General features: G+C 55.8%; 4 protein-coding genes across 5 annotated transcripts; 2 read left to right on the top strand and 2 right to left on the bottom strand.

The window, feature by feature from the left end:
* Positions 1–8,016: 8,016 nt before the first annotated feature.
* On the bottom strand, positions 8,017–14,569 carry ECHS1 (enoyl-CoA hydratase, short chain 1). Its single transcript, XM_074338736.2, has 8 exons — positions 14,401–14,569; positions 13,041–13,238; positions 12,351–12,478; positions 11,552–11,651; positions 10,369–10,473; positions 9,816–9,935; positions 9,628–9,695; positions 8,017–8,775 (listed from the first exon to the last, which is right to left on the bottom strand). The coding sequence occupies exons 1-8, from the start codon at positions 14,486–14,488 to the stop codon at positions 8,710–8,712; spliced, it is 873 nt and encodes a 290-aa protein (XP_074194837.1). The 5' UTR covers positions 14,489–14,569; the 3' UTR covers positions 8,017–8,709.
* A 4,958-nt stretch (positions 14,570–19,527) lies between these two features.
* Positions 19,528–29,771, top strand: PAOX (polyamine oxidase). Its single transcript, XM_019728327.3, has 7 exons — positions 19,528–19,829; positions 20,365–20,851; positions 21,637–21,836; positions 23,367–23,619; positions 26,210–26,322; positions 26,825–26,982; positions 29,400–29,771. The coding sequence occupies exons 1-7, from the start codon at positions 19,646–19,648 to the stop codon at positions 29,526–29,528; spliced, it is 1,524 nt and encodes a 507-aa protein (XP_019583886.3). The 5' UTR covers positions 19,528–19,645; the 3' UTR covers positions 29,529–29,771.
* A 1,581-nt stretch (positions 29,772–31,352) lies between these two features.
* MTG1 (mitochondrial ribosome associated GTPase 1) lies at positions 31,353–44,402 on the top strand. 2 transcript variants are annotated; one of them, XM_074338734.2, is made up of 11 exons: positions 31,353–31,576; positions 32,672–32,738; positions 35,007–35,109; positions 36,937–37,017; positions 37,528–37,584; positions 37,766–37,856; positions 39,137–39,198; positions 39,650–39,746; positions 39,941–40,022; positions 43,494–43,606; positions 43,937–44,402. In XM_074338734.2, the coding sequence occupies exons 1-11, from the start codon at positions 31,465–31,467 to the stop codon at positions 44,062–44,064; spliced, it is 993 nt and encodes a 330-aa protein (XP_074194835.2). In that variant the 5' UTR covers positions 31,353–31,464; the 3' UTR covers positions 44,065–44,402. The 2 variants fall into 2 exon arrangements, with proteins under 2 accessions (XP_074194835.2, XP_088647855.1); XM_088791729.1 differs by having other exon boundaries at positions 31,366–31,576; positions 32,672–32,746; positions 35,018–35,109.
* Positions 44,403–44,533: 131 nt separating this feature from the next.
* On the bottom strand, positions 44,534–48,236 carry SPRN (shadow of prion protein). The gene is made up of 2 exons (XM_019728334.3): positions 47,967–48,236; positions 44,534–47,215 (listed from the first exon to the last, which is right to left on the bottom strand). The coding sequence occupies exon 2, from the start codon at positions 47,197–47,199 to the stop codon at positions 46,753–46,755; it is 447 nt and encodes a 148-aa protein (XP_019583893.3). The 5' UTR covers positions 47,200–47,215; positions 47,967–48,236; the 3' UTR covers positions 44,534–46,752.
* Positions 48,237–55,725: the final 7,489 nt, after the last annotated feature.

The following is a 55,725-nucleotide window of genomic DNA, read 5'->3' as shown; positions in this document are numbered from 1 at the left end:
TCCTGATTCTTCACCTAGAACTGGGCTTTGGGGGCCACCACCCCCTTCTTGAGGATGAAGTTTCTATAGAGGGCCGTCTCCTGGCATAAGGAGCTGAACTGAGCACCAAGCTGGACCACCACCCGGTCCATCTTCATCCCACTGATGGGCAGGTCCAGGGACCAGCCCTCAGGCAAATCCCTCAGATCTCCCATTCCCTGTGGGATATCAAGTCTCAGTGGGGCAGGGGCTGAATGGAGGGGGAAGGCCCCACACTAAGCCCAGACCCGGTAGGACCATCAGGACCCATCAACCTACCAGGACCCAGTTGGCCCAGCCAGGACTCAGCCCACTGCTACTACAGCAAAAGCTTCCTGTCCCACTCATAAAACTCAAACTCTCTATCTTCCTCAGGAGGCTCTGGAGGGACCCTGCCCAGAAACCTTGATGGGCCCAGCAAGTGGCAGGGGCTTCAGGAAGTGTGGCTTCTCTGAGCTTCATTTCTCTGGTTCTCCTGACTGGGGTCTCAAGGACGCTCGGCCTCCTGCCTGCAACGACGGCTGGGCCCGGCCCTGCAGGGCTGCAGTGGTGAAGTGACTGCTGTGCTTGGTGGCTGTCTGCCTGAGGTTCCTGTGTCTGTCTCTCTGAGCTGCTCCAGGGGGTGGGGTAGAGAAGCCGCTGTCCAAGGTGGGAGGCCCAGGTATCCTTTCAGCATGTGGGTCCTACCCAAGACATGCTAGTGTGAGTGGTCCCAGGACAAGCTCGTCTCCTTGCAGGGTGAGGGTGGGGTGGGATGGGAGGGAGACACACAGAATCGGGCCAGGCCTCTGACAACAAGATGAGGGCCTGGGGTACCCTGTTTCTCCCTGGCTCCACTTGGACAGGCTGGGGTGGGTGAGGGCCCCCAGGCAGAAAGGTCAGGATCCTGGGAGGAGGTGGGAGGCTGGGCTGGGGTGGCTACACCCTGAGGTCACTCTTCCACTGTGGGTGAGTGTGCACTTACACAGCTGTGCAGTGGAGTTTGGGGCCCATCTTTCCTCATCCCAGGCCTCCAAGCAGGTGCAGAGTTCCCAACCCCGTTTCGGTGGGGACGGTAGGCTCACTGAGTAACCAGCCTTGAAGACACGGGGGTCTGGAGTCCCCTCTCCCTGTCGCTGGGCACCAGCTGCATGAGAGCAACCTGGGGACTGAGGGGTCAGCTCTGCAGCCCACACACCCAGCAGCTCTGGGCATCTCCAGGCCCCCTTTGTTGGGTCACAGTTTAGGGCTCCTCTGATCAGGTTCACCGCCCTTTGGAGACACATGTCCTCTTCCCCAAAGCAGGTGGACCCTCTGAGGTCTCAAAAAAGGGAAATGGAGGGCCAGAAGAGCAAGGGACAGTGTAGCAACATGGCCCTCACCAGGCTCTCCCATAGGTGTCCAGTGGCAGCAGCTTCAGCACAGCCTCCAGCAGCTGTTGGATGCCCAGGCCTTGGGGACACAGAGCTGACCTCAGACTCCTGCCCTCTCCTACCCGGCCGCCAACAGCACCACCTGGCGGCACGGCCTGGCCACACCTTTCCCACTGGGCCTCACTAAACCTGCCACAAAGGACAGACTTTGGCCCAGGACAGATGAGGGGCTGCAGGCATCTGCTGCCCACTTGGTGACACTTACTGAGGTCACACTGGCGACTCCTCCACCTGGCCGAGGCACCTGTCACTGTGCCAGCACTGGGCCAGCCCTGCCCACCCCCTTCACTCTGCACCATGCAGGTTGTTGTTGGTGATGTCAAACACCTACCCACCAGGAGGGCCACCTCCTTGACCCCAGAAGGCCCCAAGATGACGCCCAGGGTTGCCACCTTTAAACTTGTCCCACTTGTCTCCCAGGACCCTGTAGGCTCATTGTACAAACTTGGAAACACAGAAGCCTAGGGAGAGAAAGGACTGGCTGTGATCTTACTATGCAAACAAGACCTTAATACCATCTAAGTTCATTTCCTTCTGTCCTTTTCCTGCATCTCTACATGATTAGACTTTTCTGCATGTACGACCTGAGTCCTAATTGCTCATTTTCCACTAATGAGCAGGGTGGATATGTCACTGTGTATCACTTGGCGGCTCCACCATGATTTACTTAAACACTCCTCTATCTTCCAGTGCTCTGGCCTTTCCCACAGCCCACCTTGTCCCACCCCCCCTTGGGGAGGAGAGCACCTGGGGTCACCTGGCTCAGGGTATAAACCGAGGCACGGCTCCCTGGGCGGGCCTGTGACCACTGACCCGCTCTGTGCAGAGGGGCTGGTTTACTCATGTCACAACTCTGAGCCCCAGAGGCCTCAGCTCTGCAGGAAGAGTCCTGTTCCTGAGTCATAGCATCTCAAGGCGGGGGGTGGGGAGTCGGGGGCAGCCAGGCATGGCCATGGCCCAGCGCCAGCCCAGGCAGAGTGCAGGATGCTAGTGCCATACCCCATGGCCCAGTTACCCTCGAGACTGCAAACTCGGCCCCTCCAAGCCTCACTTCCTGTCCACCACTGAGGGTCTTTCAGCATGTGCACACCTGGAGCCTGTGAGGCCAGGTGTGCACTAGTACTGGGATTTTTAGCGCAGAGTAAAGGCTGAACACCTGGCCTGACCTGATCTGGCGCTGGGCCTTAGCTGCCCCATTGGCAAGAAGCCACCAAGTGGTGTCTGAAATGGAGCAGGAGGCCCAGACTCACCTCTGGGAACTGGGGGCTACAGGGGGCATCTTGAAGATCCTGGCACCCGGATTTCCTGGGTCACTGGTGGGTGCTTGGGGAAAGGTGGGGGTGGGGGCAGAGCTGCAGCCCCTGAGGAGCCCAGAGCCAGGACCACAGCCCGCCCTCCCCAACCCCCATGCCGGAATCTCCTTTCACCACACCTGCAGATGGAGGAGGTAGGGAAGTTCAATTCTGCAAGAACTGAACAGCCAGATGGGTTAGACATCCCCGGTGGGTCCTCATGGGTGGACGCAGACCATGAGTCACAGATCCACGTGTTAGACCACGCCCACTGCTCTCCCCACCTCCTCACAACAGGGAGAGGGGGAGGGGTGGGAAATCCACGGCCTGGGAGGAATGGGAATTACCAGGTGCAGGAGTTATCAGAAATTGTGCAGATGTTTAGCAGGCTCTCAGGGGTGGGGTTCGGACCCACCGCCTCCACCTCAGTCCCACCCAGTGTCTGGCTACGCCGCCCTGCCTAAGACCCACAGCTCCAGGAAAAGAGAAACCATGGAAAACATTAGAGACCAGCTCCAGACGCCTCCGGGACCATCTGGGGAGGGTTCTGGAGTTTGAGCAGCTCACAAGGCCTGAGGCCAGACAGGGGATCTTGACCGTCTGGAGTCCCCAACACTAGATCTGGGGAGGAGGGCCTGACCTGCCCGGACATAGCCCCGCCCAGGCCAAGAGCCAACATCCTCGTGACTACTTGGGGCTGACCAAGGCCTGCGCAGGTGCCTGGGTCACCCGCCCAGCCCTCAGTTTCCTAAAGAATGCCGTGGCAGGAGGAGTCCTATTCCGAGGCGGGATGGGGCAGCCAAAGCAATGCCGCCACCTCAAGACCCGGCTCTTCCCGGGCATGGGGAGTCGCCTCCGGCTGGGGACACAACCTGAGCCTGGACCCCTGTGGGGCCAGCAGAGGAGCGGGGGTGGGGGTTGGGAGGGTTGGGGTGCGCATGTCTCGCCAGACTTCTGCCCAGGAGGTGGGGGTCCCCGAGGCCCTGTCCCCCACCGGCTCACCGATCTCGTCTCCGTGCCCCATCCGCGCCAGGGCATAGAGCAGCTTCCGGGACAGCAGCACCGGGACACCATGCTCGCGGGGATTTGAGGGACAGACGAGTGTGATGCGGGGCTTGGAAGGGAGGGAGGGTCCGCGGGAGAGGGAGGAGATGGACGCAGGGTGGGCAGGGCCTACGGGTGCGGTGGGGAGGGTCCCGGAGACGCGCACCCAGGACTACCCACCGCGCAAGCTGAGTTGTGGGGTGGGGAGCCCGCGACACCCAGCCTAGTCCCTCAAGCGTCTTTCTGGGCCTTGCGTCCCTCGCCAGGTTCAAGACCGGAACGCCTATTTGTGTTCAGGGCTCCTCAACGCCCCTCACCACAGCCCCTCCATGGCTGCCTGCCCCCCTCCCCCCCCAGCAGCCCGCCAGGTCCCTGGTGTGGTGGGGTGGATAGGGACAGATGGCCGGACAACGCGGACTTGCTCTGCGGACCAGGAGGGCAGGCTGGCGCGACATCCGGGCTGTGTGCTGGGAGCCCCCACCCACTCCGGGGGGGGGGGGCTGTCCCAGGCGTCAGGCTGCTGAGACCTCTCAGGATCCTCGCTGAGGTACGGTGCCCTGCCCAGGAGAGCAGTGCCCTGACCTCTGATGCAGAGGCCCCAGGTGCCTGCATCTGCAGGGCTGGGGTGGGTGTGTGGGAAATGCACCACAGCTTCTTCCCTTCCATAGAGGGAGTTCCCTCCCCCTTGACTGATAGCCCCTGGGGATGCCTGGATTCTGGGCTCCCTGTTAAACCTTTCAGAGCTGAGACCACCATCCAGTTTTCCCCCTTCAGGATGCTACCACCTCCTAGGCACTGCCCACCTGGAGGTGATGCCCCCACTGCATTTAGGGCTGTGTCAGGATGGAGGTTCTCAGCCCTGATCCTGGTTGGGGTGTGTAGCCAATCGTCTTGTCCAAAAATGGCAGCCCCATTCCATCTGCCACCTCACAGTTCCATGGACACACCTTGGCTGAGAGGTGGGGTCTATCCCCTTCCCATGAACTAGGTGGACCTTTGTCACTGCCACCAGCAACAGAATATGCTGGAAATGGTGCTGCTGGCTTCTGGGGTGAGGTTAGGTCATGAAAGATGTATGGCTCCCTGATTCTCCTCAGGACACAACATGCCTCTGGGACACCAGGCAGTACTAGCAGAAGCCCAGGGCATATGGAGCCTGCCGTGGGCATTGCAGCCCACAGACCCAGCTGGGCCCAGCTGACAGCACCAACCACCAGACCAGTGACTGACCGGTCAGGCGCTTCCAGCTGAGACCCACCGTGGCCTGTCTGGATTCCTGACCCACACAGACTGAGAAAGAGTAACTGATGATGGCTGCGTTAAGCCACTAGGTTTAGGGGTCATCTGTTACACAGCAATAGCTAACACAGGTGGCTCCTGTGCCCTGCAGCAGTGTCCCTGGCCTCCAGCCCAGTGTCTGCTCCCTCCCAACACCCTCCCCGCAGGCTGGAGGCAGACACCAGCAGAGGTGCTCGAGAGTGCGCTGGCCTGGTCATACTGTCACCTAAGAACCCACCGCCAAACCTTACCAAGCCTGCAGGCAGCCCTAGCCCTCTGCGCTGGTTCCTAATGCCTCACTTTGCAGGGCTGCCCGGCTGGAGATGGCCCAGCCAGGACAGGCCATCTCCCTTTGGAGCCCTCCATTGTCCACTTTATTCCCAAATGGACACCCTCGGCCATAGCCCTCGGCCTGGTGGTGACATGAAATGCTGAGGCCTGCAGGGGATGTTCTGTACGTGAACACAACAGAGGCGTGTTGCATTTTACAGCCTGGCGTCCAGCAGCGCCCAGCACACTGGGCAGAATTGCAGGTCAGTCAGCAGGACCAGCACTGGGCCACCCACTGACAGCTGTGCCTGAGCAGCTGCTACTTGAGAAGTGCCCAGATTCACAGCTGACACCCCCAAAGCTTTACCTTTAGTACAAATATGAGGGGAAAGCCGATTTTATATAGATGAGAAGGGTTCAGCTTCAAAAACATATCAAAACCCCAAAACGATATTGGGTGAGAGGTCAAGAGAGAGTGGCAGCTCGCTTTGGGGTCTGTGGTCCCGGGCCAGCCAGACTTGGGGTTGGTCAGCAACTCCAGCTGGCAGTCCCAGCGAAGCACGCGGTCACACACTAGTCTCCTGACAGCTAGAGGTCCCCGGATCCCCCAAGCCCTGGGGCCAGCATAAAGCCTGAGAGAAGGTCCCTTTCCACGAGGCCCAGGGGGTGGGCTGCTGTTCCTGCAGTTCTGGAACGCCGTGACCCTGAGGGTACAGACAATAGTGCCAGGTTCAGTGCTGAACCATTCTTGGCTTCCGGCTGAGCCAAGACAGATGCTGTCTCAGCCGCAAGGCTTGCTCCCTGGGTGCTCGCCTGGTCTGTTTGAATCGAGCAGACCCTGGCCATGCGGTCATGCATTCAGCTTCCGTATTTTCCACATGCATCACACGGCAGAATGCCCGGCCTTCCGGGCCCCTACCCCACAAGGTGGGCTGGATCTGAGCAGTGAGGCCTGAAATGGTCCCCTTGTACCTATGTCTATAATAAGCATGTGTCAAAAAGTCAAGATCCACAGGCTTATCTGAAGACTGTCACCCGTGGCGGCACTGTCACACGGGGGGCCAGCCGATGGCTTAGCCAACATCGCTGTCACCTCCTCTAACTCCTCCTTTCTGAATCCTGCTCTGAACTTGACACAGAGCAGACCGGGCCTGCTGGAGACTGCAGCCCTAGTCCCTGCGAGGGGGGACAGTGGGACGGTTCACACAGCACGTCAAACTCATCAAATGTGCTGTGCCAGCCCGGTGGCTCAGGCAGTTGGAGCTCCATGCTCCTAACTCCAAAGGCTGCCAGTTTGATTGCCACATGGGCCAGTGGGCTCTCAAACACAAGGCTGCGGGTTCAACTCCTCAAGTCCCGCAAGGGATGGTGCAACTAAGATTGAACAGGCACCTTGAGCTGAGCTGCCGCTGAGCTCCTGGATGGCTCAGTTGGTTGGAGCACATCCTCTCAACCACAAGTTTGCCCGTTTGATTCCTGCAAGGGATGGTGGGCTGCGCCCCCTGCAACTAACAATGGCAACTGGACCTGGAGCTGAGCTGCGCCCTCCACAATTAAGATTGAAAGGACAACAACTTGAAGCTGAATGGCACCCTCCACAACTAAGATTGAAAGCACAACAACTTGACTTGGAAAAAAGTCCTGGAAGTACATACTGTTCCCCAATAAAGTCCTGTTCCCCTTCCCCAATAAAAAAATAAATAAATTTAAAAAAACAAAAAACAAAACAAAAACTCATCAAATGTGTTTTGGTTGTGCCCCCTCCCTGTCAATGTAACCAAACCACAAGGGCTCGTGATCTAAGGTGTTCATAGCCAAAGTTTTGAGCAAGGTCATTTCAATTCTTTGGCAAAGGCACATGCGTTTCTCCTGGGTGTTCAGCTCAGGTCCTGGGTGGGGTGAGTACATACTTCCGGCTCCAGCCCAGCCCAAGGTCATGACCAGAACCCACACATGCAGAAAAAACCTCAGCCATGTTTTAACCAATGGCCTGGCTGGCGTCCCAGAGTCTGAGGCCATCAGAGGACCTTGGTGCGGGAGGCCTGTCTCCACAGCAGGTGGCACTAAGTGTGACAGCCGCTGACCGCACTTCTGCTTGGGCACCTCCTACACCACTGGATGCCGCCAAGACTGTGGACAGCAGGGTCCCATGCAGTTCTGACCCAGGCCCAGAATATGCACTTTACGCAAACACCCCAGGGGCCCAGAAGCAAGCGGTCCTTATGTCAACCTTGGAGACTCGGCCAGCCCAGCACTAAGAGGCCCTCAGACATGTGGACGGGGCACTGGCTGGGCCCCAGCTCAAGCAGGCTGACCTCTCAGCATCACAGACATGCACAGAAGCAGTGTATCCATCAGTCTGACAACCAGCAACTGGATGGCAGTCCCACAATGCCACAGGAATTCTAAGTTACAACATACCAAGATCATGAAATACTTCCCGACCGCTGAAAAGAGTGCGGGTGGAAACATTCAACAAAGAGAAGGAACTATCACAGGCTATGACCTTGGTGGACTTTGGACATGTCATACTACATTCACAGGGACAGGAAAAGTAGCACAGAGAACACCAGGGCTGGGGAGGGAGAAACGGGAGCTACCGTTTAATGGGTACAGAGCTTCTGCCTGGGACGAAGCAGTTGCAAAACTCTGCGACTAGACTTAATGCCACTGAACTGCACATTTAAAAATGCTCAAAATGGTAAATTCTACGTTACATATATTTTACTATAATAGAGTGTTACTCAAATGAGAAGAGGGTGCCCTGGTGCGACAGATGTAGAAAGGTAACAGTGCACTTCAGAGAAGGGTGTGGAATGCAGATTCTGTACATAGCAGTGTGCGTGTGGGGACAGAGAAATCCTCAAAGCTACATACCTGTGAGAGTGACAGGGTGATTTACTTTAAGGACTTCTGTTGTTTGAATGTTGTCACTTAATAATGGCAAAACAAAGTTTAAAAAGGTAGACAGAACATTCAACTCTAGGGACGATTAAGAGAGGCACAGTGTGATTCCAAGTCTGTCATTTAGACAATGGAACGTCTCCTCCGAGCACCCAGCAGCAAAGCAGGCAGTCACCAGCTCTAGCCACACAGCAGGAAACGGGGATGCGCTTCCGTCTGAGTCCGATGTGCTGGACAGAGTGACAGTTTGGCATCGAAACCTCTCAGTTCCTGAAATCAGGTGGAAACTGAAACGCACCGAAGGCTCCTGGGTGGAACTTCTGCAAGCAGTTGTGTGGCCGAGATCTCCCTGTCCCCCCCAGCCAGGCCCCGCCCTGCCCCCCCAAACCCAGCGTCACTTCTGGGGCCTTTAAAAGAGGATTTATTTGCTCCTAGAACAGGATGACCGCATTTTTCCTTTAAGTAGCGGCTTGGTGCAAAGGCAACAGCTCTCACTGGCCTTTGAAGTTGGCCTTTCTCTTCTCCACAAAAGCGGCCATGCCTTCTTTCTGGTCTTCCTGGTGAGAAAGGAAAAGCAGGGAACATTCAGACATTCCATCTCCTGCCAGCTCACTGCGTTTGTCTTGTCTCAGGGCTCCCCCTGCCCCCGCCTGTCCACGTCTCCTAGGGGGTAGGAGGGGGTTCTGCTGTGGGGACACCTGGGGACCTGGGACTGGTCCAAATTCCCCCCGAGCGAGCAGGGCTGGCCTGGAGTGGGTATTTTTGTCTTCCAGCTGAAGGTCACTCAGGAACCATGACCTTGTGTGAAGGATAAATTCTCAGCTACAGAAAACCTCAGACACATGGAGGTGGGTCATCCACCAAGTAATCACCTGAGTTCAGTAGGACCCTGAATGACCAGGGTGACAACCAGGCAGGAACTCAGACCTGTGTCCTTTCCTGTGAGCACATGCACACATGCGCACACACACACGCCAAACCATTTTTTTCTTGTTATAAAACACCTAGGTATGACTTTCTGATGATAAAAGAAATGAATTTCGATGACTATTAGAGGAATAACTTCCATTAAGTTACTGGCAGAAATCCTAGCAAATATTGCTCCAAGGCTTCAGATCAGTATCAGAATACATTTGAACCGCAGCCTAAGTAACTGGGACAATACAGGAAAAGTCTGCAGACTGAATTTACGGTGCAATCATAAGACCTTTCGTAACAGGAATCACCCTGTTGCCGTCATTTTGAACTCCCACATACTGGACTTACTGGCAAAATCAATGCTCACTGAGAGAACACAGCTGAGCAGACACAGGGGAAGTGGACAGCTCTGACCGAGAGGAATGGGATGTGATGATACAACATCTACAGCCAGAACATGTGTGATTCCTTACTGAATGCTGTTTACTCACGGTAGCAAAAGTTGAATAGAAGAGTTTCTTCTCCAGCTTACATCCCTCTGTCAACGTCATTTCAAAAGCTAAAAAGAAAACCCCGAAGTTATGAACTGAGATGCTGACTGCGGGAATGCAGAACTTTTCTACAGTGATAGAAGCACCCCCAACAGCCCCTCCACTCTCCCCTAACGGCAGAGCCCCACCTGCATTCACAGACTCTTTAGCCATTGCCGTTACAAGTTTAGAATTGCTGGCAATTTTTTCTGCGCACTGGATGGCTTCTTCGACCAATGTGTCAACAGGAAAAATTTTGCTTACAAGCCCTGAAACACAAAAAGGTGAACATGTGGAAAGAGCACTTTGAATGTCAAGGACGCTTCGACAGCAGAGGCCTTTCAGGGTGTGAACAGGGGCTGCAGCAACACGGGAAGGGTTCCACACCATCTGCCGTGGTCATGGGGTTCACGCAGACACAGGTCACTGAGGGTGGGGAGAGAGGGTGCGTGTGGAGGGTCTCGGAGAGCCCCCATTGTGTACTCTGAGCTTTGGGAAGCAGATGGTTTAATATTCTTCTTTAACCTGTACATATGTTTCAGCTACTCTTTTGTACATACAGCATATCAAATAAAAGAGGCAGAGATCCCCTGGGTTCCCAGAACACCCGACAGCCCTGTGCTGACCACCCAGGAAACACCTAGATGCAGCCCTCCCTCCCCACTACACACAGGGGCTCCATGGGGCGACCCTGGCTCTCACCGGCTTGCTTGGCATCCTGGGCTGAGATCCGGTCACCAGTGAGGACCATCTCCATGGCCAGTGACTTTCCAACAGCGCGGGTCAGCCTCTGGGTGCCCCCGGCACCTGCAGGGGCAGAAGGCTGCTGGTCACAGCTGGCCCCGCGGCTGGTTCAAGCCAAGATGCAACAGACATGCTGCCGGCAAGTTCTAGGGCTGAAGGTGGACCTCTGGGGGGGGGGCACTTCTGGTACCTGGGCCCTTGCATCAGGACCTCGCGTGTGGAGTCAGACTCTGGACAGGTGCACACGGCTCACAGCTCCTGGCTTCAGACACCGCCTGACCCCTCAGGGTCTGGATGTTCTGAATGTGCCCTTCTTTCTAACACCCTGTGGGTGGCCAGCCCCACAACACTCCCTCCCACCATCTGGAGAGTCATCCACACCACAGTGAACTCTGGGTGCCAGGGTGAGCCAAGGGGACCGTCTGAGGGACACAGCACAGTCCAGCAGACTCAGGCATTGCCTCACTGAAGGGGACACCTTGGTATTGGGACGGGAAGAGCCCAGTGCTAGCGAGGCTCAGCAGGGCTCGCCTCACCCTCAGCCCATCGGACATACCCTCCTTCCCAGCCAGGCTGTAGGAGATGCCCCGGGCACCAGGCTCTACCCGCAGGGCAGATATACGCCCGGAGCCCTCATCAGGTGGGCCTCAGGGGGCAGAGGTGCCACTCTTTGCCCACTGCTCCTGTTGACCTCCATTTGAGGGTCTGATTTCCTGCTCTGAACTTGAGTGAGGTCATGGGACTTGCTCTGGTCACTGAAACCGGAGCAGATGTGACCTGTGTCACCTCTGGGCACAAGCTCTCGGCACTGGCCATTGGTCACCATGTTCCCTGTTCCGAGCTTCTGACCCACAAGGATCCTAAGCCACTGCGTAGTCAGCCCTTTCTAACAGCATCTGACACAGGATCTGGCCATCCCTCAAGAAGCCGGCACAGCTCCGTGGCCCCATGGCCACTCTGGAGTGCTGTTGTGTCCACTCACACTTAGTGTGCTGGTCGGCAGAGGGAGCAATGGCTCAGACAGGCCCCCCACACCCCCGCAGGTGTAAGCAAGCTTTTGTCTACTCCTGAAAAAGCCCATAAGCACCTAAGACCTGACAGGCTCTGCGGAGTTTATGCTAGAGATGGCGCCTCGCTTTACCTGGGATGGTTCCCAGCAGGATTTCCGGCTGTGCAAACTGGGCTTTCTCGCCAGCATAAATGATGTCACACATCATAGCAAGTTCACAGCCACCACCAAGCTGCAAAACAACATGAGGCGTCACTGGGGGAACTCACTCAGAAAATCACTGTTTACTTATTTGAATTGTCTATTAAAATGAAACACAGTCCAGGGTACAGCAAGTTAGCTAAGTGTTCCCATAAATCACGAATAGTTGATGCCGTCCAACTCTTTCTGTAAAGGGCCAGACAACAAGCACTGCCAGTCTGCTGAGGGCAGTGAGCGAACCAACGGTCCCAACAAACTTTACTCGCTGGCCCCAGCTTAGCCCAAGGGAACTTGACTAAACGACCACAGACTGAAATGCTCGTCACTCTCTACAGGCTATCAGCCCAGCACGTCTGAGCAATCCACATGCCCCAGGAGACTCCGGGGCCCCAAGCCAAGCACACAGCTCTCAATGGCAGCGAGAGGTAGTTTCTGGGTGCAGCGCAGGTCGGAAAGTCATTACAATGGCACAGAAATCCAACACGTGTGCCCTTGACATAAGAGAGGGGAGAAATACTCCAGGGAGCCCCAGGGCCATGGTGAGGACGGGTTCATGGACAAAAGCAGACCCCTCTCCTTACAGCCTTGGCTCTTTGACACCACTGGGGGAAAGACCTACTGGCCTGGGAACTAGACTTGGGTTTTCCAAATAAAAGCCGGTTATGTGTCATGTGTACAAGCACGATTCTGTAAAGACTTCTGAGAGAGGGAGAGGAAGGAGAACGCTCACAGCATAACCATTGACAGCAGCTATGACTGGCTTCTTGACCCTGGTGAGCTGGTCCCAGTGGCTCAAGAACCCGCCGGAGTAGCAGTCCTGGAACGTCCGGTTCTGCATCTCCTTGATATCGGCTCCAGCTGGTGGAAATGAGGTCCCAGTTACCTGCATGCATGGCCCTGCTACTGCTGGGTCCCCCAAACCAACGGGCAGCTACTGGGTGTCCTCCATGTGCAGGCACGATGGCAGCTGGGGTGCCGGCACAGGGCCTGGCCTGCGCAGTGATGGCCATGTGGACACATAGCTGGACAGTGGGGACAGTACCTTGGGGTACTTGTTCACGGAGGTAATGCAGAGGGACCATGGGACAGGAAACAGACGCGAGGTGGGCTCAGAAGGCTGAGCTCATTCCTTAGTCACTTGAGCCCTCAACACATACCATATGTGACAGCCGAGGACACGAATCACTCTGAATAAATTTATTCTCCCGGTGGGATACACCTGAGTGTCACACACACAGAATGCCTCATCTAAGCAATTCCCCAGCCCATCTCCAGCTTACACGTAAGGGACCCCGAACTGTACTGGCTCTTCTGACGCTACCTTGGAGGTGTAGTCTGTCTGCAATGCCACAGACCATAGGCGTGACCACGGTTAGACTGCCCCTTGCACACCTGGGTGACCTGCCACCGTGCTACCCACCTGCGAACGCCTTCTCCCCGCCCGTGACGACGATGGCTCCCACGACAGGGTCCGCCTCGAAGGCTGCCAGGGCTTGGTTGAGCTCAGCCATCAGGCCGTCGCAGAGCGCATTGAGTGCCTTGGGCCGGTTTAGTCGGATCAGCCCCACGTTGCGGCCCTTCCCCTTCTTCTCTGTGAGGATGTACTTAAAGTCGGCTTCTAGATGGAGAAAAGAAAGGGCCGTTTTCACTAATGTCGGCATCAGCCTAGGTGGATGTGCCCCCGTAAGTACACAGAGTGACCCCGACAGACCCCTGCCCAGTGCTCGTGGGCTGCAGCACACGGCTCTCAGCCGCATGGGTCACCACTGCAATACGGTCTGCTTTCACGGATGTTTGAACATTTGCTTAAGTAAAAAAAAAAAAAAAAGGGCAACAAACAAAAACACAGCAATGAACAGTCGCCTTCCTTCTCCAAAATGCGTGGGTCAGCACTCCCCAGAAGGTGCACAGGACGGCCTGTGATTCTGCATAAATAAGCAGGCATGGGGAAATTCGCTCTTTCAACAAATGCCAGGTAGGCGAGTGGAATTAAGCTGTGAGCAGAACCAGTTCTGGCCTTATGGGGTGGACAGATTAGCCTGCTGGGGGCACACACAGGCCAAGGGGGCTTCCATCTCCAGAGGGGCAGCTGGCTCAGAAGTGGGGGTCTGCAATGACCTGGAGAGGAAGGTGAGCCTGAGAAGACTAAGGTGTGAGTCCGCCTGTGGGAGTGGCTGCTCTCTCCAGTGGGATCACAGTGGGAGTAACTGAAGTAACACATGCCAAGTGCTTAGCAGCAGTATGCCTGTCACACGCAAGACCAGGAAATGACTGCTGATTACAGGCCAGGCTGCAGAAGCCGAGGGTCCAGGAGAACTTAGGGCAAAATCAACAGGTAGTTAACAGGACACACGGGTGAGCGAGGACCCCAGCTCAGGGACACTGGAGCCGTGACGCTGCAGGTGGGTGCAAGAGGCGCGCCCGGCTGTCCGGGGCAGAAGCAGTGGACACGGATGGGCCTGGACAGGATGACCGCAGGACAAAACGAGCGCCATTTCCAATTCCAGAGGCCCTCACTGCACATCCTCTTAAAGTCATGTAAACCCAGCAGAACTTCACAACCAACACCAAACGCTCAAATGGCAGAGGCCTCCGCACTCAGTCCGTAGTCCCCGGAGCTGAAGGGGCACCAGGGACCCCAGGGCTCAGCGAGCTCACAGCAGGCGCTGGGAGGGTGCCACTCGGTCAGCGCCCCTGCAGCGGCGGGTCAGCCGGGCGTCCGGGGTGCGGCGGCCGTTCGGGCCCCAACCTGAGCCCGCCCCGCTCAGCCCCGCACTCACCGGAGGCGAAGGGGCGCAGCGCCGCGCAGCCGGGCCGGGGACGCAGAGGGCGGCGGACGACGGGCAGCAGGGCACGCAGGGCGGCCATGGCGCTCAGGGACGACTCGCTCCGCCCGCAGCGCGCCCTCCCGCTCGCGGAGCCGCCCCCGGCCGCGCCAGTCAGGGCCCGCCCCACCCACGGCCGGCACCGCGAGACCGCGCAGATATCGCGGCAGCGGCGCGGCGGCGGGAGGGGGCGGCTGAGACTGGGCGGGGCGACGAGCCGGGGAGGGAACGCGGGTCAGGGGTGGGAGCGGGGTCCGCCGCGTGTGACGTGTGGGCGTCTGCTCGTGCTACGCCTTCTTCCGCTCCCTGTCTCCCTGCCCCCGACGTCCGGTTGTTGGCTGACTCCAAACGGCAGCAGTAGCCCTAAGGGCCCTGAGCGCAGAGCCTGGCGGGGTCTCACCGCCCACGGGGGACCCTCGCCCGGACGCCCGGGGAGGCCAGCGGCACCCCCACGCGGAGCCCCGCGCCTGCGTGCGGGCCCGCGGCTTCCCGCCGCGCCTCGCTCTCCACCTGGCCTGCGTCTCCTCCTTTCTTCTCGTGGCCAGTGGTGGGGGTTAGCTCTGCCTTGGCCTTCGGCTCTTGTCCACCCATTTTTTGGGTGGCTGTGTGGGGCAGGCACGTTCCCCCTACTTCCCAGGTGACTTGACCTGCAGCCACACCGGGGTTGCCTGGAGGCCTGGACTCTGAGCTGGATACCGGCTGTGGGGCTCACAAACACAACACTGGGGAACGGATAGGCTGTGGAGCTGTGACCATGCTGTCTGTATTCAGGGTTGGTTCAGCCCCAGGGAAACACTTCCCTTGTCTCACCCCACGGCATCCAAGCAGTGGACAGTTACAGCACCAAGGAATCAGGTGTTCTGCTTTGCAGCGGGTTAGGAGTGGAGGGGCAAGAGTGCTTAGAAAAGGAGACAAATTAGCAAAATCCTTCCTTCCAGAGGCATCATGTGGCGACTTTTTCATTCCTGAGCATTGTTTCCTAGGAGTGGCCAATGTCATTTTCTCGCTCCTCTCCCTGTCCCAGCTCATGCTCCAGAGTTAAAGGTTAAACACAGAGTCGCCATGTCACCCAGCAATCCCCCACATAGGTACACATGCCCAAGAAAAGTGAAGCGTACATGCACACAGTTGGTACACGAATGTTCACAGCGGCGTTATTCATAAATAGCCCAGAAGTGGGGGGAAAACAAGCGTCCATCAACTCATGAATAGATAAACAAAATGTGATCTATCCGTACAGTGACACATTAGAATATGCAATGGAATATTACTGGGCAAGAAAAAAGAAATGAAATGTACTGATACATGCCATGATGGGACGAACCTTGAAAACAAACGGAGTAAAAGAAGCCACATAGTGTATGACTCCATTTGTAGGAAAGGTCCAGAACAGACAAACCCATAGAGACAAAACGTGGGTAACAGGTCGCCAGGGGCTGGAGAGGGGCTGTGGAGTACTGCTGCAGCATCAGTGGCTTCCTTTTGGGGTGATGGGAATGTTCTAAGCTTGACTGTGGTGATGGCCGCACAACTCTAAATACACTGTAAGCCAGTGAATTGTACACTTTAAATGGGTGAAGTTTATGGTGTGTGAATTCTTTTTTTCTTTTTTTTCATTGGGGAAGGGGAACGGGACTTTATTGGGGAACATGTCTGTCCAGGACTTTTTTCCAAGTCAAGTTGTTGTCCTTTCAATCTTAGTTGTGAAGTGTACCATTCAGCTTCAGGTTGTTCTTTCAGTCTTTGTTGTGGAGGGTGCAGCTCAGCTCCAGGTCCAGTTGCCGTTGCTAGTTGCAGGGGGCACAGCCCACCATCCCTTGCGAGAGTTGAACCAGCAACCTGGTGGTTGAGAGGACGCGCTCCAACCAACTGAGCCATCTGGGAGCTCAGCGGCAGCTCAGCTCAAGGTGCCGTGTTCAATCTTAGTTGCAGGGGGCAGAGCCCACCATCCCTTGCGGGACTCAAGGAATTGAACTGGCAACCTTGTGGTTGAGCGCCCACTGGCCCATGTGGGAATCGAACCGGCAGCCTTCGGAGTTAGGAGCACGGAGCTCTAATTGCCTGAGCCACCGGGCCAGCCCTTTTTTTTTTTTTTTTTTTTTTTTTTAATTGGGGAACTGTATTTTTCCAGAATATTAAGTCATTGTTTTTCTCAATCTAGTTGCGGAGGGCGCAGCTCACTGACCCATGTGGGAATTGAACCGGCAACCTTGTTGTTAAGAGCTCGCACTCTAACCAACTGAGCCATCAGGCTGCCCCTGGTGTGCAAATTCTAATCAATAAAGCTCTTCACAAAAAATGAACAGCCTGATTGGTTTAAGCCATGGGCAGTGTCACCGAGTAGTTGCAGCCTCAGTCACCATCGGTGGCCCTCGGGCATCAGGAAAAGCCCATGACTTTGTACCAGTCAGAATGAAACAAGGCATGCCCTCTGTGTGTTGCAGCTGCTGCTGGTGGCCTCAGACATAGCAGAACAGTGCAGCACTGACATGGCCACCAGTGTCCCTGAGCACGTGAGGCGGGGATGACAGACCCAGCCAAAGGTCAGAGTGTCGGCGGTAGCTGCCATTTGATTCAGGCAGTGGTGCTACATGGAGTGGATAAGAAGAGCATGAAGGGTCCTCTTGCACCTCCTGGGGTCCAAGGTACTCTCTCCCCAGGTGTCAAGAGATGTCGCCCTCTCTCCCCGGCCATAAATCAAGCATGTCAATTTCAGTTGTGTAACTTTGCTTTATCTCCAATCACCCCCTGCTTGCACCCAGGCTTCCCATCCTGATGTGGTCACGTGTCAGTGGGACCAGGGCATTTTTACCCGTTGGCTGGTGTGGGCCACCATGGGGTACTGGTCGAGCAGGGACTGAGCCAACTAGACGCTGCCTTCATGCACTAGGATCACGTCAATCAACAAGAAGACCCAGGGGGCTGAACCCAAAGGAAGTTCGGGTCCCCCAAACCCTGTTTCAGCTGAGTCCCCACCCAGGAACAGTCAGAGTGGAATCTAAAACTTCCTAAATAGGCCTCTGCAATCCCTGATTATCCTGATCTTTACCAGGAAAAGGAGAGGAGATGATGGACCTGGAGGGGGTGAGAAAGGCAAAGCCGGAAATCTTCAAGGCTGTCCCCACTCAAGGAGAAACCAGATGCCTGGGGTGGAGTGTCATCAAATACCTTGAGTGGGGCCCATTGCTGCGTGGCCATTGGCAGACTGTAGAGGGACAGGAAAGCTGAAAACAACAGGCGAGGGAACCAGGGGATGGGTCGAGGGCTGCACCACTGCCATCTAAAGGTGTGGCAACAGCTGTCAGCCGCATTGAGAGAGGTCCAAGGTCTGATGCAGCCAGTCTGCAGGAGCAGCCACGGACCTTGTACCAGGCCTCCATCACTGCAGGACCAGCATGCAGAGTTGTCCCTCACAGCCCCACAGGCCCGTGCAAAGCGGCATTATGCTGCCAGGTCAGGGACAGTGTGCTGGGTTGTCCAGGCTCCACTAGGAGGCTGACTTCAGGGGTCACATTAGGGCACCCACCCAGGGCATACCTGTGAGAGACCCAGAGACCAGTTTGCAGAGTTCAGGCTCCCAAAGAGTCTTTAATCTGCCAGCGGAAGTGTACCCAGTGGTAGGCCAGATGCCTGGGACCCCCCTGGGCTTCAGCTCAGTTAAACCTTAAGAAACCCTAGCCAGGCCTGTAGGGGAACCTTTGAGGAGGGAGACTCCCTGAACCTGAGACTGCTTCCTGCAGCACTGGTGGGGGGGAAGGGAGGTAAAGTTTCCCCCAAGGGAGGGCTGCCCTCCACTGCTGATAAGTGACACTAGGGCTGCACTCCAGACGCACTGTTTCACAGGACTGCCAGTTGGCCCTTCCCAACTTAGTGGCGGGATGTCGGGCTGAGTGAGAAGGCCAGGCGCCAGGCGGTCAGGTCAGCTCTTTGGAGAGCTGGTTCTAGGCCCTGAGCCTTAGCTGGGAGGTGGCACAGCTGACCCAGGGCCGCGTCTGGGGCCCCGTGCCCACAGCAGCCAAGACTCTCGGGTTACTTCCCTGGGCTTTGCGCTGCTTTGGCCCCGCCCGGGGGAGGTCGGATGGGCGCCTCCCGACGCGAGGTGTGCCTCGCGGGACCAGCACGCGCCGACCTGGAAGTTCCGCTGCTCCTCTGCCGCGGTAAGCGGAGCCCTGGGAGCGACGTCCGGAGTCATCAGTGAGCTCCCGCAGCCCCCTGTGGAGCAGGAGGGCGGGAGGCGCGGAGAGAGGACTGCGGGGGGGGAGGGGGAACGGGATGTAAGGGGCGGACGAGACAGGGAAAGGGTGGGGAAGGGGCTCGGGGAGTGGGGTGCGGAGCCCAGGGCCACCGGCCCAGCAGGCAGCAAACACAACAGCACGGAAACCAGCCCTCGCCCCTGCGGTCAAGGCAGCGGGCCGCTGCGCGCCACGCCGTGGGCGTCTCGACCTGAAGGTTGCCGATATGACCAGCTACAGAAACTGCTCAGTGTCAGGGGACGGGCCAGCCTGAAGTCTGGGCACATGGCAACACCTCTTCCGACATCTTGCACGTACACTGCACTGGAGGAAACTATCATATGTTTAAATGTGTACTTTCTGCCGCCCGTCACTGACCTCCATGAAGGCTGGCTCGCCCGACTACGTGAGGCAAGAGGGAGGCGCCTCCCCCTCCTTCTAGTTGGTCACCGTTCCCCTGTCTCCTTTGGAAGGAGACACGATCCGCCTGCCCGGCAGGCCCGACTTTTCCTCTGTGGAGACCCTCGCCCACACTTCCCAGCAGCCAGGGCTGCGGCGCCTGCATCCCGCCCGCGTCCTGCGCGTAGGCCAACGGTGATACACACCCCTCTACGCTCGCCCTCGCTCTCCCTTGCGGCCCGCAAAACCTGCCGTCCCCAGGCACCATCCTGGGCAGTGGGCCGGACCTCCAGGGGAAGCCCCGGGCTCAGCCCAGAGGGGCTTGCGGAACCTGGCGGGGTTGACGCGGGGACTCACCGCGCGCCGCCTTCCACACCCACCCCGCCTCCCCCGCTCCGCGCTCGCGCCCCGGCCCCGCCCCGCGCCCTCATCCACCTCTGGCCACACCCCCTGCCCCGCCTCCGGCCCCGCCCTCCTCCCCGCCTCGCTTCTCTGTCCTGCCTCCAGTCTCCTCCTTACTCTGCGCTTCGGAGCAGCGGGGACACGCGGGGACTGACGGGGACGGCGTGATGGAGTCGAGTGGCGGCATCACGGAGCCCCCGGCCCGCGGCCCGCGGGTGCTGGTGGTGGGCGGCGGCATCGCGGGCCTGGCCGCGGCGCAAAGGCTCTGCGGCCACCCGACCTTCCGGCACTTACGGGTCCTGGAGGCCACCGCCCGCGCTGGAGGTCGCATACGCTCGGAGCGCAGCTTCGGTAACGGCCTGTCCCGGAACTCCTTACCGGAACCCTTTCCCAGAGCCAATTCCTGGAGCCTAACGGGTGCTGCTTGAGCCCTGTCGTCTCCCGCCCGGCCTGGGCCAGGCTTAACCAACCCGGAAGCCTCACCTGGCCCGAGTGAATACCCGCTCCTACCCACTCAATCAGCCAAAGTTCATTGGTCCCCGAAACTCAGATTCCCTGCCGGGGAAAGGTAGCCTATGGCTGTATACAGGTGCCCCTGGATATTGCCCCCAGCAGCCTGCGGTTAGCTCCCAGGCACCCATGCCCACCCTCCAGTGCCCTCCCCCAGCAGGTGCAGGCCAGCACCCCCCTTCCCCCCTCCCCGTCAGGTGTTCCCCTTAAATTAGGTCTGACCAGGCCTTTCCATGAGGGACTGTGGTCCGCAGGGACCCTGTGGTTTTCAGAACATGTTTGGGAAGGGCACGGCTGGCTGTGGTCCAGGAGAAGAGCTAAAGGACCACCTTTGTGAGGAGAGAACCTCAAGGTGGCATCTCGTGTCCCCTCCCAGGTGGTGTCGTGGAGATAGGTGCTCACTGGATCCACGGGCCCTCCCAGGGCAACCCTGTCTTCCAGCTGGCTGCCAAGTACGGGCTGCTGGGGGACAAGCAGTTGTCAGAAGAGAACCAGCTGATTGAAACTGGGGGTCACTTGGGTCTGCCCTCCGTGTCCTATGCCAGCTCCGGAGGAGGTGTGAGCCTTGAGCTGGTGGCGGAGATGGGCGCTCTGTTCTACAGTCTCATAGACCAGACCCGGGAGTTCCTGCACGCAGCCCAGACCCCGGTGCCCAGTGTGGGAGAGTACCTCAAGGCGGAGATCAGTCAGCACATGGCCAGCTGGACAGAGGACGAGGACACCAAGAAGTTGAAGCTGGCCATTCTGAACAACTTCTTCAACGTGGAGTGCTGTGTGAGTGGCACCCACAGCTTGGACCTGGTGGCCCTCGCACCCTTTGGGGAGTACACTGTCCTGCCAGGGCTGGACTGCACTTTTCCCGGGTATGTGCATACTGTACCCACCCAGCCAACCCTCCCAGCACCCCAGGCCCTGTCCATGTACCCCAGGCCCCTTGGGACCTCTCCCGTGCACCACGGGCTCCCTCCACGCACCCCGGACCCCCTCCATTTACCTCAGGTCAAGGTTTGGGAGGCAGGCAAGGTGTGGGAGAGACAAGGGGACCTTTTGTTTTCCTTGTTTGAGAGAGATTGGTCGTTTATTTCCCTAGTTTTGCTCATTTAAGAAAAAGGAAATAATTATTTTTCAAGACAAAGTGATTAATGAAGGAAACGCATCTTGTATGCTTTCTCCTCTCATGTGTACGAGGCCCCTTGTGTGCTAAGTGCTGTGTGAGGGCTTCAGCCTCAGGTGGGCAGACAGGCTCTTCCTTGTGCGGTGGCTGCCCCTCCACTAGCATTGGGGAGACACTTGCAGGACTGCCCTGCTGGACTCTCCCAGGTGCCACATCTGGCATTGCCACCCCAGGGCTCCTGCACAGGGGAGGGCCTTTGTGTCTACAAAGCACAGAACAGCGCTGGTGGGAGGGGGGCCTTGTCATTACCTTGGGAGCTTGGAGCCCTTTGCTCTTTGACCCTCCCATTAGCTGTGGAGGTGGGATTAACATTCCTGTGGCGGATCAGAAACCGCAGGGGCAGCCCTGGGTGAGGCGGCCCCGCCCTCCCTGCCTCCCTGCTCCTGGGTACTGGGCTGGTGGAGCTCGGAGGCTACTTCAGTGTCTCGCCCGCAGGCTGGGCCTCTGAGCAGTGCCAACTCCTCTCTCTCCTAGGGGCTACCAAGGACTCACGAACCACATAGCGGCCTCTTTGCCCCAGGACGTGATGGTTTTTAACAAGCCTGTGAAGACCCTTCACTGGAACGGGTGCTTCCAGGAAGCCGGGTCTCCGGGGGAGACGTTTCCCGTGTTGGTGGAGTGTGAGGACGGAGGCTGCTTCCCAGCCCATCACGTGGTCCTCACCGTGCCCTTAGGTAGAGCCCCGCCTTTCCACCCCCGGTGTCCCTGGCCTCTGGCTTTCTCCCACCTGGCTCACCTTTTCAGTCTAAGTTTTGGGTAGATTTACTCGATGGTGTTTTGTAGTAATCGCTGGCTTTGGAATTAGGAATTTCACTTAGAGAAAAGGCAGTCAGCTGTCCTGCTTCTGTGGAGGTAGTTTAAGGCAAGGTTGGGAGACCTCCAGAGGGAAGATCCCCTGGGAGAGAGCGTGATTGCCTCTGGAGGTTAGGTCCCTGGAGTGAAAGTAATCGAGGAAGCAGTCATGTAGATAATTCTGTGTAGTTCTAGACCTGATGCCTTAGACGGAAGGTTTGAGTAGGAGGTGGCAGTTTGATAAAAGGTGGAGATGGTTGAAGTTGTGCCAGCGTTCTTTACTCCTCAGGCAGCGTGGGGACTTACCTGTCCCATCCCGTTAAACAAATGTCAACAGAGAGAAGTCAATCGCCCAGATTCACCAAACTCGCAGGTGTTAGCGCCCATGTGAGATGAAGTGTCTCCTGTGTCCTCCTCACCCCACCCTGGTGGTGGTGTTGACATGTGGTGTGTCCTTTCAGAAAGCTTGGGTGTGGCAAGCTCACTCAGCACCCAGCTCCTTTGTCCACAAATGGAGCCATCTAGACGTAGCAACATATTGTTTGCTGCTCCGTTGGTCTTTCCTATTTTCTGGCTTAAAACTTTTTGTAATTGTTTCCATAGCACACACACAGCTGCATCACAGTCTTTATTTAGTCATAGTTGTTGCTGCCGACCCTTGTTCAGTGGATGTATTATTGCAACTGTCGGTATTGTTCCCAGGGAGCTAGGACCTGTCACACCTGCTCTTTCCACATAGAATTTTCTTGTATGTAGGTATCACTGCTTAATCTTACTTGATGTTGATGGCCATTTAGGTTGTCTTTACTTTTTCTGTCTCACACAGTGTTTAACATGCACATTTAAAAACACTTGTGTCACTATGTCTGTGGGATCGGTTTCAGTAGCAGACCTGCTGGGTTGGAAACGTGACAGGCAGGTATGGCTGTTTGGCATGGACCCCTCTGTGGGTCCTCACGGCAGGTGCCTCGCTTCCTGTGGGCTGTCCATCTTCTCTTACTGACTTGCGAGCTATTGTGTCTTAAAGAGATTGGGGTGTGCTGTCACATCTCTCCAGGCAGACTGGTTCTCATGTGGCTTCTGGTGAGGCCTGTGCACCTCCCTGCTACTCCACTCGGACTCTGAGCTGCGTGCTCTGCAGGGGTTGAGAGAGAGGCAGAAGGCTCAGGAATTCACACAATGTGCCCTACAGAGCATTTGGGCACATTGTGTGAACTGTCCCTGCCCTAGCAGGTGGCCAAAGGGCCTTCTGTGTCCCTCCACTGCAGTCTGGCCACCGAGGCTGTGGGTCCCGAGCGGGCATGGTGTGTCTGGGGGCCTCTTCCTCTGATGGGGCCAGTGGGGTTCCCGTGGCCATTGATTCTACTTTAGAGACTTAAGTGGTGTAAGTCGAGTCCAATTATGAATTCCAGGTTTCCTTAAAGAACACCTGGACACATTCTTTGAGCCGCCACTGCCCGCCGAAAAGGCAGAAGCCATCAGGAAGATCGGCTTTGGGACCAACAATAAAATCTTCCTGGAGTTCAAGGAGCCCTTCTGGGAGCCGGACGTCCAGCTCATCCAGCTGGTGTGGGAGGACGCGTCGCCCCTGGAGGATGCTGCCCCCACGCTGCGGGACACCTGGCTCAGGAAGCTGATTGGCTTCATAGTCCTGCCTTCCTTCCAGTATGTATGCTCCCTCTCGCTCTGATGGGCTGGTTCCACGGCCTTTTGGGTTGGGATCCAGCAGTGTGTCCATTCCTTGTGTGGCATTTCTGGGGGGCTTAATGCTGGGTATCCCAAGGGCACCCCAAGCACTGATGACTGGCAGACACCCTGGTCCTGACCCCTGCGGGACAGACGGAAGCCCACAGAATGCATCTTGTCAGCCTCTCAGGGCCTGGGATGTGCTGCTGGACCAGAAGTCATGTTCACAGGGGAAAAGGATTTACCAAGATGCTGGGCAAGCCGGGGCTTGTCGGTTACAGAGGGAGTTTGAAAGACCACAGTGTCCCTAACTGGGAGCCAGTGCTTAAACTGCTGTGATGATGGGCTGAAACATCCTTATGAGTCATGGGATCTTAGACACATGACTGGGGGGTAAGTGGTGTGGCCCAGGGGTATAGCGTAAACACCAGACATGATTCCAAGTCTCCATGCAGAGACGTGGTGGGGTTGGGGACCAGGATAAGGGAAGGGCAGTCTCCTCCAGCTTGTAAGGGGACCCTGTGCGTGTCCTTTGCCCTGGAGATAAAGCTGATATCCAGGGGCTTGGACACGTGCCCAGGTTGTGGCTGGGCGGTGGCTCGGTCAGCGGGTGTGCTCAGCCACCTGCTCCAGGCATGGCTCTGCAGCTCGTGCTCTGTGTTCAGAATGTCATGAGGACGACGGTCCCGGGTGATCCTGGGACACTCTGTGGCCCAGGACAGTGGCTGTCACACTTTGTGGTCTCAGGGCCTTATATACTCTTAAAAATTATCGGGGATTCCAGAGAGCTTTTGTTTATGTGGGTTGTATCTATACATTCACCACATTAAAAACTACATCTGAGAAATTTAAAAATATTTAGTATTTGAAATGACAGTAAACCTATTCCATGTTAATAAATAAAATTTTAATGAAAAATAACTATTTCTAAAAACGAAACTTAGGGAGAACGGTGGCACTGCCATGTCTTTCGCAGATGACTTTAGTGTCTGGCGTTGGTGGGCAGCTGCCCGGTTGCAGGTTCTTTCTGGTTGAAAGGCGAGATGATTGGGGCTCACACACACATGTAGCGGAGGAACGGAGTTTAAACGGGTCTCAGGTAATCGCGGGTTCTTTGGCCTACACCAAACTGAAGAAGTAGTAGTTTCTTAAAGGTTAGCTGCACTGTGTACTCTGAAGCCACATGATAGATTTTCACTCTGTTCCACTAAAATCCAGTGCCTGTCTCGTACTCTGAGTGGATCTCTTTCCTCTCCATGTTTTTGGTCATTCTGAAAACGGTGGTTCGTTCAGTCTTCCAAATGTTGATGCATTTCATGCACAATATTAAAATATTAAATTCATTACTGTCACCACTGATCATAGAAGTCTCTTGGTATTGGGAGCCCATTAAGCTGTTGGTGACAGATACAAGTTTTCTAAAATTCTAATTCTTCCTCGATAGCTTAAATTTTATCATCCGCACTAAATTCGTGCAGTTGTTTTCCTAGTGACAAACACACTTGCTCTTTTTCAAGATAATGTGTGCCATGCACCTAAGCCTGTGGTCTGTCAGTCACTCTGAAATGGTGTTTATGAAAGAAGTGGCTTGTTCAGTGGGCACCTCAAACCATCGAACATGGGCTGTTGGCAAGACGCTGCTGCCGCTGTCCACAGAAGTGCTTGGTGCGACGCCTTCCCCGACCCATCACACATTAGAAAGATGAGCGTTCCAGAGTCCAGGCCTAACATACCCAGTAACTTTTATAGCTTCATCGAGCACACCTTCACGTGAACTTAGCTTTTCTTTTTTTTTTTTTTTTTTAAGGTTTTATTGGGGAAGGGGAACAGGACTTTTATTGGGGAACAGTGTGTACTTCCAGGACTTTTTTCCAAGTCAAGTTGTTGTCCTTTCAATCTTAGTTGTGGAGGGCGCAGCTCAGCTCCAGGTCCAGTTGCCGTTTTCTAGTTGCAGGGGGCACAGCCCACCATCCCTTGCGGGAGTTGAACCGGCAACCTTGTGGTTGAGAGGGCGCATTCCAACCAACTGAGCCATCTGGGAGCTCAGCGGCAGCTCAGCTCAAGGTGCCATGTTCAATCATAGTTGCAGGGGGCGCTGCCCACCATCCCTTGTGGGACTCAAGGAGTTGAACTGGTAACCTTGTGGTTGAGAGCCCACTGGGCCATGTGGGAATCGAACTGGCAGCCTTTGGAGTTAGGAGCATGGAGCATGGAGCTCTAACCCTCTGAGCCACCGGGCCGGCCCAAACTTAGCTTTTCTTAAAGCACGTGTGTGGTGGGAACACACTGTGTCGCCGCCTCCCTCCTGCTACGGGCCAGCAGTGAGTCCCGTTGGGCCTGCACGGCGGTGCAGATGTTGGCAGAGGGGCACAGCAGGCCCCGTGCAGTATTCTGAGGAGTTCTGACCCAGCAGGGCCCCTGGCTCTTTGTGGCCCACGCTGACCCAAGGACAGCTCCCTGGTGGACCCTGTGTGGGTGTTGGCTCCCTGCACGGTCGCTGGGTCCTCGCTGAGGGACCCAGGTGATGGGTGGAGGGCTGGGCCCGACATAGGTTGTCTTCCCCACGCAGGCCTGCCCATGTCCTCTGCGGGTTCATTGCTGGGCTCGAGTCTGAGTTCATGGAGACGCTGTCGGACGAGGAAGTGCTCCAGTCTCTGACCCACGTGTTTCGCAGGGTGACAGGTACAGACCATGTGGCCACGGCTTGCCTGGTGCCCCCTGCTGGCTGACCTCTAAGCAGGGACCAGAAGCCCTAACGGAGGTCTGAGTTGGCCTCTGAACGTCCAGGGACAGTCCTTCCTTGTCTTGGTGGGAGCAGTTACCTGAGGAACTGAAATGGCTTTGCAGACACTTTCCACTCCTTTCTTCTGGAATGTGCCATCAAAATAAATGCAGCTGTCCTTAATCAGAGCTTCCAAGATGAGCACGCTGAGGCTCAGCACAGTAACGCCGTCACATGGTGGTGCATCGGGCGCAGCCTGCCATGGGTGGTGGTACCAGTTGGCGGGTCCTGCTTTTTGGGTATTCCAAGTGGAGCAAAGCGGATGAGACGGGGAGAGGCTGTCTTCATAACTCCTTCCTGCTTAGCTTCTTTCATTTTAAACTGCTCAGTCTTTCAAATGGTAGACGCACTGCAGACACGCAGCAGGCGTGCCAGCTAACATGTGACATCTCTGTGGTTCAGGAAACCCAGAGCTCCCTGCACCCAAGAGCGTGCTGAGGTCTCGCTGGCACAGTGCCCCGTACACCAGGGGCTCCTACAGCTACGTGGCGGTGGGCAGCACCGGGGACGACATTGACCTGCTGGCTCAGCCCCTCCCTGTGGACAGAGAGAAGGCCCAGGTATGATGTGACCGCTGGGTGAGGAGGCAGCAGGTCTCACTGCAGGGCCCGTGTCCCCAGGACAGACCTGCAGCTGCTGGAACACGAGGGAGTGGTGGGTAGGGCTGGGACCCCTGACACTCAGAACCCATTTTCTTTTTGAAATTAAGAATAATTTTAAAATGTATTATTTTTATCAGAATTATACACGCACATAACTTAAAGCATCAGAGAATTCACAGTTCCGGCTCAGAAACTAACAACACACGACAGGAGGCTGGTGGAGGGCACCTCATTGCCCCCTCCCCAGAATGCTTTAGCTGACCCTCTAAGGAACGTGTATGCCACCACTTTTTATAAAACGTTGAATTGTGGAAAACTTCACATGGATACAAAAGTAGTAGAACCGTCGGGTCCCCGTCCCAGCTTCCTGCCACTGCCTCACCCCTTGCCCAGGCGGCCCTGTATGGGCCTGTGTGCCACTATTGACATCACTGTTTTGGCAGATACTTGCATCTCTAAAGGACAAGACCACCCTCCTAATGTGTGATTAAAACATTGCCATCAGAGTTCGAAATGATTGTCCAACACTCAGCGTGGAGTTTTCCACGTGCCATGGTATCGCTTCAGTGTGCGTGCTTGATACTGTTACTTCTCGAATTTTCAGTTTAGGCGTTAGTAACTGACTTCTCCCTGTGGCACATAAGGGTTTAGCTTCTGCTTCTCTGCTCACCCAGCGCTCTGACCGGGTAGTTTTGGAGAGCGCGCCATTCAGTGTTTACCTGGAGCGCCTTTGCTCCAGGTGCTGCAGTGGTGGGCGTCTCTTCCTGCCCGTTTGTAGGTGTCAGTGTGAGCCCGTGTGGATGTACAAGTGAGGTGAGTGCATGTGAGTGTGAATGTGTCTCTGTGAGTGAGCAAGTGTGCACGTGTGTGAGGGTATACGTGTGAGTGTGTGTGTGATGAGCGCGTACGTGCGAGGCTCAGCTTTCTGTGCACTTCTTTGCCTGGGCTCTGCTAGCTGCCCACGTCATCTCCCTTCCTTCCCCGGCAAAGGTGCCTGTCGGCTTTGGCCCTTACAGGCGCCGCTGGGGCCGGGCCCCGCCCACCGCGGTCCCGCCCCACCCCCTCCTGGCGCCCCTTCCTCCACCTTTGCCTTCGTGCTCCTGGTGCCTCACTCCTGCTGGACCCTGATTTCTGTGTTGTGCGCCATCTCTTAGTTTGCTGCCTTGCTTTGTTAGATCTTTTATTCCAGTAGCTGCTTGAGAAAGGGATGGATGGGAGGTAAAGTTTTAGAGAAAGTTTGCCCTTATACTTTTTTTCTACCCTTACACTTGAGGTGCTCCAGTCCTGAACACTATGTAACAAACCCCCATACCCAGTATTGGAAACTACTTCATTATGCTGACAGGCTCTGTAGGTGGGCACTTGGCATTGCTTGTTTCTGCCCCAAGGTGTCTGAGGTCTTGGCCAGGAAGACTTGAGCCACTGCCCCCAGGACTCTGCCAAGTCTGGGGTCATCTGAGGCCCTGGGTTGGGATGACTTGAAGGTGAGCTTGTCTGGGACGTTGACTGGCGCGCCTGGCTGTGGGCTCTCTTTGTGGCTTGGGCTTCCTTACAGCATGGGGGCCTCAGTGCAATGGCTACCAAGGGCTCCATCGCAGGTGGTCCAGAGAGCCAGAAGCTGTATCGCTTCCTGCGACCAAGCTCGGAAGTCAGAAAGCCCCACTCTGCAGCACTCCGCAAGCTTGCCCAGACTCCAGGGGCGGGACACAGAGCCCACCTTCTTGTGGGAGCAGTCCAAGAACTTGTGGGGCCCAGTGAAAGCCCCGCAATGCACACAAAACCCTAGTTTGAGAATCATGCCTTCAGGGTTTTGAAGACTTTCTCCAGTGTTGCTATTGGGAAGTCCAAAGCCATTTGGAGTCCTTCCTTGTGTCTGATTTTCAAATCTTAGGAAGCTTGGAAGAGCATTTGGCTCCCCATGCACTGGGCTTATCCATCTCAGGCTGGGCCTGGCACCCGGGCTTCCTTCTGAGCCCCGCACTTGTCAGCTGGGAAGTTCTTTTGCATTATTGTATCTTTGCTATTTTTCTTTTCTCTTTTTCTGGGATTTCTGTTGCTTGGATGGTGGACTTCTGGACTGGTCTTCACATGTTCTTGTTTTTTTCCCTCTTCATTGCCATCTCTGGTTTTTTGGTGTTCTCCATGTTGTCTCCGAAACCTGTTGAGTTTCTTGTTTGCGGTCATGGTTAATTTCCAGGTGCTTGCTGTCCGAGGCGTCCTTCACGGCTGTGCTTTCCGTGACGGCAGCACCTATTCTCGTGGCCACATCAGAGTGTGGGGTTAGGTGAAGAACAAGGCCACACACTCACCAGCTGCAGTGAAAGGCTTGCAGCTCAACCCTGGGTGCCCGTGCTAACTCCAGCCCTTCTTTGCAGCTCCAGATACTGTTTGCGGGGGAAGCCACGCATCGGACATTTTACTCCACCACGCACGGGGCCCTGCTGTCCGGCTGGAGAGAGGCCGACCGGCTCATCCAGGCACAGCCACCCGGGCCCAGGCTCTGAGCCTGGCCCGCTCCTCCCATGCGGGGAGGCTGGCACCATCCTTTCCTCTGACAGATGATGTTCGGCCTGGCTTGAGACTTGGGATGCATTGTAATTGGGGTCAGCTCTCTCACTTTTCACATCTGTCGCCAAGTCTGACCAAGTCTGACTAGAGCTGGGGGCGAAGTCTTCCTGGAGAAGCAAGACACAGGTGCCGCTGTGGATGCTGTTGGCGTTGGCTCACATATAAAGTGTGTTAAAGCCTCCGGTGTCCAGACTCATCCTTAGGCCTCAGAGCTGCAGCATCTGTGGCTTCTGTCTTTGACTTGCCTCAGGCCCAAGTCATTGCAGGGCCCTGTGCCCCCAGTAGGTGGCCCACCTCCCCTGGACCCCCTGGCCTCTGGGTGCTGTGGTTGCCCCTCATCCTAGTTATTTCAGGTGCCCCTGAGTTCTCATTGCTGGTGGCTAGGGCCACAGTGTAGCCAGGGGACCTCCCCACTTTGTGGTGGGCCAGACGAGAGCCAGCAAATGGAGAGATGAGTGCGCAGGGCCACCGTGTCCTGAATGGGGGCCTGAGGTTTTCTGGAGGAAGTGAACAACAGTGAGGCCTCCACAGTGCAGACGGACAGGGCAGCCGGTGAGTCAGGGTGAGCGTGGGGAGCGAGCGTGTTGGGGTGCCACAGGTGATGTGCGGGTGGGTGTGGGGTGAACATGAGGAACATGTCAGGGTGTGCTGGCCGGTGTTGGGGTGAGCGTTTGGAGTGTGTTGGCGCGGCTCCTTATCCTCCTGTCTGGGGTCAAACCGCCCCTTTAACTGTCTTCCCTGCCCCCTGCTCTGAGCTCTCTGTATGTGTGCCCACTGCTTTGTGTCACCGGAGTGGTTTTGCTTGCACACCTGCAAGCCAGATAGCTGTGAGAGCTATCCAGAATTCAACAGGGTTTTGTTTTGGTTGTATGGTCCTGGGGCTAAGAAAGAATGAAGCTTCTATCAGATGCCAAAGGTCTGTACTGTTTACATCCAAGGTTTCATCAAGCCATGCATCTCTGGGAGACATTTCCGCATCCAAAGAGACAAAGGCAGGACCCAGCTGCTTTGTGGGTGGGAGGGGGCCTCAGTGAGGAGGGGCTGGGGGTTAGGTCCTCAGCTGGCATCTGATTCATCAGGCAGCACATGTCACTCAGCTGGTAAGCCACCTAGCAGGGCTTGTCTCCTGTGGTGGGCACTCATCTCTCAACCCTGGGAACGTTTAGCGCTGTGTGTCAGGATGTTTAAGACCATCAAGACCAGAGTACTGATATTTTTGTACTGAGAATCTGAGCATGTTGGAATTTTAGAAGCTTGTTTCAAAAATTCCATTAGTCATACTCTTGTAACCCAATGTGCAGTTGAATAGTTACGTAGACTCCTGACTACATTTACGTGGAGTGGAGTATCCGGACGTCAGGAGAATTTCAGGCTCGGTATATTTACCGATTTAATTGAGCAGAACTGCAGTCAGCATTTGCAAAGGGTTTGTTTGTTACATTAAAATTGGGAGTACTTGCAAAAGAAAAGGCGGGTATTAACATTTGTAAGGTAAATTTTTGAGGTTTTTACAAACTTGCAAACGGAACTGCTAAATTTTCTTACACTTATACTCACGATACGCTGAAGGAAGAACTAGGATTTTTTAATTTAATTAATGTTAATATACCTACGAATTTCTTTAAAACCCTGTAAAAGCCCGAGAAGCTCGAGGCCGACGGGGGCCCCAGATCGGCTCGCAGACCTGTCCGGGTCCAGCCCGGGCCCCGCCCCCTGGGCGCCTGCTGCTCCCTGAAGCAGCGTTGTGCGCACGCGCGGCCCGCGCCCCGGACTGCTGGAGCCCGGAACCCGCGAGCCGGGTCGCTGGCTGGGCGGACGGGTCCGTCGAGGGAGCGGTCCCCCGCGGTGCACGGAGCTCGGGGACCAGGCGCCATGAGGCCGACTCCGCGCGCGCTGTGTAGCGCCGCCCGGACCGCCTGGCGGGAGAACTTTTCTCTGGACGGTCGCGACGCGGCGCGTTGGTTCCCGGGCCACATGGCCAAAGGTGAGTCCGGCGCTTGAGTGCCCGGAGTCCCCGGGGCCGGCTCTTTCCAGCTCGCCCGCCAGCGGGTCGGGGCGTCCCGGCGCCGACCTCATCCCTGACTCCCAGCAGGGCCCTTCTGCCACTTGATTCCCCGCAGCCTGACTTTCCATCTTTCTTTTTAAAAAAGGGACGTCCTGGAAATTGTTTTGAGGACTGAAGGAAAAGGGGGTAGGAGAGCACTGCACAAGCTGTGTTCAGCGGTCATTGCGGCAGCGTTAGAGCAGTCGTTTTTGTGTTCTGCTTAGATCTCTCTGGGGGTTTTTATTGTTTATCCGTCCAAAGTTGGCGGAACGAAGACGTGCAGGACCCGCCCAGCCCGTGTCAGTGTCGCGGTCGCCACCCGCCAGCTCCTGCCCCTCTCACTGCGCCCCGCACACGGTGCCCCAGGGCCCGCGCTGCCGGCTCCGAGCCGAGGGCCGTGCACGTTGGGTGCCAGGCCGGGGCGCCCGTGGGTCGCCGCAGTGTGGATGGAAGAAGTGGGGAGATGTCAGGTGTTTGAGGATGTGCGTAAATGACAGGGCTTGGCTGTGCGAGCGGAGGCTGAGGGGCGCTGTCACCGCTGGGGGGGACGCTGCAGGACAAGCAGCTGTGTTACTCTTGTTGTGTGGGTCGTTCCTGGTTCAGGGTGAGTTGAACGCTGTGCTCTTACAGCAAAGAGAACGGAATGCGGTGTGAGTATGAGTCAGGTCGGTTCTTACAGCAGCAGCACCTCCACACAGTATCGAGGCCCAGTGAGTTGCTTAGATGACAGTATCAATTTTATAGCCCAGATCAAGACCCCTAGGGTTTAAATACTGCACCCAGAGTTGCGCAAGTGTCAGGTGGTAGAGACAGGATCTGGCCTCCGACAGGGGCCAGAAGTTTCCCCTGAGCCACTAGTGTTGAACTTGAAGGGGGCTCCCAGCAAGTGGTTATCAGTTAACCTTGCAGCACTTAACTCCGGTGTGTCCTTTTTAGGTTGTTTGTGGGTGCAACATTCTTGGCAGTTCAGCTTCGATCTTGTCCTACTCTTGAAAGGCCGTGGACGCCTTGTCTCAGCTGTCTTCTGTTTTCCAGGGCTGAAGAAGATGCAGAGCAGCCTAAAGCTGGTGGACTGTATCGTGGAGGTCCACGATGCCCGCATATCCTTTGGTGCGTAGGGGACTGGCATTTATAATAAGAAATGTGTATCTGGCCTTCATCCAGCTCCTGGCACAGAACTCCTAAAACCCTTGGATTTCCTAAGTGATGAGAGTGACAAAGGGGTCTGTTGTTATGTTAATGAGGTGACTTCTGGAAAGCCCCTCTGGATGGGGCAGGTGCCAGGGGAACCAACCTGATATGGGAGGGTTGGAACTTTCAGTCCCACCCCTGCCATCCAGGAGTGGAGAGGGGCTGGAGGTTGGGTTCAGTCACCAACGGCTGCTGATTTAGTCAGTTACACCACGCACTGAAGCCTCCCTAAATCCCAGAGGGACGGTTCGGTTCGGACAGCTTCCGGTTGGTGCACATGTGCAGAGGTGGGGCGAGGTGCCTGTCCGGAGAGGGCATGGCAGCCCCTGTTCCCCTCCCCCAGACCTTGCTCTGTAAGTCTCTTCTGTCTGGCTGCTCCTGAGTTAGACCCTTTTGTAATAAACCTGAGATCTAGTGAGTGAAACGTTTCTCTGAGTTCTGGGAGCTGCTCTGGCGAATGACTCCAACCAGAGGAGGGGGTGATGGGAACCTCTGACCTGTAGCTGGTGCCTGAGAAGCGTGGGTGACACCTGGATTTGCGATTGGAATCTCAAGTGGGGAGGGACAGTCTGGTGGGCCTGAGGGGTCTGATGCCGTCTCCCGGTAGACGGTGTCAGATGGAATTGAATGGAAGGAGCCCAGCTGCTATCGCTGAACTGCTGCTGGTGTGGGGAGGTCCCCCCACCCCCCGTTGGAATGCAGTGGTGCTGAGGAGACCCTTCCTGAATCAGTGCTGAAGGCAGCAGGAAGCATTCCTGGCATGCTACCTTGTTCCTGTCCATGTCCTCTGCCTGGCCCCTGCTCTGGTCCAGTCAGCCACCACAGTGGCCAGCAGCCCCCCTTGTTGTAGTTATTGGCATTTAAAGCAGTGCTGCTTATCATTAGAATTTAAAATTAGAATGACTGGTCTGGGTCCCGTTCCAGACCAGTTAATCAGAAGGTAATCAGCATCTGGTGGAGCCCCCCACCCCCCCCACCCCCCGCCGGGAACTTCACTGGTCTTAGCCCTCTGCCTGTGGCCCAGCTTTGCAACCCTGCCCAGCAGCAGGGTTCTTTGGTGAGATGTGCACTGACCCGGGCTTCCCACCTGTGCCTGATCAGCATCGTGTGCTGACCTTGGTCACCAGTGACTACTTTCTAGACCCTGTTTTGTATTTGAGCTGTGTTTAGATTCTCCTTTTATGAGGAGGGTTTGAGAGTTACCATCTCTAGACTGGAGGATGAGGGACCATTTCACGATTTCAAAGGCTTATGGGAACTTCTGTAATAAAGTACCGAGTGTCTTCACTGCAGGTAAATATGTCAGTTCATACAGTGTCCCATGCTGGTCAGAAGTGTTTACTGGCAAGTGTACATCTGATGATTAAAAAATAATAGCCTTTGGTTATTATTCAGTATATGGTGAGGAGAAGATCTCTCTCTCCTTTCCTATCCAGGATGTGGCAGGAAGCCCTAACACTGGACAGTGGGCCTGTGACAGGGTCTGGAGGCTTCAGTGTTCTGACTTCGCACAGGACTTGTTAACCTGGGGGGAAGGGTGTCCCTTTGTTGTGTGGGTGAGGACACGGTGGCTAACTGGGGACCTAGACCCCGATGGGCTGGGCTCAGTAAGAGATGAAGCCCCAGGCATGTCCTGAACACTTGGACATGAAGATAAGGAACTCCCCTGCTCTCTGTGTCAGTGTCACCCGAGGTCGGTCCCTGGCTGAGGGGCCTGGCAATGATAGCAAGGAGGGGGAACCTTCAGGGACTGTCTTCCTTGATGGGCCCCAGATACGGCGGTGGTAGTTTGAAACACACCAGTTAGGTGGCAGTTTTTGAATGATCATTCATTTTGAACTTACATACCTTGGCAACTAATCAAAGATTTAGTTATGAAACCTTCCACTGAGCTTTGTTGTTTTTGTCGCTGTTGTTCCTGTTTGGAAAGCCTCGTGAGAGCCACTGCCCTGCCTGGCTACCTGTCATCTGAGAAGCAGCCTGCGGCGGCCGGTGGCCATGAGGAGGAGGCACCCCCTTCCCTGCTGGGCGGGCAGCTCAGGCCTCCCAGCTCTGGGACCATGAGACTGCGCTCTCAGCTGCGTCAGTTCCTCCCAAAGGTGGTGCCAATCGGGTGACAAGACAATAAGTCAGTTGGCTGGCAAAGCACTGAAGGAATTTTGCCTTAATTTTGCTACATCCCGCTTTCAGGCCGCAACCCTCTGTTCCAGGAAACGCTGGGGATTAAGCCACACTTGCTCGTGCTCAACAAGATGGACCTGGCGGACCTGAGCCAGCGGCAGGTAAAGGCCGCCTGGCGCACACCTGCTGCTCTGGGCGCCCGTGTCCGGGGACGAGCTGCTGCAGACGCGCGTGGACGTGCCCGGCCAGACTTGCTCCAGCACACCCCGTGTGTTCAGTGTGCTCTCCTTGGACATCTGGTTTACGGTCCAGGTCCTCAGAGTGTGCGTCTCCCGTGGGACGTGCCCGCTGGGTCCGTGCGGCTCCGCTGAGGAATGTATATCCACGTTTAATTTCATTCAGTGGCTGCGTGAGGCTGTAGGCCGCTGGCCTGGGTTCCCCTCTGATGGCTGCATTCCCTCAGGTGTCTGCACTCACCAGTTCCATGGCCTGGCCTGTGGGCAGCCTGCAGCACACCGTGTGACCTGGGAGGGTGGCGGAGGCCCACAGTAGGTAAAGGTGTCTCCAGCGCCAGGCAGGATTAGGGACACAGGTCACCAAGTGCAGGCTGTTTCCTGGTGCCCAGAGGTAAACGCAGCATGAAGGCTCTGCAGTGTGGTTCGTGGAGTATGTGTCTCTGCATTTCTTGCTCTGTTGTCATTCTTCACAAAGGGTAGGTGTCAGGATCTTTTGAATTCCTATTTTTTTCGAGTTGTCAGTGGTACAAAGTTTTTCCGTTTACTGCAGCAGCAAGAACGCGTTTCAGGTAGCTTAGTTGACCTGGTGCATTTGAATTACTCGAAGCCCTGTGGGTTTCCAGGGCGACATCCAATCTCACGCCGGGGGTCTGCTCATGGAGACACAAAGCACAAGGCCTCCCAGCCCTGCTTCCCGGCCCACTGTGTGCTCCCACGTGCTCCCATGTCCACCATCGAGGTCCTCCTGCTGGGAAACGGGCCAGGTTCCACTGCATTTGCAATGTCCTGTTGTCATCACAGGCTTTCAGTTGCTTTGTTAGTTGAGACTGGAATCTTATCAGTGTTTGTTAGATGGTTTTTGTAGAGTGCTGGGCACACTGAGGTTACCTGACAGGGACCCACCGTGTCTTGCCTGGTTGGGAGGCAGCAGGAGTGTTTGCTCCTTCTGTCACATGCTGCGGCTGGGGTTTTGGAGAGGAGAGGAGAAGCCCCCAGTGGTGGCCCTCCATGTACTGGGTAGGGACATCCCAGGTGAATTTATACATTTAAAAGTGTGGCTTCAAATACGTCTTCGTTTTGGCCTGTATCTTAATCTGCACCATAACAAATTAAAAAAAAAAAACTAAAGCGAACAGAATTAATATGATTTTCTTGTTCGTTTAAGCGTCAGTCATACTTTTAGGTCAGCAGCTGATCAAACACTACAATACTGCTTTTCAAAAATACGATTCATACGCTGATTTCGCTGAATGTTAAGACCGGTAAACTTACATTAGCCCTAGTTTATGTTTGAGCTTTTAAAGTATTAGAAATACTTTCTGATGAGATTGGGTTCGGACCTCAAAGTGGATTTCATTTTGTCAAAGCTCATCAGGATACGGAGGGGTAGTGAGAGTCCTCAGTGAAGACCCAAACTGTAAGGTCTCAGTGCTGGGTGTGGCTTCGGAATAACCTAGTTTAGCCTCATTTTACAAGAAGGTAGTGGAGTGGAGGCCAGGTGGGCAGGCCGTGCACTGAGCACTCACCACCATGGGCCCTTCCCTCCTCACGCTGTCCGCAGTGTCATGCTGCGTCTCGCCTGTGCCCGCGGCTGCCCTCATGCCAGCTCCTCCCTGAGTGCCCGGCCACAGTGGCTCTGAGCCCAGAGAGGCCTGGGGAACGAGGCCTGCAGGGCCAGACCCTCAGATTGTGGTGTGTCGCATGCCTGTGTTCTCACTAGCATTTATAATGGGGATGTCTTGTCTCTTTCAGAAAATTATACAGCACTTAGAAAGAGAAGGCCTAAAAAATGTCCTTTTTACCAACTGTGTAAAGGATGAAAATGTCAAGCAGGTAGGCTTTTGTTTGTTTTATACTGTAATGCTTCTGCTTAAATACATTCAACAAACACTATGAAATATTGTACACTTTCATAAGAAGTGGAGTTTTGGAGACGGATTTGCTAGGGGTCCTGGGACGTACTCCTGTCCTGGACCGTCTGTGAGGGGTTTGAAAGAGCAGAGTCGAGTTGTGTGTTATGTCCCGAGGTTAAAAGTAGGAAAGGCATTGGCGGAGTCTGGAACATTCTTCTTCTCTGTTGTATTTGGAGGTTTCACTGGCTGACATGCATCTGTTAGAAGGTGGTTGTAGTCATAGCCTGGGATGACTGTCCAACAGTCATAGCCTGTTGTCACTGCCTGGGACGACTGTCCAGCTCCTTCATGGGGGAGGGACAGGCCAGGGCACAGGTGACCCCCACCACCATAGTGTGACGTGGACGGAACCCTGGACACTAGAGCCCACCACATCTGGAAACTGAGGACGGGGTGGGTGCCCACGTGCAGCACTGTGTGGTTTGTCCAGGTCATCCCGGCGGTCACAGAGTTGGTCGGAAGCAGCTGCCGCTATCACCGAGGAGAGGTTGGTTGGTGGGGCCCAGTGCCTACTGCCAGGGAGCCCGGGCTCACCTGCTAAGCACAGGTGCGCCCGGCATAGGGTGGGCTGTGGCAGCTCCGGGAATGGTCACGAGCCTCACTGCAGGGCTGGTGCAGGGTGGCAGGGCGGACGGGAGGCCGCCAGATTTCCGCTCTCCTGCCTGCAGAATGTGGAACTCTGCATCATGGTCGTTGGGGTCCCCAACGTGGGCAAGTCCTCACTCATCAACGCGCTCAGGAGACAGCACCTCAGGAAAGGTACTGCCCGCCACCCTTATCCTCAGGCTTGCATCTCCCCAAGCTTGGGACCCTGGTGGGACGCGGCGGGTGACAGCCTGCTGTGCAGTTAACGGCGAGGCAGCCATCGTGGTATGTTCTGCACTTAATTGGTTCTCTCACGTGTTAAATGTGTAAAAAAGGATGACTTTGCCAAACATTGGTGATTTTGTCTCTTCCTTAAGTCCTTTGGTCAATTGTACCCAAAGTACTGTGCAGCCAGTAGGGTCTGGTGTCGTCGGGCCCTGGGCCACTGCCTGCTGTGGTCACAGAGTCGTCTCCTGGCATCACGGTTCTCCGATTTCGAGGCACACGGGAACGTCCGCAGCACTCTCACTGTGCCTGCCCTTTTTTCCTTAAGTGTTTTAAAGTTCAAAGCCAAGGCTGTGTTGGCTCCACTTCCCGTGTGAGCTGGTGTCCTTTGTAGACACGCCGTCCAGCGCTGGGTCGCACTCAGCCATTATTGTGGCCGGCGTTTTTGGCTCACGGGTGTGGTTCCTCCTCTGCTCTTGAAAGGTTTTTTTTCTTTAATTGTGGCTTAAAATCAGTGGCATCAAGATGTGCAACCAGCATACTATTTCCAGACACCTCCAACTGAGAGCCTCACCCAAACGCTGCCTCCCCACCAGCCCGGGGAACCTTGAAGTTACTCTGTGGATCTGTGAGGATGTGAGACCTCTCATGAGAGGAGTCACAGGACTGATGGCACTCACACACGTCCCCCAGACCCACCCACGCTGCTGCAGGCGTCAGAACGCCCGTCCCTTTGCAGGCTGGACAGTGCTGCACTGTGTGCGTGGCCCACGTTCGCTCCCCCCCACCCCAGTGCACACACGTGTCCCCTTCCGCTGCAGCTGATTCGGCAGAGGGTGCACAGTCGACTGGGGACACGCCCTGAGTTAGGTCCCAGGGCAGCCAGTGTTCAGTTCAGCCCCACAGACAGGCCTCGGTGGGCGGTGCCCTGGCTGCAGGCTGAGGGGCTGTGTACGTGTCAGGTCCAGGACGGAGGGAGTGGATGCAGGAGGAGCAGCTGTGCTCTGGCCTTCACCGGCAGGCACTTCCTGTGGGTCCCTCAGCAGCTGTCAGAACACCTGTCCAGGCACTGGGGACGCACGTTCCGGAACCTGATTTGAACAGTCATTGCTGTGAGCTGGTGTTGGCTGAACACTGAACGCCAGCCCATCTGGGCTCAAGCGTCTCCCTGGGCCCTGTGCCAGGATTGTGTGTTTCATGTGTACCTGACAGCCCCTTTTATCCTGCAGGAAAAGCTACCAGGGTGGGTGGCGAGCCTGGGATCACCAGAGCTGTGATGTCCAGAATTCAGGTAGGGACCCCGCTGGGCTGCCGGGCCCAGAGCTCTGCACACACAGGCGCCAGCTGGCCCTTCCTATGGGCTGGCCGGCTGGCATGGCCGTCTCTGTCTGTGCGTCCTTCCCTTCACTCCACGTTCGCAGAACACTCGCCAGGTGCCAGGCACTGCACCAGTCCTTACACCAACCTGTGGGGGGACACACTGACCCCCGTTTGCAGACGAAGAAACAGGCGTGGTGGTCAGGGCTGAGCAGGCTGATCCCATTCCCTCAAGCACGGCGGGGCTTCTCCACTCATTCCTCCTGGCAGAAGATGGGGCTGTGGGACTGTTGCTTTTATTTTTTCTCCAAGTGAAGTGGAGCCGAGTCCCCTGGGGAAGCCGAGAGCTGGGTGACAAGAACACCCATCGGGGAGGATCTGCGTGAGGCTTCCTGAGCAGCTGCCCAACTGCCCTTTGCCCACAGGTGTGTGAGCGTCCACTGATGTTCCTTCTGGACACCCCCGGGGTGCTGGCTCCTCGGATTGAGAGCGTGGAGACGGGCCTGAAGCTGGCCCTGTGTGGTGAGCAGAGCCGCCCTTCTGGCCTTGCCGCCTGGCGCGGCCCCAGACCACAGAGCCGGGTGCCGGGTGTCTCGGGTGGCCCCGTGCAGCCCTCATGCACAGCTGCAGTGCATCTGCACGCTCTGGCCACATGTCCTCGGGGCAGGCCTGGGGCTGAGGCTGAGGTGCCCTCACCCTCAGCTGCCTGCCCCCAGGGACCGTGCTGGACCACCTGGTGGGGGCGGAGAGCCTGGCCGACTACCTTCTCTACACCCTCAACAGGCAGCGGCTCTTTGGGTAAGTTGGGGTGCAGGTTGCGGGCCCTCCTCCCACTAAATGAGGTGCAGGGCGTTGCAGACGACAGACAGTGCTCGTCACTTAGCGTATAGGTGGACACGCTGTGACGTGGGCACATCTGTGAAGCCCTTTCAGTCACGCGAACCCCAGGTCGCGAGCTGCTTGCTAGCCCTCCTCCTACCCCTCCCTGCCCACCCCACACCCCGGTGGCTACCGCTTTCTGCCCTCGGCTAGAATCCCCTAGGAATGGGGCCACACCGTATGTGCGCTCAGCACTGCTGCTTCAGGCTCCCTGTGTTGGCACATGTCAGTGGGTCGCACCTGGTCACATTCAGGCGGTAGTTGGTGGTTTACTGTCAGCACGGCGTGTCTTTCAGATGTCCTCTGTCAGGTCAGGCCATCGGCCTCGCCAGAGGCTTGTCAGGTGTTTCGATTTCCCTCAAAGAACTAGCTCTTGGCCTCACTGACTCCACTGTTTTTGTTTCATGGATACACTAAAGTCTGCACTGTTCATTGTGGGCTGCCTTCTCCTTCGCTGGAATTCTGTTTTCATTGTCATTGTTGAGAGAAGGGACTGAAATCCCTGTAACTATTGGTCTGTTTTCCTCGGGTTCCGTCAGGTTTTGCTTTGTGTGTTTCGAAGCTCCCTTATTAGGACAGACACAGCCACGCGGTGATGTTCTTGAGACAATGGGACACCCGTGTCCCTGGGTGTGACCTTCCGCCCTTCAGGACATTCTCTGCCCTGACATCTGCTTGTCTGACACCGACATGCCGCTCCAGCTTTGCTCAGTTAACACGCGAATCTCTGTCTGTGTTTGTCCTTCTTTGTGTTCAATCCCCCGTGTGTCTCCCTCTCTCGCCCTGTCTGTGTCTCCGTCTGTCTGTCTGTTTGTCTCTCTTTGGCCGTTTTTTAGGTTGATGAGACACTTTTTGTGATTCCACCTTTTCCCCTTTATTAGTTTATTATCTATAACTTTGGGAGGAGGGGCCTTGTGGTTTTCAGACCCCTTTTAAGTGACGTTATAACACATCGCATCTCGTAAGCGCTCACAAGAGTGTATATTCACTGTTTTCAGCCTGACCTTTGGGCCGTTGTTGTCATGTGTCTTTTGCATATTTTTATAAACCCCAGATACACTGTTACTCTTTTTGTTTATACAGAGATTTAAAGTATAAGACATAAATTAACTATTTGCCCATCCCATTGTTTTCCCAGTGTTTCCATCTGGTGTTATTTTGCTCTGTCTGAGGATTTCCTCTAACAGTTACTGTAATGCAGGTGATGAAATCTTTCGGATTTTGGCGGTCGGAAGTTGTCTTTATGTCACCTTTGTTTTTGCCGTGTGTGTGGTTCTAGAGGGACAGATTTCTCAGTACTGGACAGGTGCTGCCTGCCCTCTGCACACGGCTGCACCTGTCTGTCCTTCAGTGTAGACCGTTCCTCCAGCGGCTGCTAAGATTTCCTCTTTATCACACTTCGGAGAGTTTATGACGCTGGGTCCTGCTGCGCTTTTGTCATGTTTCTTGTCCTTACATTTCGTTGAGTTTTTGGATCTGTCGTGTGGCTTTGCAGTTTTCATCAGGTATGCATAATGTCCAGCCATTGTTTTTTCCTGAATTTTCCTGCCTCCTCTCTCGTTGCCTCGGGACTGCAGTTCCTGCATGCTGGCAGCGGACACTGTCCCCAGCTCAGCAGTGCTGGGTCTTCTGCGGGTCAGCCCACGCGCTGTTAGTCCTTTCAGTGCGTTCCGTGTTCACCTCTGCAAGTGCAGTTGGGTCATTTTACGTCTTCATGTCTCCACTGTGTAGCCATGTGGCATGTGGTCACAGTAACCACTCTAATGCCTTTGTCCGCTGGTCCTGCCGTCTGGGCAGTCTGATGGGTCTGTCTCCCTGCTGTGCATGCCAGTAACTTCTGCTTGGATGGTAGCCATTCTGAATTTTACCTTTTGGGTGACAAGTGTCTGTATATTCTTTTAAACATCCCTGGACTTTGTTCTGGGACACTTGTTTGGAAACAGTATGGTCCTTTCAGGCCCCTGGGTCTGGAGCGGTGCCCCCACTGAGGCAGGCCTGTCCCCTCCACAGTGCCCATGGGTCATGAGGTCCCCATCTGTCCTTGACTCAGCCAGTGCCGGCCACTGTCCCTCTGCCCTCTAGCGTGGGGAGTGGCCAGTTCCTCTACTGAATATTTTGGGCAGCTTTCTGCAGACTTCTGGAATTCTCTTTCTGGCTCTGTCCCTAGGTCTCCCAACATGTCTTGTCTTCTTGCTCTGCGGGGTCTCGTGGTGCCAAGCTGGACGGTTGTGGGTCTGCTTACGTTCTTTGTGGACTGATGTCTGGTGGCTTGGAAACCATTATTTTGTGTGTTTATGGTGGTTTTAGATAGGGTCCTTCCAGTCCCGGTGACTTAATTTGCGTGGAAGTGGATGTCAGGTGTAATTTTTTCTCTTCTTTTGCATAGAAGTCAGTTCTGCCATCGTTCTGCCATGTTTCTAGAAAACGTAGCAGCCAAGCTCCTGCAGATGGCAGATCTTAGGTGTGTGTGTGAGGCCCTGCCCTGGCCTGTTGTCTCCTGGGAGAGGTCCTTGCCATTGCTGGGGCAGAGAGGTCGTGGGGCTGCTGCTCTCAGAAGTTTGATTCAGGAGCTGCATTTCATAGAACCTAGTTGGCGGGGTCTGGGCCCGTGTCCTCATCGACTGGACATGTGGCCTGAAGCCGGCTTCCTCACGGCTGAGCCCCGCCCTCTGTGGCCACCAGGCAGGTGCCACCACTCCCTCTGCTGTTGGGGTTCCAGAGAAGTAACCAACTTCCTGTGTCACCCAGCAGGGTGCTGTTGGTCCAGGTGTCTCCCGGCTCCTGGGGTTCTGTCTGTGGGGGGTGTTTGTCTCCTTCAGCCACTGTGTCAGCTGTGCCTGGCCTGGCCCTGTGCTGCCTTCCTGTCAGGCCCTGGTCCATGTCCTGTGAGGTGGGGCATCTGTGAGAGTCACCGGGCACTTCTTGCAGTTTTGGGCACTGAGTCAGCCGTGTACCGTGGGCTACAGGCACGCTGGTCAGACAGACCAGTCCATTCTCCAGCTGGAGAGATGCAGGTGATACCGGCTATGCTGACCTGCACGTCTGCCCATAGGCACCAGGGCAGCAGCTCTGAGCGTGTCTGCAGTGGCCTGTGTGCTGACCTCGGGCCTCAGGCCGCAGCTGCCCAGTGGTGGGTGGGGTGGGTGATGCCCATGAACAGCAGTTGTTTTGCAGCCAAGGGCACCAGTGGGGAGCTGTCCCTTAGGGTGGGGGCTGTGGCCATGGCCACGGAGGGGGACAGGTGTCAGTGACTCTGGTGGGCCCTCAGGAGGCTTAGCTCCCACCCACACTGCGGCCACTAAAACCCACGAGTGGTCGCATCATCTGTGGAGCCAGGAGTGACCTCGCAGGCTGGCCTTGGCTCCCTCGGGCTGATGGTGGCTTGTGCAGGTACGTGCAGCACTATGGCCTGGACGGGGCCTGTGATGACGTGGTGACCGTGCTGAAGCGCGTGGCCGTGAGGCTGGGCAAGACACAGAAGGTCAAGGTCCTCACGGGTACAGGTGAGATGTGGGGCCTCAGCCGGCCGGGTTTAGGGGACCAGCCCATCGAGCAGGCCTGGCTGTCTGGCGGGGACATTGTGGGGATACCCGAGTGAAGGTTCTGGAGAGGGAGGGCCTCTTGCCCAGCCTCCTTGCCGCAGGCCTTGGCGCAGCCTGTCCCATCTGCCCAGGTGACCCACCTGCCCAGGTGAACCGCCTCCTGTGTTCTTTCCTAGTAGGCCCTGCTGCCTGAGCTCCAGGTCCCGCTGCAGGGCTGCTGAGGGCGGTGGGGGGTCCTGGGCCCCCGTGCACGTGGATGCTTCCTCCTCACAGGCCCTCCCATCTCCCCAGGTGACGTGACCGTGGTCCAGCCTGACTACCCCGCAGCAGCCCACGACTTCCTTCGGACCTTCCGCCGAGGGCTGCTGGGCGCTGTGATGCTGGACCGGGACGTGCTGCAGGGCCCTCTGGACCCCTGAGCTGGTCCGGCCGGCGAGCCCTCCCCCCACAGCTGTGCTGCATCCTCGGCCTTCACATCTGGTTCTGATGCTTGGGGCTCCTTTGCCAGGGGCTCTCTGCCGGTCACAGTACACTCAGGTCTCTGCTCTGGTTAGGAGGCTGTGCCCTCCGGCTCCTGCTTACAGGGGACGGGCCTGGGCTGTGGACATAAGGGCCGCCGGATCCCTGAGTGGCCCCAGCGCCTACCCCGCGAGGACGCTCAGTGGTGCTCACTGTCCTTGTCCTAGGAGTGAAGCTGTGATCTGTAACTTAGTTGTAAATTAAAAGGCCCGTCTGCCGTTGGCCTGCTCACTATGTACCCATCGCAGCTTGAAGCCCATGTGTCAGGGTCCCTGTCACCCAGGCAAACACAGGTACAAACTGGTCAGTAACCTAGGGCTGTGGAGTCAGATCATGACAGTGCCCTGGCCCCACAGTGAGGAAGAGCCGTTGTCAGCGGAGTGTTTATTTCATGATGCTCCAAAACGTGCACACAGACGTGAACAGGAGGTTCCAGGTCCCGTGGCAGAACCCGGGACTGGCCTGTCCCCTGGAACCCTAGGGGCCACCCAGCTCACAGGCCAGCTGCGTGCCTGCCAGGAGGGTCTTGGGTGTGGTCAGCAGAGACCCAGGGATCCCACCACCCTGAGCACCTAGCCAGTGGGACAGTGGGACTGTTCCCAAGGCACCTCCTGGTACTATTGTGATGGCACCAGAGGGGTCTGGGCAAGCTTGCCCTGCAGCCTGTGTCAGGAGAAGGGCAGAGGTGGCTGGTTGGGAAGGGGGATCGGCTTCCCCTGGCAGTAGCTCTGCTGTTCTTTCGGGTGCATGGCGTGGCCTTTCTGCAGCTGCCCCAGTCTCCGATGGGACCTCTCCTTCCTGTAGGCACCCCTCTAGGTCCCCAACCGTGTGGCTTCCCACAGCCCGCACACAGTGCCCTCTCCTGAGGACCCACCCTGAGCACCTCTGTCTCTGGCTGGAACCCCAAGCACGGGTGGGAAGGACTCAGTCGGGCTGCACCCCACGCCAGGCGTTCCTGGAGTCGGGGTGCAGTGAGCTCTGAGAGATGTCCTATCGTCTCCACAGTGGCTGACGGCTCCCTGTCGTGCAGCCTGTGAGGGTCTGGCGCCCGGGGAGCCCACGCTCTCCGGCCTTGGGGAGAGCCGCTTGCCCGGGGAGGTGCCCGGAGGGTCTCCCTGTGCAAGACTTTCAGAGTTCCATGTCTGCTGCAGCAGGACGGTCACGCTGCCGCCCAGGCCTCAGGCAGGGCTGGGCCATGGCTTACTGGTCTGGTAGCATCCAGCCTTGTCTGGAATGGACGGAGGAGCTGGACTCACTGGGCCCCGAGAATGCTGGCAGTTGTGGACACGGGAGGCCGCCGGGAGCGCCATCATGCAGCTCAGTGCGCCGGCTGGTCTTCGGAGAAAAATGCTTGGTCCAGGGTTCTGCCGACAGCCTGGAGACCCCTAACGAGAGCCACACAGGGACGCAGAGGCGGCAGGGCTCCCAGGCAGGGCTGGTCTCAGTGCTGCTGTCCGGCAGCTGAGTCCCAAGGCCCCATGGTCCAGGAGGCAGGGGCCCATTCTGGGAGACAGCCCCACAGACTCTGGGAGGCTCCCGCCGAGCACCAAGGAGGTGAGGCCCCAGGGAGCCAAGCCCAGAAGCTGTCCTGCCCGGGATAAGGGGTTGTTGGAACTGGAGGACCGGGAAGAACCCAGGCTCCCTGGGGCTGAGCTCACAGACGGGTGGGTGGCTTGAGGGAGATGGGCCGGCCTCCTGCGTAGGGGTGTTGGGTGCCAGGGCCCACCCCAGCCTTCCTCCAGGCCCTGCTTATGGCCCAGTGGGTCTGGGGTCTGACTTTGGCTCCCAGCCTCCTCCATTTGCACCCCCCCCACCTCCCGAGGGGGTGCTGCTTGCTGTGTCAGGGAGGGCTCAGCAGTGGCAGTGGCAGTTGCCACCCAAGTACAGGCGAGGGCTCTGGTTCCAGAGTGTGAACCTGAGTTCAGAGGAAATGGAAAGTTTAAACAGAATGGTGTTTCAAAATAGGTCCCAAGAAGAGTGAAGTGACTTGTTTCAAGTCAGAGCCCCTGGCAGTGGGGTCACAGAGGGGACACGGCCGTGGGCCCGAGGGCAGGGTGCTCTCCTGGGGACCATCCAGAGAACCATGGTGGGCGTGCTGAGCTCTGAAACCCACAGCCCCTGCTTCTGAACAGGGGCTCAGCACCCAGCACTCGTGCTTCACCCTGGGAGTGAGACCTTGCCTTCCCGGCCAAGTCCTCAACTCCTTTGGTCCCTTCTGGCAGCTTCTGTGCCTGCTGGTCAGCACTGCACACCCTTCAGGTGTTCCAGGTGGGTCAGGGGAGATGGAGTGGCCTGAACAGCCTGGTCTTGGCACCTGTCTTTGGCAGCTCTGGTGAGAGATGGTGGGCAGAGGGTGAGGACCCTAACCTCTGTGGTGGGTGGGGCACCCTGGAGTTGATGGGTGCTGCCCCTCCCCATGGCTGTGGGGGGGGGCTCGGATGGGTTTGAGCAGGACGGTGGCTAGGAGGTGCCTGGGCCGTGGGGAAGAGAGGCCGCAGCTCTTGCACAGATGGCAGGAAATGGCCCAGGCAGTCCCTGTGCAGTGGGGACGTGGGCACCGGCCTGCCCGGAGGGCGCAGGCTGGAGACCTAGTGCTGCAGCAGCCCCAGGGTACCCAGGGCGCCGCCCAGCAGCAGGCAGAAGCACGGGCCGCACGTGGGCCCCGCGTCCGAAGTCCATGCCCAGTAGCTGTAGACCCCTGGGCCCGTCCCGTTGCTGCCCGGTGCCATGTCCTCGTCCTCCAGGCCGCGCTCCCAGGGCCCCCGGACCCTCCTCCAGCCGGAGCCTGTCGCCAGGCCCGCAGCGGCCCCTGCCACTGCCCCGGCTGCCGCCCCCGCAGCTGCCACACGCAGGGAGGAGCCCGTGTAGTGGGACGCCGGCCTCACACGCACCCTGGAGGTCCCGCGCGAGCCCCTACGCGTCCCTCCCCTGGCGCTGCCCCGAGACCCTCCACGACCACCCTTGGCCTCGCTGCTGTCGCAGAGGAAGGCGGCAGCCAGCAGCAGAGCCCAGCATGTCACTGCCATCCAGTTCATCTTTGTGGGGCCAAACCTGTGGGAAGACAGAGGAAAGGGCATCAGCTTCTGACCCAGCCTGGGGTCAGAGGCTGGGGACGGTGGACTGTACCTGGGCATCGGGGCCCAGGGCTGGGGCACGGGACCCTGCATTTTGGAGCACTGGCCCGAGGGGTCTGAATGCCTGAGCAATAGGATCAGGGCTGGGGAGGGGTTGGGAGGGCTCAGCACCTGGGGATTATTTTGTGCCTGGAAGTGGAGTGGGGGCAACGGTGGGGGGTGGGGGTCGTGAGGCCTGGGGCAGGGGGTTTCATATCCTGGGTTGCTCTGGAAGGACCAACCCAGGTCTCCAGGGCTCGGCGATGGGAGGGGGATTGGGGGGGCGGGCCCAGAGGCCACGCTGGGGTGGGGGTTGTGTTTGGAGGACGCAGTCTCAGCGACCAAGGGCCCCCAGGGACCCACATCTGGGTCTGGAGAAAGGACTTCAGGGCGGCACGTGTCTGGAGCGGAACCAGAACCGGGGTTTGGGCCTTGCAGGACTCGCGGGTGGTGCGGAGAACGCAAGGCTGGTGACACTGCAGACCCTGCCCCCACAGGCGGGGACCCATGGCACAATCCCTTCCAGCCCCACCCCCCGCCCCGTGCTCTACCCCTTCCCCCATCGCCTGGCCCAGGGACCTACGCAGGGCCTGTCCTGACACCGCGATCTGGTGGCTCAACCGTCCTCCCAGCACTCCCTCCCCCTCCCCCGCCTCCGGTCCAAGTCCGGATCCTGCCACCGGCCTTACCCTCCGCGGGCCTCTGTCGGAACCGTGGGACGGAGTGGCTGCTACAGGGGCTGCCGAGACGCAGGCTGTGGGGGAGACGGAGACCCTCCACGGAACGAACACCGAGTGCGGAGCCTGGGTCCGTCCTGTGCGAGGCCTCCGCCCGAGGATTGGGGGCGGGCAGACGCTGAGGCTCTTCCCTCGGGAGATGGGGAGAGGGGAGGAGATAAAGGCGGTCTCGGAGGAGCCCAGCAGTGCCTCTCCCTTCCCAGCACCGCTTCCTCCCTCACCAGCCCCCATCCTGTCGCCTCCCCAGTGGGCACTGTGGCCCCTGCCTCCGGCCTCACTCCACCCCATTCCCAGCTACACCTGCCCCATTCCTCATCTTTGTCCTTGCCCCAGGTGGGTGTCCCAGACACAGGGACCACAGAATGCCCTGTGGCACCCTGAGCTGCAGGCCCTGGTGTCCAGAGCTCTGCACTCTGAGACCCAGGGAGCAGAGGACGGCTGTCCAGGCGCAACAGTCCCCAGTGGTAGGCCAGCAGCCATTTCCTTGGCACCCAGCCCTGGCAGGCCCCCGTCCAGGCCCGCGGAAGGGGTATGGGCCCCTCTCCCGCCTGCAGTGCCCTCCAGGTGGCCACTCCCTGGCAAGATCACCTGTAACCCCACTGCCCAAGCCAACAGGCCTTCCCAGTCCCTGCCCTGGGGGACCCTTGCCTCTCACCCGGTTTGTGTCATTTCTGGGCCCTCGTCCCCTCCCACTGTGGACACTAGGCCTCACCCCAGCCACCCCACCTGGGGACACCGGGCCCTCTGATGGTTTTGGGAGTGGGTGTGGGGATCTCGTCACTGCACAGGTCGTGTGTGTGTGTGTGTGTGTGTGTGTGTGTGTGTGTGTGTGTGTGTGTGTGAGTGATTGCTCTTAGCTCCCATCGCATCCTCATGACTCCAAAGGCTCAGAACCGCAGCCCCACATGCTCTCCTGGGCAATGTCAGTTCCTCTCAGTTTCACCTGCCACCTGGGCCTATAGCATCTCCCAGCCAGACCCCTGTTCTGGCCCCAGGGCCCCCCCACCCCCCAGCTCTCAGCTAAGGGCACTTGGCCCCAAGGGCAGGGAGGGCTACTCGGTGACTCCTTTTCCCAGAACTTAGCGGCCACATGGGAGTGCCCAGCAAAGATTTGATGAATAAGTGAATAAATGTTTGTCTTCTAACTTTCTGGATAATTTAGAAGGAAACAGGAAGAAAAAAAACAAACTTACTCTTTTAAATGATAACTACTGTTAAGGATTGGTGGGGAAGCTCCTTGTATCTCAGTCTTTCTGAGTGAGACGGGACAACAGTGTTTTTCAAACCCTTGGCAAGTCAGGGGCTGCAAAAAGCTGGTATTTGAAAATGAGACGGGGCTGCTGGCTGTAGCTCCGCCCAGCTCCCCTCTGTTCTGAGACCCATGGATCTCACAGTAAATAAATTAGCCAGGGGGACTGGAGGGGCCTCAGGAGATTTCCATGTTTCAAGGTGAAGAGGCAGGAGAGAGCCAGCTCATCACAGGAGGGTGGGCTGGCCTCAGGAATCAGGCAGCTGTGATGACGGGCGGCTGGGAGAAGTGAGGACAGACACGGGGCCCATCAGGTCTGCTGTGACTGCCCCGTCCCCTGGCCCCATGAGGGGCCATGACATGCCATGTGGTTCTTCCCGGCCACAGTGGGCCTGCTTCCCAGTGCAGCCTGAACTGTGGTAGAGAGGCCGCTGTCCTGGCTGTGACTCTGGAGCCATGACACTTATGGAACTGCCACACGGAAGCTGAAGCAAGCCAGAGGATGGAGCAGGACCAAGAGGAAAACGGGTGCATCCTGGGCAGGTGGAGCTACTGCATTGGGCAGTGCCAGAGCTGACACCTTGGACATTACTTTGATTTGAGTTTTTGGTCGCCTGCAGTTAGAAGGCTCCATAGCCCGATGGCTGGTGACCTGCCAAACCCAGAGAACTTCCAGGCAGCCACTGTCACATTCAAGGAAAGCGACAGCACAACCAAGAAAGGCCAAGGGAAAAACACAAAAAGACAGATCAACAGGTTTGAGGAATCAGACGAAACCTAAGAGAACAACAGTAAAAAGACTCCAATTCATAGACTGAGAAAGACTGGGGCAGGCGTTACACTTCTAGAAGAGCAGGGTGCTGTGACCAAGGAATAGGGACTAAGAAAGAACTGGAAAAAGCGTGAATGCGAACCCCAGAAAAACCGACAGTAGAACTGAATTGAAGTGTCCCCACTATCCCCACTGCGGTTTCACAGGTATTAGCAGGACGCAAAGGAGGGGGAAATGACGGATCCAAGAGGCGAGCTGCTGAGCTGCACTGACTTCTCCGCACAGGGCCCTGTCCCCGCGGTGGGTGTCTGCGAGTGCTTTCCATCCCCTGAAAGCGGGGCTGCCGCTTTCTATACCCTTTTCCGGTTTGTGCCGGAGTGGCTGCTGCCATTGGGAGACCACAGCTGGGTCACAGGCTGTGTGGCTGTGTGAACAGTGACACACAGGCTGCCCACGGCCCCTGCTCGGCCGACTGCCTGACCTCTTGTCCCTGTTTGTTCAAGTGATTGCTGCCTGCCTGGCTGTTCTGTGATGTGTATCTTAGACTTGATAGAAGGAAATTTCTCTACCAGAACAAGAAATAGCTAGAAAATATAAAATAAAATGCCAGCAGCAACCAACACTGACCACCACCCACAGGTAAGGGGTCTCTGTGGAAAAGATAGTTTCTTACAGAGCATGAGACCTGGTGACGGTGGGTAAGCAAGGGTAGCTCAGCCCGCACTGCGATGGCGTGTCCTCGCAGTGAGGTCATAAATCCAGTGAGAATCTCAGCAGAATTTCTCAAGAAACCCTTTTTAGGTGAACTGTGTCCCCTCCACTCCATTCACATGTTGGAGTCCTGACTTCAGCACCTCAGAATGTGGGTGTCTGTGGAGACAGGGTCTTCACAGAGGCGATTAAGGTCAAACGAGACCACGGAGGTGGCTCTAATCCAGTCTGACTGGGGTCCTCATGAAAGGAGGAGATGGGGACACAGACCCACAAGGATAACCACGTGGGACATCTGCAAGGCGGGCAGTGAGGCCCAGGAGGAGCGCACGCTGCCCACACCTTGTCTCAGATTCCAGCCTCCAGGTGTGACAGAACAAGCTTCTGGTGTGCAAGCCGCCCCATCTGTGGTAACTAATACAGAACCCAAAGTTTTCTAAAGTCCACATGGAAAATAAAGGTCGAATGACACTAATTTTGAAAAAGAAAAACAAAGAAGAGGGACTTGTCCTGTCCGATATAAGATGCTGGAGAAAGCCAAGATAATAAAACAATCCAGTCTAGTCAAAGAACAGAGACTCGTGGGGATGTGTGCATGTCTACAGAAGTAAAACAAGATTGAGAACTTTGATAGCAAATAGGAAACTATAAGAAGTACCAAATGGGAACTCTAGAACTGAAAAAATACATCTAAAAACACAGATTAGACATGGGCAGAGAGAATTTGTAACCCGGATAATGGGAAGAAAATACCCAGAAGGAAGCAGAGAGTGGAGTGTGTAGACAGCGGCGAGCAGCAGGGCCTGCAGAGCCCACCCATGTGCTTCTGGAGCCCACACCGGGAGTCAGGCAAGTGCAGTGTTTAAGGAAACTGGCGGAAGGTTTCCAAAACCAATGAGAGAGAGCAAGTCATGAACCCCAGAAGCACCGCAGACTGCAAGCATAAGTGCAAAGGAAAGTGGACCCTTGTGGGGACAAGAGCCAGGAGTGCAGTTTCCAGGCTCTCGGCCTCACGTGGAAAGGTGCTGACTCAGGTAGTAAATGGCCATCAACTGTGATTGGATGGCCATCAGCTGTGGCTAGTTGGCCGTCAGCTGTAACCAGTGAGCCATTGGTCACTAATATAACTGCTGTGGCTATGCTAGCAGCAAATGGGGGCTGGCAAGAAGATGGGGGCTGAGCTAGCAAGCGGCGGAGTGTGGATTGTGGATTGCAGAGAGGCAGATTGCAGCTAGCAAATGGGGAGTTGGTCAGTTGGCAGAAAAGCAGACAGCAGGTCTCACGTCATGTGAATCCAGCCTCCAGTGAGACTACAGTGGTATGACTCCCCTACCTATGGCTCCGTGGGTGTTCCTTTTTGGCCTTACCATATCCTGTGTTCTTATGTGGGGAGCGGGACCAGAGACCCCGCGTGATACCCTGCATGACAACCCTGGAAACCAAACACAAGGAAATCTTAAAAACTTCCAGAAGGGGGGAAACCCAATTACCAAAAGAGTAAAAATAAGATCAACAGCTGACTTTTCAACAGAAACAGGTAGCAGATGGCTAAGCAGAAATATGGTTTGCAGGGTTTCAGCTTCAGCATCGCATCGCAGAGCTGATGACAGGAGGGTAGTTAGAGGCAACAGGTTAATAACCAGTGCAGATGTAATGTATGTATCATGCAAATAAATACTAGTGAGAAGGACACTGATGTAGCTGGATTAATGTCAGACAAGAGATGAATATTTACAGATTAAGACAAAAAGCATTCTGGAGACAAAGGGTAACACTTCTTAATGATAAAAGGCTAAATTTACCAAATATCACAAAACAGTTCTAAATTTCATGCACCTAATCTCTTAACCAAAATGTATAAAGTGAAATAATAAGATTTAAAGCACAAAATCTTTTACGAGAATCTAAAACCCTCACACAAAACAACATGACACCCCTGTCGACAATGTATGTGTCTCTCCACAGACACACACTGAACATATGGTGCTGGTAGCTGTGATGACAGGCCTGGGACTACAGTGTGGAAGAACACGGAGCCACGTATCGCTCACCCTAATCAACAACAGTGGCCCGGGAGAGGGAAAAGGAGAGCCGGGTTAACCCAGCTTCTGCCCCAGTGCCAGAGGAGAAAGAAACGGAGGAAAACCAGGTGTGCACACCATGTAGGCATTAGGCCCAGCAAGTTCAAAATGAAACGACATTCTCGTTTCCAGGAGAGGTGGGAACGTGTGGCCGGAGGTGCTGCCTGGACTTCCGGGGACCTCAGTCTGCCGTCTGGCTGGTGAGGTTGGTCACAGGGTCTGAAGAGGCCATCCCGCTGGTCTCAGGGATGGGCCAGCAGTGGCTGGCTGCCAGAGAAGCAGGCAGTTTCCAAGCAGTCAGGGAGTGATGGTGGAGGGGACCAGGCTGTGACGTGGGGACCGACCGCCTCTGGGCCAAAGGCCTGCTGCTGAGGAGCTGTCCCGGGCTCTGGTGCTGACGCTCCCTGGGTGAGGCGGCTGGAGGCTGTGGCATTTCTGCCGCTCCTTCAGATGCTCTCAGGGCCACTGCCCTCATTGGCCTGGCGCCGTCTGGGGGGAGGCGGGAGCTGGCTGGCTGCCTGGTGGTGGTGTGACCAGATGGGAGAAGAGGGACTTGGAAGTTGTCCCTTCTGCAGCTGGTGCTCAAAGGGGTTGGGGGGGACTAAGGAGTGTGGCCAGGGCCTCCCTGGTGTTGCGTTTCCAAGGCAGCAGATGACACAGAAGGACAGGTAATGTGTGATCGTACTTGTGTGAAGATCTAAGTCAACCTCATAGAAACAGAGGAGAATGGTGGTTACCAAAAGCTGGGAGAGGGGAAATGGGGTTGGGCTTCAATTGTGGCTCCACACCAGGGACAAAGCTTTTCTGTAAAGGGTCAGAGAGCATATATTTTTGGCTTTGCAGGTCTCTGCCATTATTGTGTGAGCCAAGGCACAGACAACACACACACTCACACACACAAAAAGAGTGTGGCCACAGCAGGACCTGTTTGGCCCATGGCCATATTGAGTCTAATTACACTTACCGTGTTTCCCCCAAAACAAGACCCAGCTGGACCATCATCTCTAATGCGTGTTTTGGAGCAAACATTAATATAAGACCAGGTCTTATTTTACTACAATACTGTTTTACTGTTATATTATATTGTATTATATTATATATTATATTATAGTAAAATAAGACTGAGCCTTATATTATTTTTTGCTCCAAAAGACATATTAGAGCTGGTTTTCTGGCGAGGTCTTATTTTCAGGGAAACATGGTAGTGTGATATATGGCTCAAAGTCCATTTTTAGCAATTTGGACATCCATTTTTTTCCAGCACTCTTGAAAAACCTCTTCTTTCTCCAGTAAACTGCCTTTGCGCCTTTGTCAAAATCAGCTGTCCTCCTCTGTGTGCATCTATTTCTGTCCTCTCTCTAGTCCATTCCACTGATCTATTTGTCCATCTTGATGCCAACGCCACTCTTTCAATGACTGTAACTTTATACGAAGGCTTGAAATCTGATGCTGTTCGTTTCCCAACTTTGTTTTCTTTTTCAAAGTTGTTTTGAATATTCTAGATCTTTTTCTTCCCATATAAACTTTAGATTCAGCCTGGCAATTTCCAAGATAAGTCTGCTTACATTTGATTGCTGTTGACAATATTGAGTCTTTCAACCAAGTAACATAGTTTATGTCTCCATTTCTTTGTGTCTTTAAAAAAATTTCCCAGCAATATTTTGCAGTTTTCAGTGCACAGTTAATTCTTGCACATCTTTTATAAGATTTACACTTAGCTATTTTATGTTTTTTGATGTTACTGCCAGTGGTATGTAAAAATGTTCCCTGTTGTTCTTACTAGTATATAGAAATACCATAGACTTTGAACATTGCTCTGGACCCTGCAAACTTGCTGAGCGAGCTGTTTCTTCTAATAGCGTTACTGTGGATTCCATTAGCATTCTCCTGTGCTGATCACGGCAGCTCCTTCCTCTCCTATCTAGACTCTTTGTTTCTTTTCCAGCCTTATTGCACTGGCTAGACACCCCAGGGCAATGTTGAGTGGAAGCCATGAGACAGATACCACTGTCTCGTTCCTGATCCGGGAGCAGTCAGCCTCAGCGTTAGCTGTGACACTCGTTAGGCATCTTCCCATCACCAGACGGAGCTTCTCCTTTATTCTGAGTCTGCTGAGAGCTTTTTTCAAAAGTGAAGGTTGGATTTTGTCAAATGCTTTTCTGTATCTACGGGAATAGTCACATGGTTTGTCTTTTAATGTCTGTTGTTTGATGAATTACACCAATTGGTTTTCAAATGTTAAGTCAACGTTGCATTCCTGGGGAAACCACCCTTGTTCACGATGTATGAGGCTTGTGGACATTGCTGGGTTCTGTAGACTAACAGTTGTTTAGAAAATCTGCACATGTATTCATGAGAAATATGGCCTGTAGCTCTCTTTTTAATAATCTCTTTGGTTTTTGAATCAAAGTAATGCTGGTTTCATAGAATGAGTTGTGAAGTTTTCCATTCTCTTTGGTTTTGTGGAATTCACAGTGAAGCCATCTCTGCCAAAGTTTCTGTGTGTGGGGGAAAGTTTTGATTTACAAAGTTAATGGATTCAGGGCTGTTTAGGTCATCTGTTTCTTCTGGAGTAATCTTTAGCAGTTTGTTTTTCAAGCAATTTGTCTATTTAGTCTAAGCTATCGAACGTGTTGGCATAAAGTTGTTCATAGTGTTTTTTAAGGTTTTATTTCTTTTATTAAAAAAGATCCCCGGCAGAGATGACACTTGTCGAGTGGATATGTGTTTGACAAAGGCAAGGTACCAGCCGGCACATAAACCAGCTGTGCTGGAGCAGGGTTCATGAGGAAACCCACGGAGAAAGGACCACTACTCCCATTGTCTCTGTGTTGCCTGACACCCTCTATGGCCTGCACAGCAGGAGGACTTAGATTCTTAACTGTGGAAGTTTTAAGC

This window comes from Rhinolophus sinicus, chromosome 15, assembly GCF_057876585.1.
Source record: "Rhinolophus sinicus isolate RSI-liver-muscle chromosome 15, RSI-T2T, whole genome shotgun sequence".
Lineage (NCBI taxonomy): Eukaryota > Metazoa > Chordata > Mammalia > Chiroptera > Rhinolophidae > Rhinolophus > Rhinolophus sinicus.
Note: the sequence above shows the minus strand (reverse complement) of the source record. Positions and strands in the feature narration are given on the sequence as shown.

What these genes read in the sequence shown, in the direction of transcription:
- ECHS1 (XM_074338736.2), bottom strand. Translation starts at nt 14,488, where the DNA reads ATGGCCGCCCTGCGTGCCCTGCTGCCCGTCGTCCGCCGCCCTCTGCGT. An exon ending in CCAGGATGCCAAGCAAGCCG is followed by an intron (nt 9,936 to 10,368) that starts GTGAGAGCCAGG and finishes TTTGTGTTTCAG; the next exon opens with GGCTTGTAAGCAAAATTTTT. An exon ending in TAAAGAGTCTGTGAATGCAG is followed by an intron (nt 9,696 to 9,815) that starts GTGGGGCTCTGC and finishes TTTTCTTTTTAG; the next exon opens with CTTTTGAAATGACGTTGACA.
- MTG1 (XM_074338734.2), top strand. Translation starts at nt 31,465, where the DNA reads ATGAGGCCGACTCCGCGCGCGCTGTGTAGCGCCGCCCGGACCGCCTGG. An exon ending in CGGACCTGAGCCAGCGGCAG is followed by an intron (nt 35,110 to 36,936) that starts GTAAAGGCCGCC and finishes TGTCTCTTTCAG; the next exon opens with AAAATTATACAGCACTTAGA. An exon ending in GAGACAGCACCTCAGGAAAG is followed by an intron (nt 37,857 to 39,136) that starts GTACTGCCCGCC and finishes TTTATCCTGCAG; the next exon opens with GAAAAGCTACCAGGGTGGGT.
- SPRN (XM_019728334.3), bottom strand. Translation starts at nt 47,199, where the DNA reads ATGAACTGGATGGCAGTGACATGCTGGGCTCTGCTGCTGGCTGCCGCC.
- PAOX (XM_019728327.3), top strand. Translation starts at nt 19,646, where the DNA reads ATGGAGTCGAGTGGCGGCATCACGGAGCCCCCGGCCCGCGGCCCGCGG. An exon ending in CTGGACTGCACTTTTCCCGG is followed by an intron (nt 20,852 to 21,636) that starts GTATGTGCATAC and finishes TCTCTCTCCTAG; the next exon opens with GGGCTACCAAGGACTCACGA. An exon ending in TGGACAGAGAGAAGGCCCAG is followed by an intron (nt 26,983 to 29,399) that starts GTATGATGTGAC and finishes CCTTCTTTGCAG; the next exon opens with CTCCAGATACTGTTTGCGGG.